This window comes from Triticum urartu, chromosome 1, assembly GCF_003073215.2.
Source record: "Triticum urartu cultivar G1812 chromosome 1, Tu2.1, whole genome shotgun sequence".
Classification (NCBI taxonomy): domain Eukaryota; kingdom Viridiplantae; phylum Streptophyta; class Magnoliopsida; order Poales; family Poaceae; genus Triticum; species Triticum urartu.
The window spans coordinates 52,164,158-52,236,246 of record NC_053022.1 but is presented as its reverse complement, the minus strand read 5'-3'; positions in this window follow the sequence as shown (position 1 = coordinate 52,236,246).

The window sequence follows — 72,089 nt, the reverse complement described above, 5'->3', positions numbered from 1 at the left end:
ACGTGCTCTACGCGGCGCGGGGAGGAATCTGGGCACGATGGCCGGACCATTAGATGGCCGGAGACTCGTCGGCGGCGAACACGGGCGGCGGTGCGTGCGGGCGAACTCGAGGCGGCGCGTATGGTGCACGAGAGCTAGAACGGAGAGGGGAGAAGGGCCAGTGGCTCACTGCGGTTGCAGGGGAGCGAACGGCGAGCTCGGGGAAGAGCTGGAGCGAGCGGGGCAGCGAGGGGGATCTCCGGCGATGGCGGATCGGGACGAGCTCGGTGCAGCGTCTCCGGGGCGAGTGAGCGCTCGGGGATGGGTCAAGGCGAAGCAGTGGACGATGGCGGAACTTTTTGGCACGGCAAGGCAACGAGTGGACGGCGGTGGCTGCGGGTTTCACGGCGGCGCGGGCGCGGCTGCGTCGGCCATGGCGTCGAGGGAGCGAGGGAGAGAGCAGGGGGGAAGTGTGAGGTGTCGGGCAGGTCAGGGCGACACCGAGGAGGCGTTCGCGGCGTCGAGGCGGTGGCCAGGTGAAGCAGAGGCGCAAGGAGGTGGCGTGGCGAGCTCGGGCGCGCGCGCCGTGTCCCTCCTCTGCCTACTGGCAGAGGTAGGCGGTGACTGGCATGGGCCAGCACAGTGCTGGGCCGGCCAGTGGGCCAGGTGGGCTGCGCCAGGTAAGTTCCTTTCTCTCTCTTTTTCTGTTTTTTTATTTATTCTATTATTTCTGTAACTTCAGGGCTTTATTAAAATGCGAGGGCATTTCCAAAAATCATAAAATTAATCATGGCTACTGCTTAGAATATATCCAACAGCAAACATTTTAGTTTATGATTATTTGAGCATTTAAAATATTTTGTAGCATTTTAATGCCCAAATGCAAATACTATAAGAATTAATCCAATGACCTTAAGATGTCCTAGAAAAATGTGCACCATTTTTGGCAAAGGTTTTAACCCAAAACAAAAAGGGTGAGCTTTCTAGAAGGGCATTTCAGGTTCATTGAAAAAGTTTTTAGTAAACCCTAGTTGTTCCGGGGGGTGCTGGGGGTTCTGTCATCCCCATTTCAGTTTTTTGGGAATTTAAACATGATGCAACACTCTAATGCTTGAACTAGCTAGGGTGTGACATTAGTCGTTGGTTTAGGTTAGTGCTAGATTTAGGTTTAGATAATTATAAGAAGAAGAAAGTTGAAAAGAAGAAGAAGAAGTAGAAGAAGAGGAAAAAGGAAAAAAAAGGAAGAAGAATAAGAAGAAAGTTGAAAAACAGAACAAGAAAGGAAGAAGGAGAAGAGGAGGAGGAAGGAGAAGAAAGAAAAAGGAGAACAAGAAAGGAAGAAGGAGAAGAGGAGGAGGAGGAAGGAGAAGAAAGAAAAAGGAGAAAAAGAAAGGAAGAAGGAGAAGAGGAGGAGGAGGAAGGAGAAGAAAGAAAAAGGAGAACAAGAAAAGAAGAGAGGTGGAGAAGAAGAAGATGGAAAGGAAAAGGAAGAATGCATCATTCTTTAATTGTAGAGGCTGATGATCGAAAAGTTGACCTTTCTTAAAATAAAATAACAGAACAACGTAACTCAAAACGGTAATATAACCAAGAATGCATCTTCGAGGACAAGAGCTTTTTTCAAGTGTTTATTTGCTGCTTCCTCATAAGCAACGAGACATCTCTGAGGACAGAACATCATTTTAGTAGGATGTAACAATCATTAGTCTTCGAGAAGAATGATATTAAATAACATAGTGGCCTGTGATGTATTTTCGTACCGAAAATGCATTTGGCACTAGTCCTCGCTTAACAACATCATGGGTGGGAAGCGGGAACTTCGGAAGTGCATTGGTGTAGTTGATTATCTTCTGCTCAATATTTATGCTACTATAATGTTGTATGATAATGTTGTAAGGGTACTAATTGGTCTCTGCTGCTGCTTATCAGAGATGGGGGAAGCAGCCAGCGCCGCTCTGCCTCACCAGAGTACGAGTTGGATGCTTTTGAGTTCTTCAATATCATACTTTGGACTTCAGTATCAGCCACGAGGCAGGTATATAAAACGAGAGATCTCCCCTTCACCCATCTCATTATGATAACTCTGTTGTTTGCTACATCACTCCTTGTCCCAAATTGTAGAGGTTGCCTGACACTTTTATGAACATGCTGGGTGAAGATCCGCCAGATAATGTGAAGCTCCGACAGGCCGGCAGTGGGGTTCGCAGGCTGTGGGACGTGGAGTTGGTGATCGAGGAGGGCCACATGTACCTGTGCCGTGGCTGGGAGAAGTTCTACAATGCCTACGACCTGCGGACCGGGTACTTTCTTCTCTTCAGGTACGACGATGACGCCACAATGCTCATCATGAACGTTTTCAACACGACTATGTGTCACATGCGCTACACTGACGACGAAGATGCCAGTGCGTTCTGCCTCTTCTTATTCCTCTACATTTGGCTTTGTCTCACATCAATTGTTAACGGTCATTGTTGCATTTGTACAGGCAATGGGAGCAGTAGCAGCGACACTGGCTACAGCCAAAGCAGCAGCGATTATGGATGTAGCAAAAGCAACAGCGATTCTGGCTTTAGCGAAAGCAGCAGCGATTCTGGCTTTAGCGAAAGCAGCAGCGATTCTGGCAGCAGCAAAGACAACAAGAAGGATGATCTGGACTGGAGTGCAGGAGAAGAGGAGCAGAGTGGGGATGAGGAGCTGCAGGATGACGATGGGCATCAGGCTGAGGATGACCTAGTGTTGGTGGTGGCTGACCAATGGCAAGAGATGGTGGTGGCTGACCATGGGCAAGAGATGGTGGTGGCTGACCATGGGCAAGAGATGGTGGTGGCTGAGGATGACCTAGCGATGGTCGTGCCCGTCCTACCTGAAGGTGGCCTCGCGATGGTGGTGGTGCCTGACAATGACCACGCATCGATGGTGGCGCCGGCGATCCCACAGCCGGGCGACATGACCACGCCAATTGTGGTAGAAGACTACATCCCACAGCTGCCTCCACCGCCTCGCCGCTCTTGGCGCATCAGGCTGAGGAAGGACAAGGAGAAGAACAATGAGAACTGAACTATGTCAGGTATGTTAGATCTCCAAAATGATATATATATATATATACTTAGTTACCTATGTTATCTCTAATATGCTTAGTTTCCTATAGGTTAGCTCCAAAATTACTTATGTTAGCACAAAATGATCAAGTTTACATAATAAGCTTATAGTCTTCTTCTTATTCTTCTTCTTTTCCAAAATGATATATGTTAGCTTCATTTTACCTAAGTTGGCTCTAATATGCTAACTTAGAGCTTATATGCTTAGTTTCCTATAGGTTAGCTCCAAAATAACTTATGTTAGCACAAAATGATCAAGTTTACATAATAAGCTTATAGTCTTCTTCTTATTCTTCTTATTCTTCTTCTTTTCCAAAATGACATAGGTTAGCTTCATTTTACCTAAGTTGGCTCTAATATGATAACTTAGAGAGCTTATATGCTTAGTTTCCTATAGGTTAGCTCCAAAATTACTTATGTTAGCACAAAATGATCAAGTTTACATAATAAGCTTATAGTCTTCTTCTTATTCTTCTTATTCTTCTTCTAGTGTTCTTCTTCTTCTAGTATTCTTCTAGTCTTCTTCTTCTTCTCTTCTTCTTCTTCTTCTTCTTCTTCTAACTTCTTGTTTATCATTTTGCAGATTTGATTTAATTCACGGAAGCTTGCATGGATGGAGTGCTTCTTTTCCATTTGTGTTTTTATTTTGTATCTATGTGAAACTTTTGTGAATTGATGGATAACGGTGTTGGATGAACAATGTGAAACTTTTGTAATATGTAAGGATGGAACTATGTGTTGGCTATGTATGTATATATGATGAAACTTGTGTGTTGGATATGATTGTTATATGGATGCTTGTTGTATATATATGTGTTGGATATCTCATATGTGAAATAGTGACCTGGGATTAAGAAAAAACAAAAAAAATTAAAAAAATTGTTACTAATGGCGCACTTCCATGAGGTGCGCCATTAGTACACCAAATACTAACGGCGCACCTGTGGGATACTAATGGCGCACCTGTGGTGCGCCATTACTAAAATATTCTAGTGGCATGGTACTAATGGCGCACCTGTAGTGCGCCATTAATAGCCAAAACAGGTGCGCCATTAGTAGGCCGTTTCCTAGTAATGCCTTGACCATTTATTCATAAGTAATGTTATTCATCGCAATTAGTAATATTGTCTTGCTCTGTCCCATACTTTCTAGCTTCCTCCTAATAAGCCTCACATTCTTTTTTCAATAGATGAGGTTCAAGTTGGATCTGAAAGATGATGAAACTAAACAAGCATGCACTCATGCTTTTTAGTCTGCTATGTGACAGTATCGGTACCACCTTAGAAAATCTCACTTTGAAGGCAAGGCTAACAAAGAAATCGCCCAAACATCTCCAGTGGAATATATTACAGATGAAGACTGGACATCCCTCGTTAAACACTAGTCTGATCCAAAGTATTAGGTAGGCTATATGTATTTGATCAGACCACATATTGAACTTGTATTTACGTATGTGTCTTACAAGTATATCTTCTTCTAGGCTAACTGTTTGAAGAACAAGACCAACCGTTCTAAAGTGAAATTCCAACAGACAACAGGATCTCGTAGCTATATTGCACACTGCGAGGCTCTTGTAAATAGCTGCTACTTCCTTCTTTTTCAGTGCCATATTATCGTATCTATATTGACTTGTTCCAAATTCAGAGGAAAGCCTGTGCGGACCAAAAAGAACCTGAATCGAATGCAGTGCAAATCTTCAAGGATTGCCACACTAGCAAGATGAAGGGCATGAGCACACCAGTTCAAGCCGCTGTTGTAAGTCCTTACTCCTCCTGCCTTTCAACTGATTGGTACTGTGATGTGTTCATTTAACTACTTGGTTTGCAGCCAATGTCAGTTACTCTGTTCACTTTTATACACAGTTGTCTTAACGTATCATTTCACCTTACATGGTTTAAAAGAGATGAAGGATATTCTTTTGGTCTTGATCTGTAATCTAGTTGTTATGTTCACGTGCGCACACAATGATAAAATCGCTTGTTTGTTTTATATCTATTTGCCCATGATATGAATGATGTCATACTATGTTCATCCTACTTTAAACCATGTATGTTTATCCTTAGATGTCAATGAATGTGAGGAAATAGACAATACAGTGGGCATGCTACATGGACATATGTTCCGAAAGTGATTTTATTATGTAGTTGGCACTACAATACATGCTAATGTATTACAGTAGTTCACCAAAATAAGTTATGTATAAACGTGTAACCTACTTTTTTTGTTTTTGTCTCATTAGTAACTTATCTGGTACACTAATCTACAAGTTCAAACTTTCAGGAAGCTATGGAACAAATGATTGAACAGCCACAACCACCTGAAGGTGACAAGGCTACCACAGGCACAATGTCACCTCTTGCTGCAGTGCTTCAGTATCTCTCCACTAACAATGCAAAAAGGACCTTCCTGCATAATTCTGGGTTGGTTGTCATGGTAAGTGAGGGAGTCCTGGACTGAGGGGTCCTCGGGTGTCCGGCCTGTTATCTACGGGCCGGACTGATGGGCTGTGAAGACATGAAGACCAAAGACTGCACCGTGTCCGGATTGGACTCTACTTGGCGTGGAAGGCAAGCTTGGCGACCGAAGATTCCTTCTTATATAACCGACTCCATGTAAACCCTAGATCCCCTCGGTGTCTACATAAACCGAAGGGGATAGTCCAATGAAAGGACACCACATATACTCATTACCATATTCATAGGCTAGACTTCTAGGGTTTAGCCATTACGATCTCGTGGTAGATCAAATCTTGTAATACTCATATTCATCAAGATCAATCAAGCAGGAAGTAGGGTATTACCTCCAAGAGAGGGCCCGAACCTGCGTAAACATTGTGTCCCCGTCTCCTGTTAGCATCGATCCTAGACGCATAGTTTGGGACCCCCTACCCAAGATCCGCCGGTTTTGACACCGACATTGGTGCTTTCATTGAGAGTTCCACCGTGTCGTCGACAAGAGGCTCGATGACCCCTTCAATCGTCAATAATGACGCTGTCCAAAGGGGAACCTTCCTCCCCGGACAGATCTTCGTATTCGGCGGCTTCGTACTGCAGGCCAAATCACTTGGCCATCTGGAGTAGATCGACAGCTACGCCCCAGCCATCAGGTCAGATTCGGAAGCTTGAACTACGTCGCGGATATCCGTGGAGACTTGATCTTCAAGGGATTTGAGCCTGCGGCGATCGCTCCACCTCATCCCGATGAACGTGGCTTAAATCTGTCATCGGATCACACCCAGGAGATGGTTCCTACGGCTGCAACGACCTTAGGGCCAAAGCAGATCGAGCCATCCGAGGCCTCAGAGTCCGCGGTGTTGGAGCCGCACGTGGACTCGACGCCCTGCAATATTCGCTTTAACAGGACTTCTGACTCGTCTCCAGCTACAAGTTCCGGACTGTGTACACCCACGGACACCGATCTAGATCGGTTATCGATCCTCGAGTTCAGCACCGCTGACGTGCTCCAACACTCGCCTTGGGGTAACGTGATAAAATCTTTAAACAATTTGTCCTTGGAAAAGGACTCACAGCCGAACTATGTCCGGTTCGAGCTCGAGACGGATGATGAGGAATTTCGCTTCCCACCCGCCACCCACTTCATAGCCATCATCGATGACTTAACCGATGTGCTTGACTATGGCTCCGAAGACATCGACGGTATGGACGACGGTGCCGACAAGGAGCAAGGCCAAGACCCGCCATTCACTGGACGATGGACGACCACCTCTTCATACGACGTGTACATGGTTGATACACCTAAAGGATCTAGCGACGACAAAGAAGAGCCAAATACGAACAAAACCTCCGAGACACAGTCCAAGCGCCGGCGGCCCAAACGCTGCCCAAAGCCCCACCGCTCAAAGGACGGCAACACTGGCACCAGAGAAAATAGTACTCCGAGCGACGCCGAAAACAGTAAAGACACCGCCGGGGTTACATCCGAATAGGAACACGACAGCAGGCAAGACAACCCTGACGAACAGGCCATAGAAGATGACTCGGAGGATGATAGTTACCATCCGCCCTCTGAAGAGGATACAAGCCTCGGCAACGAAGATTTCATCGTGCCTGAGGATCCTCTCGAGCAGGAGCGCTTTAAGCTTCAGCTCATAGCCACTGCAAGGAGCCTGAAAAAGAAACACCAGCAGCTTTAAGCTGAACAAGACATGCTGGTTGACAGATGGACGGACGTCCTGACAGCCGAGGAATACGGCCTCAACCGCCCAGCCAAGAGCTACCCGAAACGCAGACTGCTACCTCAATTCGATGAGGAGGCGCCGGAGCATATATCCCCCTCGCGCAATGCGGATCGAGCACCACGTGGTCGGGACATGGCGGCGGAACGGACACCTCGCGGTCGAGATAAAGCGGCAACTCAGGCTGAACAGTAGGCCGCCCCACCACCCCGTAAAAATAGGGACGGAAGAGTCCGGAGTCATACGTACGACCTCCGACAGACCCTGGATAATAGAGCAGAACACACCAGGTCCATATACGGCTTGCGAGGACGCTCCCATACTCGGGACGACAGCTACCTACTTAGACGTGACAAACTTAATCACATCCGGGTCGATAATCACAGACGAACGTCATTGGAGATACGCCGTGCCATGGCCCGTTATAGAGGCGCCACACACCCTCTCTGCTTCACAGACGAGGTGCTGGATCATCAATTCCCCAAAGGGTTCAAGCCTGCCAATATTGAATCATACGACGGAACAACTGACCCCGCAGTATGGATAGAAGATTTTATTCTTCACATACACATGGCCCGAGGAGATGACCTCCATGCCATCAAATACCTCTCAATAAAACTCAAAGGACCAGCTCGACACTGGCTAAATAGTCCGCCTGAGAACTCCATCGGCAGTTGGGAGGACTTGGAAGAGGCCTTCCTCGACAACTTCCAAGGTACATATGTCCGGCCACCCGATGCCGATGACTTAAGCCACATAGTTCAACAATCTGGAGAATCAGCCAGAAAATTCTGGACTAGGTTCCTAACCAAAAAGAACCAGATAGTCGACTTTCCGGACGCTGAAGCCCTAGCGGCCTCTAAGCATAGCATCCGGGACGAATGGCTTGCCCGCCACCTCGGCCAGGAAAAGCCGAGATCCATGGCAGCCCTCATGGCACTTATGACTCGCTTTTGCGTGGGAGAGGATAGTTGGCTGGCTTGCAGTACAAACACAGCCAACAAAACAGGCCCCTCCGAGGCCAAAAGCAGCACCGGCAAGCTCCGGCGCAACAAACACAAACGCCGAAGCAATGGCAATAACGCCGATGACACTACAGTTCACGCTGGATTCAGTGGCTCCAAGTCCGGCCAGCGAAAGAAGCCCTATAAAAGGAATAGCGGAGGACCATCCAGCTTGGACCGCATACTCGATCGTCCTTGCCAGATACATGGCACCCCAGACAAACCGGCCAACCATACTAACAGAGATTGCCGGGTCTTTAAACAAGCCAGCAAGGTCAACAGCAGAAACAAGGAAGGAGAATCACAGAGCGAGGACGATGACGAGGAGCCCCAACAGCTGAGCACCGGGGAGCAAAAGAAATTTCCTCCTCAAGTCAAAATGGTGAACATGATATACGCCACACACATCCCCAAAAGGGAGCGCAAACATGCACTTAGGGACGTCTATGCGTTAGAGCCAGTCGCCTCGAAATTCAATCCGTGGTTATCACTCCCGATCACCTTTGACCGCCGAGACCATCCAACCAGCATCCGCCATGGTGGTTCAGCCACACTAGTCCTCGACCCAATCATCGACGGATTTCACCTGACATGAGTCCTAATGGACGGTGGTAGCAGCCTCAACCTGCTCTATCAGGATACAGTACGTAAAATGCGCATCGACCCCTCACGAGTCAAGCCCACGAAGACTACCTTTAAAGGAGTCATACCAGGCGTAGAGGCCCGTTGTACGGGCTCAATAACGCTGGAAGTAGTATTTGGTTCCCCGGATAACTTCCGAAGCGAAGAACTAATCTTCGATATCGTTCCATTTCGCAGCGGCTATCACGCCCTGCTCGGACGAACCACATTCGCTAGATTCAATGTGGTGCCACATTACACTTATCTCAAGCTCAAAATGCCCAGTCCACGTGGCATCATTACAATAAGTGGAAACACGGAACGCTCCCTCCATACAGAGGAGCACACTGCCGCCCTAGCAGCAGAAGTACAGAGCGGCCTTCTCAAGCAGCATTATAATCTGGCTGTCGAGCCCCTGGACATCATCAAGAGGGTCCGGACCACACTGCAGCAGGACAGCTCGGCTCGTCAGGAGCTGAATTAGCAATCTGGCCTCCGTTCCAGCCCCGAGGAGGCAATGGCACTAATACCGCGCGTATATAAATTACGCACTCAAAATCCCATGGGAATTGACAGAGGCATAACTTGTTCGCGATCCACTGTGGGGCTCGACCGACCCGGGGATTCTGACGTTTTTAATTTTTCTTTTCTGTGGGTTTTTTCTTCTCTTTTGAGGGTCTATACGGACAACCCGCTTGCAGAACACACCAAGGAGGCAAGGAGCTCTGGCTTACAAGGGAATCCCCAAGTGGTCTCTATTAAACGATCACCATACTTTCTTTTCATACCCGCACGTAGCTCGCCCTTGGTTACGATGTTAAATAGCCCTACATGTTTATCACATCGCTTGTACAAAGCACGCCTTGATGGTGAATACACGGTAGTGTTAGCCTATTGTTTCATTTTTATGTTTACTCACCTTGGTATTAATTACCCACTGCAAACGTACACCATGGTTCGTATTACTGCGCCAGGGGCTTCATTACACCCAACACCACGGCAATAAAAAGTCTGAACACTTTTATAGTATAGTTCGGCACCCCGAACTAATAGCATTATATGCATCGGCTCCGAATCATGTCTTTGGTCAATAGTTGGGTTGCCCGGCTCCTGTGCTTACTACCTTACATTCCGCTATATCGGCTAGGGTAGTAAAGGGAGAACTACTACGATTGTGTCCCGGTTCTTCCGGACGAGCACCTTAGTAGAGAAAGCCGAAAATTGACTGTCATGATGTGGCGAGAGCCGGTCAGCTGTTCGAGAGGTTCCAAATCGTTGGAGATTTTTTCTGCTTCTTGCGAAGAATCGGTTCCCCCGATTAGGCATGCATAGTGCCCCTAGTTCGGTCTTCCGAATACCAGGGGCTTCGCCAACTTTCCTATTTGTCAAACTCCTATGGCTAAGTGAGGGCGGTAAAGGCCGCATAGTCTGATTGCCTTGTTAGTTGCGCTAAACACCTCCTTTAAGGACCAGAATGTGGAGTAAAGAGTGTTTAGATTTATCCCGAACACCCCCGTACTATCTATGTGGGGGTAGAAGCCGACGACTGGTCAACCCTCAGAGTTAATAAATGGCCGCACAAGATGTAAATTTAAATCATAAGCACTATATTACATTACACCATTGTTCCATATTACAGGGCAAGGTAATACACATGTTCTTATGGGAATATGATATCCTTTGAACATTGCTCCGCCACAAGGCGGGACCCCTCCAAGACACCATCAAAATAGTGCTCGGGCCGACGATGCTCCTTGCCCTCCGGCGGCCCCTCCGTCATTAGCTTCTTGGCATCTAAATTCGCCCAATGCGTCTTGACGCGGGCCAACGCCATACGAGCACCTTCAATACAGACCGACCGCTTCACGGTTTCAAGCCGCGGACAGGCACTTACAAGCCGCTGAACAAGTCCGAAGTAGCTACTAGGTATAGGCTCGGCAGGCCACAGTCGGACTATTAGGTCCTCCAAGACTAGCTCTGCCGACTTGTACAGCTTGACCAACTGCTTCAGCTGGTCGTTGAAGGGCACCGGATGTTCGGGTCCAACATATTGGGACCAAAACAGCTTCTCCATCGACATCCCCTCTTCAGCTGTATAATGCTCGGCAGCATCTAATATACTGCGCGGCAGATCCGTAAACACCCCTGGAAAACCCAAATCCGGGTAAGTACAAGGAACGTTTCTTTTACATACTTGCTTTGCATGGCGAAAGACTCACCCACTGCAATGTTCTTGGCCACCTGAATCTCCTGGAGGTCGTTCTGGGCTTCGGCTCGTGCGTCCTGTGCGCTCTGACAGGCCTTCTCCAGTTCGGACTCTCGCACCTTACAATCGTGCTCCAAGGACTCAAATCTCTCGATCACGCCTTGGAGCTGCTGCTGTGCCTCGTCAACCCGGGCCTCGTGCTTCTCGCACGAGGCGCGTTCCTTGGCCGCTTTATCCTCGGCCTTGGCTAACGCCTTCTTGAGGGCGGCCACCTTGGTCGTGGCCCCTAATAAAGATTATGACACTTCAGTCTGGATGGACTATTCATTTTTTCTTAAAATATACCCGCGGGTCACTGCATACCTTGGCTATCCTCCAGCTGCTTTTTCACGAGGCCAAGTTCCTCCTCGGCCCGCTTTAGTTTCCGCTTCAGTTCGGAAACCTCCGTAGCATGAGCAGTGGCAGCCTGCAGCAATACCTGCTTATTCACAAAAGACAACTTATGTTAGACTCCTGCAATATTTTCTCTCGATCCTCTGTTTGGCTCTTTCCTACTGAACACCAAACATAGCATCAGGGGCTACTATCTATACTGTGACATTCTTCCTACAACTGCATTACTTACCTCAAAGCATGATAGAAGGCTAGTGCAGGCTTCAGTCAGTCTATTTTTGACGAACTGAACCTTCTCTATTATCGTGCCCATAAGGGCATGGTGTTCATCCACAATAGAGGCGCCTCGTAGCGCCTCCAGTAGATTGTCCGGTGCCTCTGGTTGGACAGAGGTCACCGGTGGGACCGGCACACTCCCTTCTTTCGGGGAATGCCGTTCGCCGGACTCTGGAGCCGCATGGGTCTCCGGAGTAGTGTCCTGCTCAGGACCAAGGGGAACTCATCCCCGTCATCAGTCCCCATAAGGGATTTTTCCACCATGTGTCCGGCCACTGAGGAATCGTCCTGGGGCGCCGCCCCGACGATCTCCGGAACCTCCCCCTTGTTGGGGAAGGTCTTTTGCGATACCACCTCGTCGTCACCCTTGGGAGAGACGGAATGAGCAGGCGGCAGAGACATGCTCGTCATCTCCTTTGAGTCCAGTGATTCCTCTGTCGAGGATCGCGGGGAGTCATCGTGTGCCAGACTGCTATGACAAAGTTTAAGGCACATCAATACTACAAACAAGAAAGGCCAGGCGTTTTCGGATTATGATACTTACGAGGCGGCCCATGGCTTGGTCCGACGAGGTCGCTCCAGGCTACTATCAACATCCCACACGGAGTTATCTGCGTGGGAGCCTCTCCCACTCTTGGGCGCCTCCGCCTCCAAACTCGCGAAGCCCTCCCTTTTCTTCCTCCCTCCCGCAGGAGGGGAGTCACCTCCCTCCTCATCGCCATCGTCGGTGGCTGAGGGGTCTGTCTCATCGTCAGATGAGACGACCAAGGTGTTCCTTCGGCGAAGCCCACTCCAAGTCCCCTTGGCCGTGGTTTTGACCTTCTTCTCCAGCACGTCATAGGGTGCCGGAAATAGCATCTCCGTAAGGAGCGGGGTTCCCTCGCCTTCGGGTAGCGGCGCCGGACTATTAATCCGTCTCGCTAGACCGACCCAGGCCTGAAAAAGAAATTGGTAAGAAGGCTTGGTATCCTTCCTCGAAGTGTGTCCTTAAAGATTATACCTTGATGGCTTACCGAATTAGCCTGGCGCTTAAAGTTGAGCCTGCGATCTTTGGTCGAGGGTGGAGGTGTCTCGCTTCCCTTGAAGAGCACCCTCCAGATATCTTCGTGCGTCGTGCCGAAGAACCGTAGTAGCGTATGGTGCTTGGCCGAATCGAACTCCCACAAATAACAGGTCCGGCGCTGACAGGGAAGGATCTGGCGTACAAGCATGACCTGGATCACATCCACGAGCTTCATCTTCCGGGTTATCATATTCTAGAGGCAAGTTTGGAGCCCCGTGATCTCTTCCAAAGATCCCCAGGTCGGACCCTTCTCTTGCCAGGAGGTAAGCCGAATCGGGGCTCCAGATCGGAATTCGGGAGCCGCTGCCCAGTTGGCATCATGCGGCTCGGTGATGGAGAACCACCCCGATTGCCATCCCTTCATTGTCTCTACAAAGGAGCCTTCGAGCCAGGTGATATTGGGCATTTTGCCCACCATGGCACCTCCGCACTCGGCCTGTTGGCCGCGCACCACCTTGGGCTTTACATTAAAAGTCTTCAGCCATAGGCCAAAGTGGGGTGGGATGTGGAGAAAGGCTTCACACACAACTATAAATGCTGAGATATTAAGGATAAAGTTGGGAGCCAGATCATGGAAGCCCAACCCATAGTAAAACATCAATCCACGGACAAATGGATGAAGAGGGAATCCCAACCCGCGGACGAAGTGTGTGAGAAACACAACCCTCTCACGGGGCTTGGGGGTAGGGACGATTTTCCCTTTTACAGGGAGTCGGTGAGCAATCTCCTTGGCTAAGTAGCCGGCCTCCCGAAGCTCCGTGATGTCCTTCTCCTCAACGGAGGAGGCCATCCACTTACCTCCAGCTCCAGATCCGGACATGACTGGAGTGCTTTCTCGAACGAGGGAAAGCTAAAACTTGGGCGCTAGAGCTCGAGGACGAAAGGACTGAAGATTAAGAAGGGTGAGGGTAAAGGGAGAGTGTCCTTATCCCTTTATAAAGGCCGCGAATATCAAGCGCCTCCCCACTCGTCCTAAAAACTCGCCTATTCCCAAGGGCTGTATAAATGGCATGATTGGGTTACCCATGCCCGCATTGATGAGAATCCCACGATAAGGGGATATGATCTCTGCTTTGCCAGGACGTGCCAATAGCAGCCGCGTCTCAAAACATGGAGCGGGAGACAAAGAGCGGTTCAAGGTTGTGACCGAACAGACGTAATGTCGTGTTGTGAAGGGCTGTCAGCGGACGGAACTCGTGTGAAAATGTATATATTCTCTCTGCGGTTGTGTGTGGGATATGGCAGGTCCGGATACTATCATCGCATCTGAATACTATCTTGGAGTTCGGAAAAAGGGGAACCCTCCTTGCAATGTCGAAGACAAATCTGCACGTCGGACTCCTCATCATTGAAGCCAGGTTCAGGGGCTACAGAGGGAGTCCTAGACTGAGGGGTCCTCGGGCGTCTGGCCTGTTATCTACGGGCCGGACTGATGGGCTGTGAAGACATGAAGACCAAAGACTGCACCGTGTCCGAATTGGACTCTACTTGGCGTGGAAGGCAAGCTTGGCGACCGAACATTCCTTCTTATGTAACCGACTCCATGTAAACCCTAGATCCCCTCGATGTCTATATAAACCGAAGGGGGTACTCCGAAAAGGACACCACATATACTCATTACCATATTCATAGGCTAGACTTCTAGCGTTTAGCCATTACGATCTCGTGGTAGATCAACTCTTGTAATACTCATATTCATCAGGATCAATCAAGCAGGAAGTAGGGTATTACCTCCATAGAGAGGGCCCAAACCTGGGTAAACATCGTGTCCCCCGTCTCCTATCACCATCGATCCTAGACGCACAGTTTGGGACCCCCTACCCGAGATCCGCCGGTTTTGACACCGACAGTAACCTCGTCCAAATCGCCTACTGAACAAAACCTTCCTGCTAGACAGAGTGATATATCTGTGCTCCAGACACAAGTCCAATCCTTAATGGACATCGTTTTGGAAACAAGAATAGTGGTTGAAAAATGTCGTCAAGATATGAATGGTTTTGAAACCAGACTATCAGACATTCGCTTCGTTGTTCAAGAGCAATGGCGGAAAAAGGTGAAGATCGTGCTGCTCCATCAGATTCTATAGCCTGAAAAATTAGCACTCAGGTCAAGTGATCAGTGCTTCGGTACATCTGATGGTGCTTTTATCTGCAAGGACTGTAAACTTTATGCCAATAGGCCTTTTGTTGTATGGTTGGAATTTATTTTTGTTGTGATACAAAATTTATGATGCTGCCAAAGGCTGCAGTAATTACGATGCTATTTTGTATAGTGTAGGTTTATCTTAGTAATGTATTCGGCCGAAAGCTTCGTAGGAGCCCAACATGCCAACATTCGTCGGGCCCATTCCAATTGGGCTAGAAACGATTATGGGCAGAAATTTGCATGTAGCCCACTAAAAATATCTGGGCCTAAATCAGCATAAGCTTTCATATTTTTCTGGTAGGCATGTGCCCATAGTGGGCTTTAACAGGCCTAAACATAATTTGGGCCCTCAGTAACAATAGGCCGTTTACAGGTGTAAATATCTCGAGCCCATAAAAAACATGGGCCTTTAATAGACCGAAAGTGAGACTGGGCCCTAATTGTGCCAAATAACCCATTGGTCTTAGCAGGTCGAAATGGTGGCCCATTTACGATGCGGATCTTTCACAGGCCGAAATTCGGACGGGCCGTAAATGCGCCGACCTAATACACGGGCCTTTAACAGGCCGGAAGTTCGGTCGGGCTAGATTATCGTCATTTTTATATGGGCCGTTTATGGGCCTGATGTGACGTTGGGCCACATATGGCCCATGGATTTCGTCCGACATTAACAGGCCGAAAATCACAATAGGCCGAAAGTGGCCCAAATCTATAGTGGGCCTCTAACAGGCCGAATGTCAGACATGGCCGAATATGACCCAAATCCTTCATAGTCGTTTATGGGCCGAAAGTTTCAATGGCCTATAAATGGGCCCAAATGAAGCAGGACCTTTAACAGGCTGGAAATACACCAGGCCTTAATTCAGCCCATATACTTAGCGGACTGTTAACGGGCCAGAAGTGACCATGGGCCGCGATGATGACAAGTTTAGGACAGGCCGTTGACGGGCCAATTTGACACTAGATGTACGGGCCTTAACTGAGAATGTTGGGCCTTTAGCTGGGCCGACCCATTATGGTCTGCAAAATCTTGTGGGCCTTTAGATGGGCTGGCCCATTACGGTCCGCTAAATCTTGTGGGCCTTTAGCTGGGCCGGCTCATTATGGTCTGCAAAATCTTGTGGGCCTTTAGCTGGGCCGGCCCATTATGGTCCGCTAAATCTTGTGGGCTTTAGTTGGGCCGGCCCATTTAAACTTTATGGGCCACTTTTGGGCCCGTCCACGTGTCAACATATCATAGGCCCATCTCGACCATTGGATGAGTGACACCTGTGCCAACGCGGAGCTGACACGTGGTTCCGTTGGCCAATGAGAATTTTACACGTGGAAAATCGGCATTGGTTGTGGCTATTAGCGGGTTATCGGATCCAAAACCGGACCCGATAGCTTAACGGCGTCCCGTTACGGTGGATGCCACGTGTCGGTCACCCTTGACGAAAGCACTCCTATGACGCGCGATTTATCGTCATGGAAGTGGACACTTCCGTGATGATAATTTTGGTAATGTCATGGAACACTTCTACGACAGCACAGGAATGACTATCTTCATTCTGTCATAAATTTGTCATGGATGTACATGCATGACAGAAAACGTGACCTACTGTGACAAACACGTATCATCACGGAAGTGTATTTTTTTGTAGTGCACCTCCGAAGAAAGAGACATAAATACATGGGTATGGGCACTCCCCTTGGCAACTGCCAAGCTTGGGGGAGGTGCCCCGGTATCGTATCACCATCACACTTCTATCTTTACCGTTTTCTTAGTTCGATACTTTTGGGTATATCTTGATCTAGTAGAATAAAGTTTAGATTGATCTAGCTTTGAGTTTTTGTGTTCATCCTTATCTATGTAATCGAGTCCGTGAGCTATATATAATAAAGATTAGTCTTGAGTCAAGGGCTTGGTTATCTTGCTATGATCTTGAGGGAATAAAAGAAATAAAGAAATAAAGAGATCATATTGATCTTATGGAGAGTAAAGACTTCACATATAAATAGTATGATGAATAAAAGTTGTTGAGATTTGACAAACATAGTTTTGGTCATCGTTGCAACTAATAGGAAGTAATAAAGAAAGAGAGGTTTTCACAAACAAATATACTATCTTGGACATCTTTTATGATTGTGAGCACTCATTAAAATATGACATGCTAAAAAGTTGATGTTGGACAAGGAATACAACGTAATGGGCTATGTTTTCTTATATCCGAAATAAATTATATTGTCATGGATCATCCAACATGTTGAGCTTGCCTTTCCCCCTCATGCTAGCCAAATTCTTTGCACCAAGTAGAGATACTACTGGTGCTTCCAAATATCCTTAAACCTAGTTTTGCCATGAGAGTCCACCATATCTACCTATGGATTGAATAAGATCCTTCAAGTAAGTTGTTATTGTTGCAAGCAATAAAAATTGCTCTCTAAATATGTATGGTCTATTAGTGTGGAGAAAATAAAATTTATATGAGCTTGTGATATGGAAAAAATAAAAGCGACGAACTGCATAATAAAGGTCTCTATCACAAGTGGCGATATAAAGTGACGTTTTTCTGCATTAAGATTTTGTGCATCCAACCATAAAAGCACATGACAACCTCTGCTTGCCTCTACGAAGGGCCTATCTTTTATTTTTGTCTAATACCTTATACAAGAGTCATGGTGATCTTCACCTTTCCTTTTTACACTTTATCCTTTGGCAAGCACTATGTGTTGGAAAGATCTTGATATATATGATCATTAGGGCATATCTTTTATTTTTACACTTTATCCTTTGGCAAGCACTACGAAGGGCCTATCTTTTATTTTTGTCTAATACCTTATACAAGAGTCATGGTGATCTTCACATTTCCTTTTTACACTTTATCCTTTGGCAAGCACTATGTATTGGATGTGGGTTTTCATAAAGCATTATTGTTGACGTTACCCTTGAGGTAAAAGGTTGGGAGGCAAAACTATAAGCCCCTATCTTTCTCTGTGTCCGATTAAAACTTCATACCCATAAGTATTGCGTGAGTGTTAGCAATTGTGAAAGACTAAATGATAGTTGAGTATGTGGACTTGCTGAAAAGCTCTTATATTGACTCTTTCCGATGTTATGATAAATTGCAATTGCTTCAATGACTGGGATTATAGTTTGCTAGTTTTTCAATGAAGTTTCTGATTCATACTTTACATTGTGAATAGATTGTTACTTCAGTATAAGAAATCATATGACAATATATATATATAGGACTCCTTTTTTGTACTCCCAGGAGTATGTACTCCCAGGCTTGGTGGATTGGGTTTAGCCGGTGCTATAGATATATCCAATAGGATCAGCAGTACAACTGTGGTGGTTAGAAAAAAACTACCTAATTTCTATGCATGCGTACCTAATGCCTAGAAGATAGGACTGTTCATACCCTATCCAAGTTTTGAATGGTTGGTGTGGTCCGCATTTTTTTATTTTAGTTTGCCTTCATGCAACACATGCTACCACCGAAAGTATATATATGATAGTAATTTTGAGTATATATGTCATGGAATTCAATGTATATGCCAAAAAGAATTGGATGAGTATATATGATTTCTTTGTGAAGGGTATATACAATATATTTTGCTGAGATATACTCCTACTTTTTTGTGAGGGAATATATAATGCATTTTGCTGAGAGGGTGTATACTACTTATTGTGAGCAACTATATTCTTTTTTTGTAATGTGGTATATACCATATGTTTTGCTAAGTGGGTATATTATTTGTTGTGAGTGATTGACTATATACTTTTTTTATTCTTTTTTTGCATGGTATATACTTTATTTTTTTGAGAGGATATATACTACATTTTGGTGAGGAGTACATACCATATTTGTGCCGCAAGGGAATATACTTTTTTGTGAACGGGTATGTACTTCATTTCGTGGTTTCTAGTGCATATATTGCATTGCTGAGTGAGAATTTTTCGTGAGCGTGTATACATACTGCATTTTCTCAAGAAAGAAATATGAACAAAGGTGTATATCATTTAGAAAGAAAAAAAATGAAAGATATATTTTGTTTCGAATACAGGTATATTTCCACTTCAGGAAATAAAAATACTAAAACAGTCAAATTATGTACGTGCGTCATATTACACCATCGTGTTTATTATGCATGCATCTTGCATGATGCACAAAATGATTCTTCCAGATCTGGATCACAGTGTCGGGTGATTGGAGCTGTCAGCGAAGTCCCTTGAGTTTTGTAGCATAGTCGATGTGAGGGGAAAAGCTGATCCGCGTCTTGCTCGGAGAAGACGCGCTGCCGCCGGCGTATACCAGCTCGTCTACAGTGCTCGATTCAGATGAGCTGTGTAGATCAATCATGCATAAGTAGAACAGATGCATGTAGTCCCATTATCCATTTATGCATGCACATGAACTAGTCAACATACCTTGATGGGAGAAAATGCATGCTAGGCACTCCGTCGTCGGGCGCGTGGTGCAGATACGTCAATGGCTAGTTAGGCAATCCACACTATGTTGGTTAGTTATATATACAATAGGCTAGCTTCATGGACATGTATCTGTTTACACACGAGAGAAGATGATGATAAGCAGCATACCCCATCTGAGTTGTGGATGATTCTTACGAGGGAGTGGACGGTGGAGAACGCTCGACGCCGGAGACCCGCTGGGGAAAAACGGGGGCGTCGTCTTGATCCATGCCGATGCATGCAACGTGCCTAGAGCTGAGACCGAGCCGCCGTCGGCGGCGACGAAGCTACAAGAAATAGGTCAGCCGTCGTCCCAGAAAGGTATGCGTGAGAATAGCACACGGATGTAGGTTAGTTTCAAGGGTGACTTTTAATATCCCTATAAAAAAGGATTTTGTTCCGCAAATTAAATAATGACCTCAACTAGTTTTTTCTTTGCGGGACATATCTCAACTAGTTTTATTGGGAGGCTAGGGTTGCACACGAGGTGAATCGGACCTCGGAGTATGTACTCCCAGGAGTACCGACCCATTTTCCTATATATATATATATATATATATATATATATATATATATATATATATATATATATATATATATACACACACATATATATATATGTGTTGCTATTCTAAGAATGATCATGATGCCCTCATGTTTGTATTTTATTTTATCGACACCTCTATCTCTAAACATGTGGACATATTTTTCGATATCGGCTTTCGCTTGAGGACAAGCGATGTCTAAGCTTTGGGGAGTTGATACGTCTATTTTGCGTCATGCTTTTATATCGATATTTATTGCATTATGGGTGGTTATTACACATTATGTCACAATACTGATGGCTTTTCTCTCTTATTTTATAAGGTTTACATGAAGAGAGAGAATGCCGACAACTAGAATCCTGGGCTGGAAAAGGAGCAAATATTAGAGACCTATTCTGCACAACTCCAAAAGTCCTGAAACTCCACGAAAGTCAGTTTTGGAATATATTAAAAATATTGGGCGAAGAAAGCACCAGAGGGGGGCCACCCACTGTCCACGAGGCCGGAGGGCGCACCCTACCCCCCTCGGTGCGCCCCCCTGCCTCGTGGGCCACCTGGAAGCCCCACGATGCCCATCTTCTGGTATAAGGTGTCTTTTGCCCCGGAAAAAAATCATAAAAAAGCTTTCGGGACGAAGCGCCGCCTTCTTGAGGCGGAACCTTGGCGGAAACAATTTAGGGCTTCGGTGGAGCTGTTCTGCCGGAGAAACATTCCTTCTGGAGGAGGAAATCATCACCATCGTCATCACCATCGATCCTCTCATCGGGAGGGGGTCAATCTCCATCAACATCTTCACCAGCACCATCTCCTCTCAAACCCTAGTTCATCTCTTGTATCCGATCTTTGTCTCAAAACCTCAAATTGGTACCTGTGGGTTGCTAGTAGTGTTGATTACTCCTTGTAGTTGATGCTAGTTGGTTTATTCGGTGGAAGATTATATGTTCAGATCCTTTATGCACATTAATACCCCTCTGATTATGAACATGAATATGATTTGTGAGTAGTTACGTTTGTTCCTGAGGACATGGGAGAAGTCTTGTTATAAGTAGTCATGTGAATTTGGTATTCATTCGATTTTTTAATGAGATGTATGTTGTCTTTCCTCTAGTGGTGTTATGTGAACGTTGACTACATGACACTTCACCATTGTTTGGGCCTAGGGGAAGGCATTGGGAATTAATAAGTAGATGATGGGTTGCTAGAGTGACAGAAGCTTAAACCCTAGTTTATGCGTTGCTTCGTAAGGGGCTGATTTGGATCCATATGTTTCATGCTATGGTTAGGTTTACCTTAATTCTTCTTTCGTAGTTGTGGATGCTTGCGAGGGGGGTTAATCATAAGTGGGATGCTTGTCCAAGGAAGGGCAGTACCCAAGCACCGGTCCAGCCACATATCAAACTATCAAAGTAACGAACGTGAATCATATGAGCATGATGAAAACTAGCTTGACGATAATTCCTATGTGTCCTCGGGAGCGCTTTCCTTTATATAAGAGTTTGTCCAGGCTTGTCATTTGCTACAAAAAGGATTTGGCCACCTTGTTGCACCTTGTTTACTTTTGTTACTTGTTAGCCGTTACGAATTACCTTATCACAAAACTATCTGTTACCGATAATTTCCGTGCTTGCAGAGCATACCTTACTGAAAACTGCTTGTCATTTCCTACTGCTCCCCGTTGGGTTCGACACTCTTACTTATCGAAAGGACTATGATAGATCCCCTATACTTGTGGGTCATCAACTTTTCAAATGTTTTAGACTTGTGTTTCATTAAGTAGATATACCCTGATACGTCTCCAAATGTATCTATAATTTTTATTGTTCCATGCTATTATATTATCCATCTTGGATGTTTTATATGCATTTATATGCTATTTTATATGATTTTGGGGACTAACCTATTAACCTAGAGCCCAGTGCCAGTTTCTGTTTTTTCCCTTGTTTTTGAGTTTCGCGGAAAAGGAATATCAAACGGAGTCCAATTGACCTGAAACTTTACGATGATTTTTTATGGACCAAAAGAAGCCCACGGAGTACCGGAGATGTACCAGAGGAGTCCCGAGGCCACCAAATGGGTGGGGGGCGCCCCCCGACCTTGTGGGCCCCTCTTGGACTCCCCTAACTTGTTCTCGACGCCAACACCTCTTATACATCCCCAAACCTCCAGAACAAAACCAAGATCCGGAGTTCCGCCACCGCAAGCCTCTGTAGCCACCAAAAACCGATCAGGACCCTGTTCTGGCACCCTGCCGGAGGGGGAAATCATCACCGGTGGCCATCTTCATCATCACGGCGCTCTCCATGATGAGGAGGGAGTAGTTCACCCTCGAGGCTGAGGGTATGTACCATTAGCTATGTGTTTGATCTCTTTCTCTCTCCTATGTTCTAGATTTGGCACGATCTTGATGTACCACGAGCTTTGCTATTATAGTTGGATCTTATGATGTTTCTCCCCCTCTAACTTCTTGTAATGGATTGAGTTTTCCCTTTGAAGTTATCTTATCGGATTGAGTCTTTAAGGATTTGAGAACACTTGATGTATGTCTTGCATGTGCTTATCTGTGGTGACAATGGGATATTTACGTTATCTACTTGATGTATGTTTTGGTGATCAACTTGCGGGTTCTCTGACCTTTTAAACTTATGCATAGGGGTTGGCACACGTTTTCGTCTTGACTCTCCGGTAGAAACTATGGGGCACTCTTTGAAGTTCTTTGTGTTGGCTTGAATAGATGAATACGAGATTGTGTGATGCATATCGTATAATCAAACCCATGGATACTTGTGGTGACATTGGAGTATCTAGGTGACATTAGGGTTTTGTTTGATGTGTGTCTTAAGGTGTTATTTTAGTACGAACTCTAGGGATGTTTGTGACACTTATAGGAATAGCCCAATAGATCGATCAGACAGAATAACTTTGAGGTGGTTTTGTGCCCTACAATAATCTCTTTGTTTGTTCTCCGCTATTAGTGACTTTGGAGTGACTCTTTGTTGCACGTTGAGGGATTGTTATATGATCTAATTATGTTATCATTGTTGAGAGAACTTGCACTAGTGAAAGTATGAACCCTAGGCCTTGTTTCTAAGCATTGCAATACCGTTTTCGCTCACTTTTACCACTTGCTACCTTGCTATTTATATATTTTAAGATTACAAAAACCTATATCTATCATCCATATTGCACTTGTATCACCATCTCTTCGCCAAACTAGTGCACATATGCAACTTACCATTGTATCGGGTGTGTTGGGGACACAAGAGACTCTTTGTTATTTGGTTGGAGGGTTGTTTGAGAGAGACCACCTTCATCCTATGCCTCCCACGGATTGATAAACCTTAGGTCATCCACTTGAGGGAAATTTGCTACTGTCCTACAGAACTCTGCACTTGGAGGCCCAACACGAGTCTACAAGAAGAAGGTTGCGTAGTAGACACCAAGCTCTTTTCTGGCGCCATTGCGGGGGAGGCTAGTGCTTGAAGGTATATCTTTAGATCTTGCAATTTAATCTTTTTGTTTCTTGTTTTATCCCTAGTTTATTCTATAAAATAAAACTACAAAAAATGGAATTGAGGTTGCCTCATATGCTTCGTATTTTTAATGTCTTTCGTGAAAATAAGGATTCCGATAATTGTGCCAAAGTGTTAGAATAAGAATGCCTTAAAATGTTTGGCACTAAATATTTGAATAATGAGCATCATTGCAATGTTGTTAGCATGAATTATTTGAATATCCATGATGCTAATGATATGCAAAGCCACAATCTTGGCGATGCTATGTTTGATGAAGATGATATTTTTTGTCCCCCAAGTTTTGATGAGCAAATTTATTATGACGAAAGCATGCCTCCTATCTATGATGATTATTGTGATGGCATGTATGCTATAAAGAATAATGATAACCATGGAACTTGTCTTCTTGATTTTAATTTTCAATCCCATGATAGTTATTTTGTTGAGTTTGCTCCCACTATTATGAATGAGAAGGAATTTGCTTATGTGGAGAGTAATAAAATTTCTATGCTTATGAATCATGAAAATAATGCCTTATGTGATGGTTATACTGTTGAATTCATTCATGATGCTACTGAAAATTATTATGAGGGAGGAATGTATGCTTGTAGGAATTGCAATAATATCAAGTTTCCTCTCTATGTGTTGAAAATCTTGAAGTTATGCTTGTTTTGTCTTCCTATGCTAGTTGATTCTTGTTCCCATAAGTTGTTTGATCACAAAATCCCTATGCATAAGAAGTGGGTTAGACTTAAATGTTATTGCCGCATATGTTTCATGATGCTCTCTTTGCGTTTCAATTCTTTACTTTTATGCGAGCATCATTGAAATCATCATGCCTACCTAGAAAGGCATTAAAAAACGCTTGTTGGGAGACAACCCAACACCATTACCTATTGTTTATTGTGTGTCCACGTGATTAAGATACTGTAGTGGTCATGTTTTATAGATTTTGTTTCAATAAAGTACCAAGTAAGACCTTTGGGATGATCTATGGTTATAGTTGATTTGATCTTGCTGAAAAACATAAACTTTTGCACTCAAGAAAACAGTTCTCATTTTTAACAGAAGCGTGATAAAATACTAATTCTTTTTTGAAGAAGATTAATAAACAAATTGCTCAGGTTGTCCTAATTTTTCAGAATTTTTCGAGTTACAGAAGTATTCGAGAGTTACATATTACTACAGACTGTCCTGTTTTTGACAGATTCTGTTTTCGATGCATAGTTTGCTTGTTTTCTAGTTTTTATGGCTTATATTGCTTAATATAAATTATAGAAATGATAGGGTACAGTAGGAATCATGTGAGAAAAATTATGAATCTTGTATTGATAGTACCTAAGTGGTGATTTGCTTTATTATACTAACGGAGCTTACGAGTTTTCTGTCAAGTTTTGTGTTGTGAAGTTTTCAAGTTTTGGGTAAAGTTTTGATGGACTATGGAATAAAGGGTGGAAAGAGCCTAATCTTGGGGATGCCCAAGGCATCCCAAGGTAATATTAAAGGACACCCAAGAGCCTAAGCTTGAGGATGCCCCGGATGGCATCCCCTCTTTTGTCTTTGTTCATCAGTAACTTTACATGGGGCTATATTTCTATTCACCACATGATATGGGTTTTGCTTGGAGCATAATTTTATTTTATTAGGTTTTTCTTGCTGTTATTTATATTAATGTTTTGCATCTCATAGTTCAATAAAAAGGTCAACTATAGCCTTTACCATGCCTGTTTTTCAAGTCTTTATGTTGTTGTTTTAAAAACAGAAAGTTTGTTGTTATGTTTTGAATATTTGTGAATAGTCAGAACATATGATAAAATATTGAAATTAGTAACAACAAAGTATCTACCGTGTGGTAATTTTTTAGAATTTTTGGAGTTAGGGAAGTATGATTCCTGTTGCATTCTTTACAGACTGTTTTGTTTAGACAGATTGGTGTTATGTTTGCATTGTTTGCATATGTTTGCTTGTTTAATTATTCTATTTGAGGATAGGAGTATTAAATATGCAAAGGCATTTAGTATGCAATGTTAAATCATAATTTTTATGATTTTCTACAGTATAGAATGATAAGGTTTCGCATGGATTTATACTAACTTATTTCACGAGTTCTTGTTGAGTTTTGTGTGGGTGAAGTTTTTAAGATTTACGGAAATCGCGATATGAAAGGAATTAAGGAGACACAAAAGCTCAAGATTGGGGATCCCCAAGGCATCCCAAGTTAAAATTTCAAGAAATCTCAAGCATCTAAGCTTGGGGATGCCCCGGTAGGCATCCCACCTGTCTTCTTCGACAACTATCGGCCAGTTTTGGTTGAGCCTAAGTTTTTGCTTCTTCACGTGATATGTGCTATCCTTGCAATGTGATTTTATTTTGTTTCTCTTGTTGTTTCAATAAAGTACTTAAGATCTAAAATTTTATTTACGAGAAGGAGACTTCACATAGTTACATAATCATTCGAATACTCATTGTGCGTCACTTATATCTTTTGGAGTAGTTTTTCGTTTGCTCTAGTGCTTCACTTATATCTTTTTAGAGCAGGACAATAGTTTTATTTTGAAGAAATTGTTGAACTCTCATGCTTCACTTATATCATTTTGAGAGTCTTAAACAGCATGGTGATTTGCTTTGGTTATGAATTTAGTCCTAATATGATGGGCATCCAAGAGGGATATAATAAAAACATTCATTTAAGTGCATTGAATACTATGAGAAGTTTGATTCCCTATGATTGTTTTGAGATATGAAGATGGTGATATTAGAGTCATGCTAGTGAGTACTTCTGAATTTGAGAAATACTTGTGTTAAGGTTTGTGAGTCCCGTAGCATGCACATATGGTGAACCGTTATGTAACGAAGTTGGAGCATGGCATATTTTTTGATTGTCTTCCTTATGAGTGGCGGTCGGGGACGAGCGATGGTCTTTTCCTACCAATCTATCCCCCTAGGAGCATGCAGGTAGTACTTTGTTTCGATGACTAGTAGATTTTTGCAATAAGTATGTGAGTTCTCTATGACTAATGTTGAGTCCATGGATTATACGCACTCTCACCCTTCCACCATTGCTAGCCTCTCTAGTGCCACGCAACTTTCGCCGGTACCATATACCTTCCTCAAAACAGCCACCATACCTACCTATTATGGCATTTCCATAGCCATTCCGAGATATATCGCCATGCAACTTTCCACCGTTCCATTTATTATGACATGTTCCATCATTGTCATATTGCTTTGCATGATCATGTAGTTGACATCTGTAACACCCCAGGAAGGAAGAGAGGGGGAGGGGATCCGGATCGGGGTGAGAGGAAGGAGAATAACTTGGAGAGGAAGAAGGAGGGATGAAATGTAGAGGAAGGATTCAGGTACAGGAAATGTCAACACACGCATATCCCACACGGGCACAGGCGGCCACCCTTTATCGTCACCCACGCAGCCACTTGTCTGGCCAGCTGGCTGGGCCCACCAACCAGCTCTAAGGCACACTAATCAGCTGGTTAGTTGTGACATTCCTCCCTCCTTAAGACGGTGCGTCCCCATCTTCGCCTTCGACGTCGTCGCCGGCGTCGTCTTCCTCCCAGAGCTCCGCATATGGAAAGCGGTGACGAAGAACGTCGTAATTCTCCCACGTCGTTGGTGCAGAGTCCCCAGCTTCCCATTGGACCTTGATCTGTACCACTGGCGCATTCCCCAGCTTCATCATGCGCCGGTCCAGGATGCATGTGGGAGAGAGGCCGGTCGTGGAAAGGTCGGGCACCTTGGGCAGTTCTCCATACACCGGCGTGAAGTCATGTGTGAAGGGCTTCAATTGCGAGACGTGGAAGACGGGGTGGATCTGGCTCTCTGGTGGCAGGTCGAGCTTGTACGCGTGCAAGCCGATCTTCTCGGTGATCTTGTAGGGCCCGAAGAACTTGAAAGCAAGCTTGGCGCATGGGCGATTGACCACCGAGCGCTACATGTAGGCCTGGAGCTTGAGTAGCACTTGCTCCCCTTCCTGGAAGTGGCGCTCGGTGCGATTGTGGTCCGCGTTCTTCTTGAACCAGCATTGCGCGCGCTCCAGCTGGGCGCGTATGTGCGCGTTGTGTGCCGCCCAGTCCATCTCCTCACCGGAGGCTGTTGATGCCTCCCAGGACGCCATTGTGCCCAGATTTGCTTCTTTGCCGTAGAGGGCCTTGAAGGGCGTGCCTTGAAGAGAAGCGTGGAACATCGAGTTGTACCAAAACTCTGCCATGGGCAGCCAGCGACACCATTTGTGCGGCGAGTCATGCACCGCGCAACGGAGATACATCTCCATGCACTGGTTCACGCGCTCACTCTGGCCGTCCGTCTGGGGGTGGTAGGTCGTCGAGTAGAGCAGCTTGGTACCAGCTCCGGCGAGCAGCTCGTGCCAGAGGTGACTGGTGAAGATCTTGTCGCGGTCGGAGACGATGGATGAGGGGATGCCGTGCAGCTTCACCACATTGTCCCAGAATGCCCGCGCCACTTGCGTGCCGTTGAATGGGTGGCGGAGAGGGACGAAGTGCGCGAATTTGGTGAAGCGGTCGAGGACCACCATGATCGTGTCGCAGCCCTGCGAGCGCGGCAAGCCCTCGATGAAGTCCATGGTGAGATCCTCCCAAGGCACGGCCGGAATTGGCAGCGGGGCCAGGAGCCCCGGCGACTTGACGTGCTTGTGCTTGGCCTGCTGGCACACCGCGCACTGCTACACAAATTCATCGATGTCGCGCTTGAGGCCGCGCCAGTCGAAGTGTTTGCTCATGCGCTGGTAGGTAGCGGTGCTGCCAGAGTGGCCTCCCATGGCGCTGCAGTGTAGTGCGGCGATGAGTTTGGTGCACAGAGCAGCATTGGCACCGATCCAGAGGCGACCTTGGCGCCAGATAGTGCCATGGTAGAGCTCGTAGCCATGCTCGTCGGGGCTGTGCAGAGCGAGCTGTTGCAGCCGCTCATGTGCGTCCGCGTCGGGGGCATAGGAGTTGATCACCTCCTGCACCCAAACTGGCTGGCATGCCGAGAGCGCGGCCACCTCGAATTGCTTGCCCATGCGGGAGAGCGCGTCGTCAGCACCATTGTCCAGCCCGCGTCTGTACTGGAAGCGAAACTGGAGTCCCACCAGCTTTGCCATGGCCTTGCGCTGGAGCTCTGTTTCCAGGTGCTGCTCCCTGAGGTTGTAGAGGGACTTGTGGTCCGTGACGATGTCGAAGGGGCCGCGTTGCAAGTACTGGCGCCACTTGTCGACGGCCATCTTCACGGCAAGGAACTCTTTCTCGAAGGTGGAGAGCTTCTGGTTGCGCACGCCCAGCGCCTTCCTGAAGTAGGCCACCGGGTGGCCATCTTGCGCCAACACCACGCCAACCCCCGTGTCGCAGGCGTCCATCTCGATCGTGAATGGCTGCTCGAAGTTGGGCAACGCCAGGACCGGTGTGGTGACCATGGCACTCTTGAGCATGTCGAATGTCGCCTGCACCTACTCGGTCCAGGAGAAACCCTTCTTGGTGAGCAACTGCATGAGCGGCTTGGCGATGATGCCATAGTGCGGCACGAATTTTCTGTAATAGCCGGTGAGGCCCAGAAACCCGCACAGCTCGGTGGCGTTCATCGGCGTTGGCCACTGCTCCATGGCTTGCATCTTCTCCTTGTCCGTGGCCACGCCCTCTTTGGATATCACATGGCCGAGGTAGTCGATGTGGTCGCAGGCGAACGTGCACTTGGATTCTTTGACATACAGCCGGTGCGCGCGGAGCAGCTCTAAGACGATGCGCAGGTGCTCCAGGTGCTCCTCCATCGTCTAGCTGAAGACCAAGATGTCATCCAAGAATACGATGACGAACTTGCGGACATACTTACCGAAGATGGCATTCATCAGACATTGAAAGGTGGCGGGTGCGTTCGTGAGGCCGAACGGCATGACCCTAAACTGGGAATGCCCATGATGTGTCTTTAGCGCCGTCTTGGACTCGTCTTCTTCCCACATCCTGATCTAATGGTAGCCCGCCCGCAGGTCCAGTTTGGAAAACACCGTGGCTCCGGCCAGCTCTTCCAGCAGCTCGTCGATGATGGGGAGGGGAAATTTGTTCTTGGCAGTGGCGTCGTTGAGACGACGGTAGTCAATGCAGAATCGCCAGGTGCCGTCCTTCTTCTTCATGAGCAACACTGGCACGGCGTAAGGACTGACGCTGTGCGTGATCACGCCGGAGTCCAGCATCTCCTTGACCTGACGCTCGATCTCATCCTTCTGAAGCGGCGAGTAGCGGTACGGGCGTGTGTTCGCGGGGACCGCGCCCTCCACCAGCGTGACGGCGTGGTCGTATTGGCGATGGGGAGGGAGCCCCTGCGGTGCCGCAAACACGTTGGCGAATTCCTTGAGTAGATCAGCCAGCGGGGTCTGACTTGGGCCTTTGTGAACCGGGCGCGCTGCAGGGCCACAGGTGTCCACCATGGCCATGGCCCAGACATCGTTGCCGACGATCATCTTGAGCAGCTCCTCGGGACCGACTGCCTTGAGCGTGGTGGCTGGCTTGGTTGGGACACCGCGGAGTGTGACCTCTTCGCCGTTGTGTAGAAATTTCACCCACTTGTCTTGCCAGTGGCATGTCATTGGGTTGTGCTGGGCGAGCCAGTCCATGCCCAGAATGCCGTCATACGCGCCGATCTCCAGCTCGCGCATGGGCGTCGCGAAGGGGTGGCCTTGCATCCACCATTTGCGGCCGGGAACGATGCGGTTGCAGGTGAGCTTGTCGCCATTGGCCACGCGCACCTCTGTCGGCGGCATTTCCTCCGTGGCGAGGCTGAGGCGATCAACGAACGCCTTGTTGACGAAACTGTGGGTGCTGCCCGAGTCGAGCAGCAGGAGCATGACCTGGTTTCCCACCAGCGTGCGCAACCTAATCGTAGTCGCCGTGTCCATGCCGTCGAGCACCTGCGACGAGAGGAGACAGCACTCTGGCGCGTCCGCGACCAGAGCAGGGGGTTGCGCCATAGGGCCCGGGTCGTTGAGCAGCTGCAGGGCATGGATGGTGTCGTCCGAGAGCACCTCAACGTGGTCACCCACGTTAATTGTGAGCAGTTGCGCGGGCTGGGCGTAGCGATGCTCTCTGGAGTAGCGATCGCCGCCCTTGAAACAAAGGTTGTTCGCGCGACGAAAATCGCGTAGCTGCCGCTCCCGCGCGTACTCGTCTCCTTGGGCGCGAACCGGCGCGGCCACGGCGCGCTGTGGTAGTGCCGCTGCGACTGTTGTTGGTGGTGGCCGACCCGCGGGTGTGATGCGGGGTCGCGCGCGGGTCGTGCCCAGTTCTTCCTCTTGGATGTGCGCGAGCACCGAGGTGCGCGTGATGCTTGAAGGTGCCTGAAGACGCACCGAGGCACGCAGCTCGTCCTTCAAGCCGAGGAGGAACTGTGTCACGAAAAACTTGGTGTTGATCAATGGATCGAGCGCGAGCAAGTGGTACATCTGCTCGTCGAACGCGGTGCGGTACACGGCGACTGTGCCTGTTTGGCGGAGTTGGAGCAGCTTGTGCATCACCACCTCAAACTCGTCGGCGCCAAACTCCTCCACGATCGCCGACGTGAAGACGTCCCATGTGATGTTGCGATGAGTCTGGCGGAACGCTTGAAGCCAGTGCGCGGCCGGGCCGTCGATGTAGAGTGCCGTGGTGGCGACCCATTGGTGGGCAGCCACCTTGTAGAGCATGAAGTAGGCGAGGCAACGGTCCAGCCACAAGTATGGTGTCGCGCCGTCGAACTTGGCAAAATCGTTCTTCGGGGGTTTGTGGTACTCGTTGGTGTGGTAGCCCGTCGGATACGCGGTCGGCGCGGCGACAAATCCGCCCTGTGGTGGCACGGGAAGGAGAGGTGGGCGGTGGTCGCCCAGACGCGCGTGCCACGACGACGGGTGCGCCGGATCTGGTACGGCCCGCAGCGACGGAGGAGGAGGAGGAGGCGGTAGAGGTTGCTACTGCGGTTGGGCGGGCTGGTGAAGATGCGTGGTGACCGAGCCTGATGGAGAGGTCGATCCTTCCACCGTCTTGCGCGTGAGGTCGAGGTCCGCCTGGGTCAGATCAAGCCGCCGCGAGAGGCCACGCATCTCCTGCGAGATTTGTGCATTGAAGGCAGCCTGGAGCTCGATCTGCTTCTCGTGCGCCACCTTCTGGTCGTCGATTCTGGCAAGCAGCATCTCCAGCATCTTGGTGATGTTGGTGTTCCCCTCGTCCATGGCATCGAGAACTTGCCGTGTCGCCACCGAAGCCTTGGAAGGAGCCGTTGTCCTGCTCGAAAAGGCGCCGAACCCCGCGAAGGATTTTGTGCGGCTCGCCGGAGCAAACCACACCGGCGCGGTGGATGTTACCGACTCCCAATCAAGCAAGGAAGAAAAATTTCGGTGGTTGGATGGCTCTAATTACCAGTTGTAACACCCCACGAAGGAAGAGAGGGGGAGGGGATCCAGATCGGGATGAGAGGAAGGAGAATAACTTGGAGAGGAAGGAGGGATGAAATGCAGAGGGAGGATTCAGGTACAGGAAATGTCAACACACACATATCCCACACGGCCATGGGCGGCCCCCCTTTATCGTCACCCACGCAGCCACTTGCCTGGCCAGCTGGCTGGGCCCACCAACCAGCTCTAAGGCACACTAATCAACTGGTTAGGTGTGACAACATCGTATTTGTGGCAAAGCCACCGTTCATAATTCTTTCATACATGTCACTCTTGATTCATTACACATCCCGGTACACCGCCGGAGGCATTCATATAGAGTCATATTTTGTTCTAAGTATCGAGTTGTAAGTAAATAGAAGTGTGATGATGTTCATTATTAGAGCATTGTCCCATGTGAGGAAATAAAAAAAAGAGATAAAGGCAAAAAAGGGAAGGCCCAAAAAAGAGAGAGACAGAGAGAAAGGCCAAATAAAAAAGGCCCCAAAAAACAAAAAAATGAGAGAAAAAGAGAGAAGGGGCAATGCTACTATCCTTTTACCACACTTGTGCTTCAAAGTAGCACCATGATCTTCATGATAGAGAGTCTCATATGTTGTCACTTCCATATACTAGTGGGAATTTTTCATTATAGAACTTGGCTTGTATATTCCAACGATGGGCTTCCTCAAATAGCCCTAGGTCTTCATGAGCAAGCAAGTTGGATGCACACCCACTTAGTTTTCTTTTTGAGCTTTCATAAACTTATAGCTCTAGTGCATCAGTTGCATGGCAATCCCTACTCACTCACATTGATATCTATTGATGGGCATCTCCATAGCCGTTCATACGCCTAGTTGATGTGAGACTATCTCCTTTTTGTCTTCTCCACAACCACCATATTCTATTCCACCTATAGTGCTATGTCCATGGTTCACACTCATGTATTGCGTGAAAGTTGAAAAAGGTTGTGAACATCAAAAGTATGAAACAATTGCTTGGCTTGCCATCGGGGATGTGCATGATTTGAATATTTTGTGTGATGAGGATGGATCATAGCTAGACTACATGATTTTGTAGGGATAACTTTCTTTGGCCATGTTCTTTTTAGAAGACATAATTGCCTTGTTAGTATGCTTGAAGTATTATTGTTTTTATGTCAATATTAAACTTCTATTTTGAATCTTATGGATCTGAACATTCATGCCACAATAAACAAAATTACATGGATAAATATGCTAGGTAGCATTCCACATCAAAAATTCTATCTTTATCATTTACCTACTCGAGGACAAGCAGGAATTAAGCTTGGGGATGCTTGATACGTCTCCAACGTATCTATAATTTTTGATTGTTCCATGCTATTATATTATCCATCTTGGATGTTTTATATGCATTTCTATGCTATTTTATATGATTTTTGGAACTAACCTATTAACCTAGAGCCCAATGCCAGTTTCTGTTTTTTCCTTGTTTTTGAGCTTCGCAGGAAAGGAATATCAAACAGAGTCCAATTGACCTGAAACTTTATGATGGTTTTTTATGGACCAAAAGAAGTTCATGGAGTACCAGAGATGCACTAGAGGAGTCCCGAGGCCACCACAAGGGTGGGGGATGCCCCCGACCTTGTGGGCCCCTCGTGGACTCCCCTGTTTTGTTCTTGACGCCAACACCTCTTATATATCCCCAAACCTCCCAAACAAAACCGAGATCGGGAGTTCTGCCGCCGCAAGCCTCCATAGCCACCAAAAACCAATTGAGACCCTGTTCCGGCACCCTGTTGGAGGGGGAAATCATCACTGGTGGCCATCTTCATCATCCTGGCGCTCTCCATGATGAGGAGGGAGTAGTTCAACCTCGAGGCTGAGGGTACGTACCAGTAGCTATGTGTTTGATCTCTCTCTCTCGTGTTCTTGATTTGGCACGATCTTGATGTACCGCAAGCTTTGCTATTATAGTTGGATATTATGATGTTTATCCCCCTCTACCTTCTTTTAATGGATTGAGTTTTCCCTTTGAATTTATCTTATCGGATTGAGTCTTTAAGGATTTGAGAACACTTGATGCATGTCTTACATGTGCTTATCTGTGGTGACAATGGGATATTCACGTGATATACTTGATGTATATTTTGGTGATCAACTTGCGGGTTCTGTGACCTTTTGAACTTATGCATAGGGGTTGGCACATGTTTTCGTCTTGACTCTTCGATAGAAACTTTGGGGCACTTTTGAAGTTCTTTGTGTTGGCTTGAATAGATGAATCTGAGATTGTGTGATGCATATCGTATAATCAAACCTGTGGATACTTGTGGTGACATTGGAGTATCTAGGTGACATTAGGGTTTTGGTTGATGTGGGTCTTAAGATGTTATTTTAATACGAACTCTAGGGATGTTTCTGACACTTATTGGAATAGCCCAATAGATCGATCAGACAGAATAACTTTGAGGTGGTTTCGTACCCTACAATAATCTCTTTGTTTGTTCTCCGCTATTAGTGACTTTGGAGTGACTCTTTGTTGCACGTTGAGGGATTGTTATATGATCTAATTATGTTATCATTGTTGAGAGAACTTGCACTAGTGAAAGTATGAACCCTAGGCCTTGTTTCTAAGCATTGCAATACCGTTTTCGCTCACTTTTACCACTTGCTATCTTGCTATTTATATATTTTAAGATTACAAAAACCTATATCTATCATCCATATTGCACTTGTATCACCATCTCTTCGCCGAACTAGTGCACCTATGCAACTTACCATTGTATCGGGTGTGTTGGGGACACAAGAGACTCTTTGTTATTTGGTTGGAGGGTTGTTTGAGAGAGACCACCTTCATCCTATGCCTCCCACGGATTGATAAACCTTAGGTCATCCACTTGAGGGAAATTTGCTACTGTCCTATAGAACTCTGCACTTGGAGGCCCAACACGAGTCTACAAGAAGAAGGTTGCATAGTAGACATCATACCCATATCTGCTCAAATCATCTGTGAAGGTTAGAAAATAACGATACTCGCCGCGAGCCTCAACACTCATCGGACCTCATACATCGGTATGTATTATTTCCAATAAGTCAGTGGCTTGCTCCATTGTTTCGGAGAACAGAATCTTAGTTATCTTGCCCATGAGGCATGGTTCACAAGCATTAAATGATTCATAATCAAGTGATTCCAAAATTCCATCCACATGGAGTTTCTTCATGCGCTTTACACCAATATGACCTAAACGGCAGTGCCACAAATATGTTGCACTATCATTATCAACTTTGCATCTTTTGTCATCAATATTATGAATATGTGTATCACTATGATCGAGATTTAGTAAACCATTTACACTGGGTGTATGACCATAGAAGGTTTTATTCATGTAAACAGAACAACAATTATTCTCTGACTTAAATGAATAAACGTATCGCAATAAACATGATCAATCATATTCATGCTCAACGCAAACACAAAATAACATTTATTTAGGTTCAACACTAATCCCGAAGGTAGAGGGAGTGTGCGATGGTGATCTTATCAACCTTGGAATCACTTCCAACACACATCGTCACTTCGCTCTTAACTAGTCTCTGTTCATTCTGCAACTTCTGTTTTGAGTTAATAATCTTAGCAACTGAACTGGTATCAAATACCCAGAGGTTGTGTCGGAGTAATTGGACACAGATACCCTGAACACGGCGAGACAATAAATCAAGACATCGGGGCTAGCAAAGCCCCTCAGTCCTACTGCCCGACCGCTCCTGTCGGCTCCTGGTCTGACTGCTCTGCCCAGCCGGCTGCCGACTGCGCCAACCAGCCGGCTGCCGACTGCAGCCCGACCCGACACCGACAAGACCCTGACGGGACGGCCATACCGCGGACGAGACAGCTGTACCGCGATGCCATCATCTATAGTGTACCTGTCCCCTTGGCACTATTCTATAAAGTGCCCAGGGGACAAGCATGACATGCACTATGCCCCATACATGGCTTGGCTTGTAAGCTACCCAAGGGTAGCTTACAACCAACGCCATGTCCCATGCCCACTACACACTATATATAGCTAGCCATCCATCCATCCTCACACACGTATGAGCACACACTCATTCGGCCACTAGAGCATACTTGCTCATCCCGGGCACAGATACATACATGAGGCTAGTAGCATATAGCACTCATCTAGATACAGCTCCAGGAGCACTCTACACTACAGATATACCACATATACTCAGACATGCAGGAGTAGGGGTGTTATCTCTCCGGAGAGCCCCGGACCTGGGTAAACTACCGCGTGCTATTCGCATACTCGCTCCCGGGCCTATCAGCAGCAGCCTTGCCCTCACACAAGCCACCTTGTGGCATATGTCATCTTGCACCCCCCCCCCCCCCGGTGAGAATACCACAACATTTGGCGCCCACCGTGGGGCGGTACTATGCTACCGTGCTGCTGCTGGTTTCGAAGTCCGGGCGGGACCATCTTCGTCATCTCCACCGCGGCGTCGTGCCGTCTCTCCCGTAGCGCTCGGGGGCTCGACTTCGACCCGTCCCCGGAGCGGCCGCGTGGGACGGCGGGTCCTCGTCGCCAGCCTCGCCGCCTTCGTCATCACCACCGTTGCGACGCTGGCCGCCCATCCGTGCGCGCGCCGTGCGCGGGGCCTCGTTTCAGTCGGCCGTGTCCATCCACGCGCCACTCACGCCTGCTTCCCTCCGTGTTGCGCCTTGCCCCGGCCGGAACGCGTTTTCGCTCCTTCACATACCATCTTTGCAAGCTAGCTAGATGCAAGTCAACAATGGTCAAACCATTAGCCATACCATAGCCATACACAAGCTAGATATTCCCCAGATAATAATCAAACACTGCTATGTACATTGTTCGGGTGCGAAACGGGCACTGCCCAATCTCCAGCAATTCAGAAGCTTGCTTCGGCCGCGCGCCTCCGCATCTCGTCGGCCTTCGCTTGCATGCGCCTCCATCACCACGCCCGTCGCCCCCGCGGCACTGCGTTCCCGCTGAGCACCTCCTGCTCCGTGCGGCAGCCGCCCCGTGCGCTCGCGCTGGTGCAGGCCGCTGCTCAACCCGTGGGTGCGCGCGCTGCTGCGGGTCATCGCTCCGCCTCCTGTCGCATGCCCGCCTCGCCTCTCTGCCCGGTCGCCGACGTTGCGGTGCCTGTTGGCTTCCGCCTGTCGCCCAGTCCTGCTGCAACCGCATCCCGGTCAGGCCGCCTTCCGCAACGCGGCCGCCTCTGGCTCCGCCTCTGCGGCCTTGCGCCTCCCGGCGTCGCGTGCCTCCGCGCCTGGCCTTCGCGTCGCTGCGCCGCTCCGCCCTGCTCGGCCCAGCGCGCCCATTCGCGCGTCCCGTGCCAAGCCAGCCTCCCATGCCGGGTTCGGCCACCTCCCCCGTTGCCCAGTTCCGCCAGCTTCACCCTGGCCGCATCCGGTGCCGGCTGGCTGGCTCCCGGCCGCCTCCGCTGCCGGCCTCTGCGCCCCCGGCTGATGCTGTGCCGCCTCCACCTCTGCTCGCGTTCCCCCGCTAACGCATCTGTCTCGCTCTGCTACGCACGCCGACTCCTGCGCCCCGAGCTCGGCCTCCCATCACCGGAGCCGCTTCCGACCTCTCCACGCCGGCTCCTCCCCGCCGGGTGCTCCGAGCCGGGTCCCCTGCGCCGGCTCCGGCTTCCCGCAACCCGGCTCCGCGCCTGCTCCTGCTGCCGGCTTCGTGGCAGCCCCGCGCCGGTTCCCCGCCCCGAGATGGCCAGCCTCCGCGCGCCCTGGCCGGCTTCCGCGCGCCCTGGCCGGCTTCCGCGACAGCCCCTTTTGGCTCGGCCCCCGCACCACCTCCTCGACGCACCAGGCTTCGGCTCCTTCCCCGTGTCGGCTTCGCTCCTCCTCCCGGGTGCGCCCCGCACCAACTCCGAACCCGGCCTGCCGGTTGTGCGGCCCGGCCGCCTGCTGGCTCCGTGCTGACTCCGAGCCCGGCCTGCAGGCTGCGCGACCCGGCCGCCTGCTGGCTTCGCGCCGGCTTCTGCCCGCCGTGCCCGCCTGCGCCGGCTCCCGCGTGCCGGCCCCGCTCGCCGCCTTGCCTGGCCGGCTCCGCCTCCCTCCGCGGGGCATCGCTCCGCTGCGCGCCATGCCCGACTCCCGCCGGTTGCGTCTGTGCACTCTATTGCCGGCTGCGGAGGCGGAGAAAAAAAAGAGAAAAAAAGAAGAAGAAAAAGGAAGTGGGATCCGGCTGCTCGCGTGGAGTCGGCTGGGACAAGAGAAATAAGAAAAAAAAGTGGCCGGGCGGTGGCGTCCGACATGCAGTCGGAAAAGAGAAATAAGAAAAAAAAGAAATGTGCGTCCGACTGCTAGCTGCCTGATCGGCTGCAAAGAGCCCGACTGCTATGTCGGAGTCCGCCCGCCCGATGGCTGAAGATGATAAAAGGAGAAGACAAAGTAGTTGCCGGGAGATCCGCACCGACTACTCAGCAATTGGCCCCGATCTCGGGGGCTACACCCAGCGGGTGCGCTGACGCGCCCCTACGAAGATTGCAGACAAGAGAAGAGTTTTGCCCGGCTTCCAGCAGCCGGCAGAAGAGAACAAGAAGAAAAAAGGTGCTGCAAGACGCCTCGCCACCTGGCCGGTCGAGCCTGACCGGCCGGGACCCCCTTCGAGCACCCGGAGGCTCGAAGACTACACCCAGCGGGTGCGCCGGCGCGCTCAGCAAGCGTTGAGCCGCGCCGGCTGTCTTCGGCAAACTCCGCCTCGGCTACACGAAAATCAATGTGAGCTCCTCACCCGCATATTTTTGCACCGCAAGAGCATGGATAACCCCGAGTGATGCTCAGGGGATATCTCCGCATTTTATTACAGTAGCATCATTGTTCGCCCCGGCGCCAGCCAGAGTTGGCTCGGGGGCTGGCCGCTTGGCCTGAGACGTTAGTTCCCGTAGACGGCTTAGTACCGTGCGCGGTACCAAAGGCCCACTCTTAGTCACAGACCGCAGACCGGCTGTCCGACTAGCAAGAGTGAACGCTAGAGGCCACCCACACGAAAAACGTTCGAGAAGAAAAACGGATCGGGTGATCCGGTCGTTTCCTTTACAAGTATCTACTCGGTTGAATCTGCTCCCAGACTCTGAGTACTGTACACTCCACTTCGCGGCCTACTCTCAGCCACAGACCGCAGAGCGGCTGTCCGGCAAGCAAGAGCACAAGCCAAAAAGCGAAGGGAACACGAAAAAGATTAAGGGGGCTTGGACGAAACCGAGTTGGCACCCTCCGCATAAAACTTGCAATGCTAAAAGCAAACATTTAATATATCTGCGTGGACTAACTTTGTCTTTTTCATGATCATTTCCATGAACACTTGCCAAAAAACCTCCGCCCAACTTTGCCAAGTTGCCCGGAGGCTTGGGGGCTACTGTCGGAGTAATTGGACACGGATACCCCGAAGACGGCGAGACAATAAATCAAGACATCGGGGCTAGCAAAGCCCCTCAGTCCGACTGCCCGGCAGCTCCTGTCGGCTCCCCGTCTAACTGCTCTGCCCAGCCGGCTGCCGACTATGCCAACCAGCCGGCTGCCGAATGCAGCCCGACCCGACACCGACAAGACCCCGATGGGACGGCCATATCGCGGACGAGACAGCTGTACCGCGACGCCATCATCTATAGTGTACCTGCCCCCTTGGCACTATTCTATAAAGTGCCCAGGGGACAAGCATGACATGCACCATGCCCCATACATGGCTTGGCTTGTAAGCTACCCAAGGGTAGCTTACAACCAACGCCATGTCCCATGCCCACTACACACTATTATAGCTAGCCATCCATCCATCCTCACACACGTATGAGCACACACTCATTCGGCCACTAGAGCATGCTTGCTCATCCCCGCCACATATACATACATGAGGCTAGTAGCATATAGCACTCATCTAGATACAGCTCCAGGAGCACTCTGTACTACAGATATACCACATATACTCAGACATGCAGGAGTAGGGGAGTTATCTCTCCGGAGAGCCCCGAACCTGGGTAAACTACCGCGTGCTATTCGCATACCCGCTCCCGAGCCTATCAGCAGCAGTCTTGCCCTCACACGAAGCCACCTTGTGGCATATGTCGTCTTGCACACCCCCCCCCCCCCCCCGTGAAAATACCATGAAAGGTTGCTATGAACACTAGTAAATTACACATCAATGACATGTATATCATATATACCTTTGTTCACTTTGCCATCCTTCTTATCCGCCAAGTATTTAGGTCAGTTTCGATTCCGGTGACCATTTCTTTTGCAGTAGAAGCACTCAGTTTCAGGCTTGGGTCTAGCTTTGGGCTTCTTCATGGGAGTGGCAACTTGCTTGCCATTCTTCTTGAAGTTCCCTTTATTTCCCTTACCCTTTTACTTGAAACTAGCGGTCTTGTCAACCATCAACACTTGATGATCTTTCTTGACTTCTACCTTCGCTGATTTCAGCATTGCAAAGAGCTCGGGAATCGTTTTCGTCATTCCTTGCATATTATAGTCCATCACGAAGTTCTAGTAGCTTGGTGACAGTGACTAGAGAACTCTGTCAATCACTATCTTATCTAGAAGATTAACTCCCACTTGATTCAAGCGATTGTAGTACCCAGACATTCTGAGCACATGCTCACTGGCTGAGTTATTCTCCTCCATCTTGTAGGCAAAGTAATTCTCAGAGGTCTCATACCTCTCGACACGGGCATGAGTCCGAAATACCAATTTCAGCTCTTGGAACATCTCATATGCTCCGTGGCGTTCAAAACGTTTTTGAAGTCCCGGTTCTAAGTCGTAAAGCATGGCGCACTAAACTATCAAGTAGTCATCATATCGATCTTGCCAAACATTCATAACGTCTGCATCTGCTCCTGCAATAGGTTTGTCACCTAGTGGTGCATCAAGGACAAAATTCTTCTGTGCAGCAATGAGGATAACTCTCAGATCACAGACTCAGTCTGTATCATTGCTACTATCATCTTTCAACTTAGTTTTCTCTAGGAACATATTAAAATTCAAGGGAACGGTAGCATGGGCCATTGATCAACAACATAGATATGCAAAAACTATCAGGACTAAGTTCATGATAAATTAAGTTCAATTAGTCATATTACTTAAGAACTCCCACTTAGATAGACATCCCCCAAGTCATCTAAATGATCACGTGATCCATATCAACTAAACCATGTCCGACCATCACGTGAGATGGAGTAGTTTTCAATGGTGAACATCTCTATGTCGATCATATCTACTATATGATTCACGTTCGACCTTACGGTCTCCAGTGTTCCGAGGCCATGTCTGTACATGCTAGCTAGGCTCGTCAAGTTTAAATCGAGTATTCCGCATGTGCAAAACTGTCTTGCACCCGTTGTATGTGAATCTAGAGCTTATCACACCCGATCATCACGTGGTGTCTTAGCACGATGAACTATCGCAACGGTGCATACTCAGGGAGAACACTTATACCTTGAAATTTTAGTAAGGGGTCATCTTATAATGCTACCGCCGTACTAAGCAAAATAAAATGCATAAAAGATAAATATCACATGCAATCAAAATATGAGACATGATATGACCATCATCATCTTGTGCTTTGATCTCCATGTCCAAAGCACCGTCATGATCTCCATCGTCACCGGCTTGACACCTTGATCTCCATCGTAGCATCGTGGTCGTCTCGCCAACTATTGCTTCTACAACTATCATTAACGCATAGTGATAAAGTAAAGCAATTACATGGCGTTTGCATTTCATACAATAAAGCAACAACCATAAGGCTCCTGCCAGTTGCCGATAACTTCTACAAAACATGATCATCTCATACAATAACGTATATCACATCATGTCTTGACCATATCACATCACAACATGCCCTGCAAAAACAAGTTAGACGTCCTCTACTTTGTTGTTGCAAGTTTTACGTGGCTGCTACGGGCTTCTAGTAAGAACCGTTCTTACCTACGCATCAAAACCACAATGGTGATTTATTAAGTTTGTTGTTTTAACCTTCAACAAGGACCCGCCGTAGTAAAATTCAATTCAACTAAAGTTGGAGAAACAGACACCTGCTAGCCACCTTTATGCAAAACTAGTTGCATGTCTGTCGATGGAACCGGTCTCATGAACATGGTCATGTAAGGTTGGTCCGGGCCGCTTGATCCAACAGTACCGCCGAATCAAAAGATGAAATTGGTGGTAAGTAGTATGACGATCACCGCCCACAACTCTTTGTGTTCTACTCGTGCATATCATCTACGCATAAACCTGGCTCGGATGCCACTGTTGGGAAACATAGCATTCAATTTCAAAAAAAATCCTACGCTCACGCAAGATCTATCTAGGATATGCATAGCAATGAGAGAGGGAGAGTGTGTCCACGTACCCTCGTAGACCGAAAGCGTAAGCGTTTCACAACGCGGTTGATGTAGTCGAACTTCTTCTTGTTCCGACCGATCAAGCACTGAATGTACATCACCTCCGAGTTCTGCACACGTTCAGCTCGATGACGTCCCTCGAACTCTTGATCCAGCAAAGTCTCGAGGGAGAGTTTCGTCAGCACAATGATGTGGTGACGGTGATGGTGAAGTGATCCACGCAGGGCTTTGCCTAAGCACTACGACAATATGACCGGAGGCGTAAACTATGGAGGGGGGCGCTGCACACGGCTATGAATCAATGTTGTGTGTTCTAGCGGTGCCCCCCATGTATATGTAGGTTAGAGGGGAGGGGAGGCATCCAAGGGGGCGCCCAAGTAGGAGGAATCCTACTTGGGCCCCTAGTCCAATTCGGCCTCCCCCTTTCCTTTTACCGGAAGGGGGAAAAGGGAAGAGAGGGGGGAGGAAGGAAAGGGGTAGTGAACCCCCACCTCCTTCTCCTATTTGGCCTCCTTCCTTAGGGGGGGCACCACCCCTTGTCGGCTGGTGTTCTTCCCTCCTATGGCCCATAAGGCCCATTATTCCCCTGGGGGGTTCCAGTAACCCCCCCCCCCCGGTACTCCGATATGCAGCCGGTATGCCCCAAAACACTTCCGGTGTCCGAATATCATCGCCCTATATATGAATCTTTACCTCTCGACCATTTCAAGACTCCTCATAATGTATATGATCTCATCCGGGACTCCGAACAACATTCGGTCAAATCAATCACATAACTCATATAATACAAAATCGTCATCGAACGTTAAGGGTGCGGACCCTACGGGTTCGAGAACTATGTAGACATGACCGAGACACTTCTCAGGTCAATAACCAACAGCGGAACCTGGATGCTTATATTGGTTCCCACATATTCTACAAAGATATTTATCGGTCATATCGTAATGACAACATATGTTATTCCCTTTATCATCAGTATGTTACTTGCCCGAGATTCGATCATCGGTGTCTTCATACCTAGATCAATCTCATCACCGACAAGTCTCTTTACTCGTTCCGTAATGCATCATCCCGCAACTAACTCATTAGTCACATTGCTTGCAAGGCTTATTATGATGTGCATTACCGAGAGGGCTGATACGTCTCCAACATATCTATAATTTTTGATTGCTCCATGCTATATTATCTACTGTTTTAGACATTATTGGGCTTTATTACCCACTTTTATATTATTTTTTGGGACTAACCTATTAACCGGAGGCCCAGCCCAGAATTGCTGCTTTTTGCCTGTTTTAGGTTTCGAAGAAAAGGAATATCAAATGGAGTCCAAACGGAATGAAACCTTCGGAACGTGATTTTCTCATCACATAAGATCCAGGATACTTGGACCCTCCGTCAAGAAAGCCACGAGGTGGTCACGAGGGTGGAGGGCGCCCCCCTAGGGCACGCCCCCTGCCTCATGGGCCCCTCGAAGCTCCACCGACGTACTTCTTCCTCCTATATATATCCACGTACCCCCAAACGATCGGGGACGGAGCCAAAAACCTAATTCCACTACCGCAACTTCATGTATCCACGAGATCCCATCTTGGGGCCTGTTCTGGAGCTCCGTCGGAGGGGGCATCGATCACGGAGGGCTTCTACATCATCATCCAAGCCCCTCTGATGAAGTGTGAGTAGTTTACTTCAGACCTACGGGTCCACGGCTAGTAGCTAGATGGCTTCTTCTCTCTTTTTGGATCTCAATACAATGTTCTCCCCCTCTCTTGTGGAGATCTATTCGATGTAATCTTCTTTTTGCGGTGTGTTTGTTGAGACTGATGAATTGTGGGTTTATGATCAAGTCTATCTATGAATAATATTTAAATCTTCCCTGAATTCTTTTATGTATGATTGGTTATCCTTGCAAGTCTCTTCGAATTATCAGTTTGGTTTGGCCTACTAGATTGGTTTTTCTTGCCATGGGAGAAGTGCTTAGCTTTGGGTTCAATCTTGCGGTGTCCTTTCCCAGTGACAGAAGGGGAAGCAAGGCACGTATTGTATTGTTGCCATCGAGGATAACAAGATGGGGTTTTTATCATATTGCATGAAACTATCCCTCTACATCATGTCATCTTGCTTAAGGCGTTACTCTGTTTTTAACTTAATACTCTAGATGCATGCTAGATAGCGGTCGATGAGTGGAGTAATAGTAGTAGATGCAGAATCGTTTCGGTCTACTTGTCTCGGACATGACGCCTATATACATGATCATACCTAGATATTCTCATAACTATGATCAATTCTGTCAATTGCTCAATAGTAATTTGTTCACCCACCGTAGAATACTTATGCTCTTGAGAGAAGCCACTAGTGAAACCTATGGCCCCCGGGTCTCTTTCTCATCATATCAATCTCCATCACTTTATTTTTGCTTTGCTTTTACTTTTTACTTTGCATCTCTATACCAAAAATATTATTTATCATCTCTATCAGATCTCACTTTCGTAAGTGACCGTGAAGGGATTGACAACCCCTAAGCGCGTTGGTTGCGTTGAGCTATTGTTTTTGTGTAGGTACGAGGGACTCGAGCGTAGCCTCCTACTGGATTGATACCTTGGTTCTCAAAAACTGAGGGAAATACTTATGCTACTTTGCTGCATCATCCCTTCCTCTTCGGGGAAATCCAACGCAGTGCTCAAGAGGTAGCAAGAAGGATTTCTGGCGCCGTTGCCGGGGAGTCTGCGCAAAAGTCAACATACCAAATACCCATCACAATCCCTATCTCCCGCATTACATTATTTGCCATTTGCCTCTCGTTTTCCTCTCCCCCACTTCACCCTTATTGTTTTATTCACCCTCTCTCTCTCTATCCTCGCTCTCTATCTCTATTTGCCTCTTTTGCTCGTTTGCCTTTTTGTTTGCTCGTGTGTTAGTTTGCAAGCTTGTCGTTATGTCAAGTCCTTTACCTTCTGCCTCTATGTCTGAAATTGGGGAAATTATTGTCGATATGGACAATAATAATATCATGGAAAATTCTAATGCTCCTGCTAAAGAACCTACCATCTTTCATACAAAAAAATTCCATGTTGGTAGTGGTAATATTATTGGAAAAGGAGTTATTCAAGATTTCTTTACTTGTGTCGGTGCTTTACCTTCTATGGGTAGTTCTATCCTTCACAGAACTAGTAGTCTTGTGGACTCTATTGCCATCACTACTAGGGAAAAGCCTAGCAGTAGCGCTGGTTTTTGGCCTATCAGTAGTGCGGGTAAGCGCGCTACTGATAAGGCGCTACAGATAATGCTTAGCAGTAGCGCCTACTGGCACTCGCTACTACTATATCTACTTAGTAGTAGCGCTTTCCAAGTCAATCGCTACTGCTAATTATTAGTAGAACTTTCGAAAACAACCGCTACTACTATTATTCCCTATTCCATTTCTTTTGAATTTTAGGTCGTATTCATATACATGGATACAATTTTTCATACAGTATCAATTTAGAGATTGTTTTTACATCGTAATGAATTATTAAATCACTAGGTGAAAGAACCTTGGATTAGTTTCAAGTGCATGGATCCAAAGTAACCAATGGTCACTTTGGATCCATCCATTTGAAACTAATTGGTGGTTCTTTCACCCAATGACATAATAACTTCTCATCATCATAATAATATCATTAACAACTTATCATCATAATATATCATTGTCATATAACTCCTCATAATCATCATTTTCGTCCATCATGGGGCATCATATAACAACTTCGTCACTAGTTATAATAACAGCTCGTCCTCATCATCATAGTACTCATAGTCACTACTCCTACTTAGCATCACCATCAAGTCTAAGACATTGTAGTCATATATAATTAATACTAACTAATTGTTCTTAATACTTAGGACCTACTCCTCTCTCCTAGCTAAAATACCATAAAACAGATAAACCAGTCCTTCACCATAATGAAGAATGGACATAAACCTATCTCCAACTTGTGGCTTGCGCACATTCATTTTGTCTCCAATTATTTGCGTGTGCGCATTCATCACTTTGCTCCATTCTTTTATTTTGAGCCTTCCATCGTTTGAAGAAATCGAGTATGCAGTATGGTAAGCCTCCGAAGGAGTTGGTCGTACGCTAACCATATGCATATCACCTTCGGTAAATAGCATGTCAGGCACAACCTGCTTCGGGAGCCTCTGTTCAAAAACGAAATAGTAACATATATAGTTAGCAATGGTTTACTTAAGAATAATGTATGCAATGAAGTTACCATCATTAACAAAATCTTACCAAGTTTTTAGCAATGAAGTTATCATCAAGCAATGTATGGACTAGTGGAACATATCTAGTATAATTTTGGCTGATAGAGTGACTGGTTTTGAAGGCCTCAACATCTTCTATGAATGAGACAAGATAACCTTTCTCCTCACAATTATGCTTGGAGTCATATATGTAGTATGTGTTGTCTACTACCTTCCGAGTATTTCTTGAAGATAAGAAATAAGCTGAAAATTATAAATAAATAAGTTTAGTATGGATGAACACCAAATATTTTTAAATTAACAACATAAATTACTGAACTTAACAAATTAGTTTGACAAACTCACATCTAGGCAAAACTGGAGGCATATCCACATCCACCCAGATGTCGATATTATCATCATCATCATCATCATCTTTGGGACGAATATCAAATCTTATTCGCATCCCCTCCTCAAATCCATATGCCTTGCAGAGAGCTTCCCAATTAGAGCAACCGAAACGGGAGCGATCGACCGCATTGTAGAACTTAACCAGAAACTCGTAACCATGTTTAGTTCTTAAGTGAGCCCTCCTCGTCTCCACATTCTCAAAGTCATCTAAACCAAAACCAAGCTTCTCCAATACATATGGTCTAGCATGGCACGGGATGTACTAATCGAATTGAAAAAAATCCATAAATTACAGGTTGAACAAAAGAAGCACAAGTGATGATATTAATTACGATGAAATGCTTGTCGTTGCATAACGTACAAACATCGAAGGTCCCTTCCAGCTTCACGGTGAAAAACCTATCATTTTGCTGGTGAGGAAACCTGTCGCACACACCCTGGTCATCATAGCAGTGCCTGCACTCCGGGATCCCATTGTCATCAGACATCTCCTGTGTTCAAAATTCAGAGATTATAACTCGACAGCAAAACCCAAAAAAATCCGGCATGACCTTTGCTAAAAAAAGGACACATCAAGCGCCTGAAATTTGCCGGAACGGAAATTAATCAACACTCCGGCAAAACATACGCCACTTATCGATGGTCATTGCATTTCAATGGTTCAAAATATGAAAAAAAAAATCGAAAATATCTTATATATAATCCTAACACTAATTAAACTAGTTTTATTAACTACTTACTAAATAAACTAGTTTTATTAACTACTTACTAAATAAACTAGTTCTATTAAGCACTTACTAAATAAACTAGGTCCATTAAGCACATAATATAAATAAGCTAGTTATATTAATCACTTGCTAAATAAACTAGTTACCTACGATTTGCAAAAACAGAGACAAGGGAGGGAGGGAGGAGAGAGGAGGGGGAGGGGCGGCCGGAGGAGGAGGGGGAGGGGCCGGTCGGAGGAGGAGGAGGGAGGGGCGCTGGGAGGAGGGCTGCCGGCGGAGGAGGAAGGAGGGGGCGGCTACAGGAGGAGGGAGGAGGGCGCGGTGGGAGGAGGAGGGTGGAGGGCGCGGTGGGAGGAGGAGGGACGGAAGGAGGGAGTACCTCGGTGGCGGACGGACGATGGCGGCGGCGGTGACGAACGACAATGGTTATCGGCGCGGGCGAGAGTGACTGAGAGGGTGAGAGAGAGGGTATAAAAAAGCACTACATGTAAGGAGAATAGCGGTAGCGCAGTACGGTGTAAGGCGCTACTTCTATAACTAGCTGGACGGCGAGGTCATGGCAATTAGAGCAGTAGCGCGGTTTAGAGATGACGCGCTACTGCTATTTTTCTTTCAGCAGCGCGTTTTTTCGGCACGCGTTGTTGCTAAATAGCAGTAGCGTCGTATTTTGAAGAGCGCTGCTGGTAATATTCTGTGTATAAGGTTTTCCCTAGTAGTGCATGCTTGTAGTTGAACTTGAAAGACAATTCATGCACATGCATCCTTCCATACAAAGGATTTTTCTAGAATTTTCTAATATTGAGCATTCTTCTGTTAAGCGTGCCGCTACTATCTTTTTGGCTCATGAGTTTAGATTCATAATAAAAGAAGCCAAAGAAATCTTTGCGCATTATAGGGTGGAAGCTTGCCGTCCTCCCATAGAGGCTATCCTCTTTGATCAAGAAGAAATAATGCGTTTTCAATCTCTAGACTATGTTGCTTTCAATGAAAATCTTAGAAAAAGGGTTCCTACCAATGTTTTAGTTGATAGAATTTCTGAACTTAATGATGATTTGGCTGTTCGAAATAATGAACTAGGATATTCTCTTGAATATAGGCTCACAAAGTTCTTTCAAAAGAATGCTTATAATGATGAATTGGTTGTGCATTATGAAGGACCAAAGGAGGAACCTATACCTCCCAAGGTTGATCTTGGGGACTTTTGTCCCATTAAATTTAGCCCTTTTGATTACTTTTGCTTGCCACAAACAAAACTTGCTGCCGAACGTAGAGAATATGAAATGAGTTTTTAATAATCTATCTTACTATTATGGCGATACCTAGATCTATTCTTGCTTGTTATGCCTAGCTAGGGGCGTTAAACGATAGCGCTTGTTGGGAGGCAACCCAATTTTAGTTTTATTCCTTGCTTTTTGCTCCTATTTAGTAATAAATAAATTATTTAGCATCTTTTTTGGTTGTGTTTTTTGTGTTTAATTAGTGTTTGTGCCAAGTAGAACCGTTGGCAAGACTTGGGGAAAGTCTTGTTGAACTTGCTGTAAAAAACAGAAACTTTAGCGCTCACGAGAACTGCTGTCATTTTTATTTGGAAAGTGCTATTTAGTTAATTCTTTTTGAAGATGATTAATAGATAAATTCCTCACGTCCAGCAATTTATTTTAGAATTTTTGGGGTTCCAGATCTTGCGCTAGCTACAGATTACTACAGAATGTTCTGTTTTTCGTGTGTTGTTTACTTATTTTGATGAATCTATGGCTAGTAAAATAGTTTATAATCCATAGAGAAGTTGGAATACAGTAGGTATAACACCAATATAAATAAAGAATGAGTTCATTACAGTACCTTGAAGTGGTCTTTTTTTTTCTTTTGCTAACGGAGCTCACGAGATTTTCTACTTTAAGTTTTGTGTTGTGAAGTTTTCAAGTTTTGGGTAAAGATTTGATGGATTATGGAACAAGAAGTGGCAAGAGCCTAAGCTTGGGGATGCCCATGGCACCCCCAATATAATCTAAGGACACCTAAAAGCCAAAGCTTGGGGATGCCCCGGAAGGCATCCCCTCTTTCGTCTACTTCTATCGGTAACTTTACTTGGAGCTATATTTTTATTCACCACATGATATGTGTTTGCTTGGAGCGTCTTTTATGATTTGAGTCTTTGCTTGTTAGTTTACCACAACCATCCTTGCTGTACACACATTTTGAGAGAGCCATACATGATTTGGAATTTTATAGAATACTCTATGTGCTTCACTTATATCTTTTGAGCTTTATAGTTTTGCTCTAGTACTTCACTTATATCTTTTAGAGCACGGTGGTGGATTTGTTTTATAGAAACTATTGATCTCTCATGCTTCACTTAGATTATTTTGAGAGTCTTAATAGCATGGTAATTTGCTTAAAATCCTAATGTGCTTGTTATGCAAGATTAAAAATAAAACTTTCGTATGAGTGTGTTGAATACTAAGAAAAGTTTGATGCTTGATGATTGTTTTGAGATATGGAGGTAATAATATCAAAGTCATGCTAGTTGAGTAGTTGTGAAATTGAGAAGTACTTGTGTTGAAGTTTGCAAGTCCCGTAGCATGCACGTATGGTAAACGTTATGCAACAAATTTGAAGCATGAGGTGTTATTTGATTGTCTTCCTTATGAGTGGCGGTCGGGGACGAGCGACGGTCTTTTCCTACCAATCTATCCCCCTAGGAGCATGCGCGTAGTGCCGAGGTTTTTGATGACTTGTAGATTATTGCAATAAGTATGTGAGTTCTTTATGACTAATGTTGAGTCCATGGATTATACGCACTCTCACCCTTCCATCCTTGCTAGCCTCTTCGGTACCGTCCATTGCCCTTTCTCACATTGAGAGTCGGCGCAAACTTCGCCGGTGCATCCAAACCTCGTGATATGATACGCTCTTTCACACATAAATCTCCTTATATCTTCTTCAAAACAGCCACCATACCTACCTATTATGGCATTTCCATAGCCATTCCGAGATATATTGTCATGCAACTTTCCACCATTCTGTTTATCATGACACATTCATCATTGTCATATTGCTTAGCATGATCATGTAGTTGACATAGTATTTGTGGCAAAGCCACCATTCATAATTCTTTCATACATGCCACTCTTGGTTCATTGCATATCCCGGTACACCGCTGGAGGCATTCATATAGAGTCATCTTTGTTCTAGTATCGAGTTGTAATCATTGAGTTGCAAATAAATAGAAGTGTGATGATCATCATTATTAGTGCATTGTCCCAAGTGAGGTATAAAAAAGAAAGGCCATAAAAAAGAGAAGGCCCAAAAAAGGCCATAAAAAGAGAAGGCCCAAAAAAAGAGAGAGAAAAAGAGAGAAGGGACAATGTTACTATCCTTTTACCACACTTGTGCTTCAAAGTAGCACCATGATCTTCATAGTAGAGAGTCTCTCATATTATCACTTTCATATACTAGTGGGAATTTTTCATTATAGAACTTGGCTTGTATATTCCAACAATGGGCCTCCTCAAGTTCCCTAGGTCTTCGTGAGCAAGCAAGTTGGATGCACACCCACTAGTTTCTTTTGTTGAGCTTTCATACATTTATAGCTCTAGTGCATCCGTTGCATGGCAATCCCTACTCCTTGCATTAACATCAATCGGTGGGCATCTCCATAGCCCATTGACTAGCCTCGTTGATGTGAGACTTTCTCCTTTTTTGTCTTCTCCACATAACCCCCCTCATCATATTCAATTCCACCCATAGTGCTATGTCCATGGCTCGCGCTCATATATTGCGTGAAAGTTTATAGGTTTGAGATTACTAAAGTATGAAAAAATTTCTTGGCTTGTCATCGGGGTTGTGCATGATGAGAGCATTCTTTTGTGACTAAAATGAAACATGACTAAATTATATGATTTTGTAGGGATGAACGTTCTTTGGCCATGTTATTTTGAGAAGACATAATTGCTTAGTTAGTATGCTTGAAGTATTATCATTTTTATGTCAATATGAACTTTTGTCTTGAATCTTTCGGATCTGAATATTCATACCACAATTAAGAAGAATTACATTAAAATTATGCCAAGTAGCACTCCGCATCAAAAATTCTGTTTTTATCATTTACCTACTCGAGGACGAGCAGGAATTAAGCTTGGGGATGCTTGATACGTCTCCAACGTATCTATAATTTTTGATTGCTCCATGCTATATTATCTACTGTTTTAGACATTATTGGGCTTTATTATCCACTTTTATATTATTTTTTGGGACTAACCTATTAACCGGAGGCCCAGCCCAGAATTGTTGTTTTTGCCTGTTTTAGGGTTTCGAAGAAAAGGAATATCAAACGGAGTCCAAACGGAATGAAACCTTCGGAAACGTGATTTTCTCATCAGATAAGATCCAGGAGACTTGGACCCTCCGTCAAGAAAGCCACGAGGTGGTCACGAGGGTGGAGGGTGCCCCCCCTAGGGCACGCCCCCCTGCCTCATGGGCCCCTCGAAGCTCCACCGACATACTCTTCCTCCTATATATATCCACGTACCCCCAAACGATCGGGGAAGGAGCCAAAAACCTAATTCCACCGCCGCAACTTTCTGTATCCACGAGATCCCATCTTGGGGCCTATTCTGGAGCTCCGCCGGAGGGGGCATCGATCACGGAGGGCTTCTACATCATCATCCAAGCCCCTCCGATGAAGTGTGAGTAGTTTACTTCAGACCTACGGGTCCATAGCTAGTAGCTAGATGGCTTCTTCTCTCTTTTTGGATCTCAATACAATGTTCTCCCCCTCCTCTTGTGGAGATCTATTCGATGTAATCTTCTTTTTGCGGTGTGTTTGTTGAGACTGATGAATTGTGGGTTTATGATCAAGTCTATCTATGAATAATATTTAAATCTTCCCTGAATTCTTTTATGTATGATTGGTTATCTTGCAAGTCTCTTCGAATTATCAGTTTGGTTTGGCCTACTAGATTGGTTTTTCTTGCCATGGGAGAAGTACTTAGCTTTGGGTTCAATCTTGCGGTGTCCTTTCCCAGTGACAGAAGGGGAAGCAAGGCACGTATTGTATTGTTGCCATCGAGGATAACAAGATGGGGTTTTTATCATATTGCATGAAACTATCCCTCTACATCATGTCATCTTGCTTAAGGCGTTACTCTGTTTTTAACTTAATACTCTAGATGCATGTTGGGTAGCGGTCGATGAGTGGAGTAATAGTAGTAGATGCAGAATCGTTTCGGTCTACTTGTCTCGAACATGATGCCTATATACATGATCATACCTAGATATTCTCATAACTATGATCAATTCTGGCAATTGCTCAACAGTAATTTGTTCACCCAGCGTAGAATACTTATGCTCTTGAGAGAAGCCACTAGTGAAACCTATGGCCCCCGGGTCTCTTCCTCATCATATCAATCTCCATCACTTTATTATTGCTTTGATTTTACTTTGCTTTTACTTTTTACTTTGCATCTCTATACCAAAAATACCAAAAATATTATTTATCATCTCTATCCGATCTCACTTTCGTAAGTGACCGTGAAGGGATTGACAACCCCTAAGTGTGTTGGTTGCGTTGAGCTATTGTTTTTGTGTAGGTACAAGGGACTCGAGCGTAGCCTCCCACTGGATTGATACCTTGGTTCTCAAAAACTGAGGGAAATACTTACGCTACTTTGCTGCATCATCCCTTCCTCTTCGGGGAAATCCAACGTAGTGCTCAAGAGGTAGTAAGGGCCTAGAGATACCTCTTCGATACTCGGAGTGACAAATCCTAATCTCGATCTATGCCAACCCAACACATACCTTCGGGGATACCTGTAGAGCATCTTGGTAGTCACCCAGTTACATTGTGACGTTTGATAGCACACAAGGTATTCCTCCGATATCCGGGAGTTGCATAATCTCATAGTCAAAGGAATATGTACATGTCATGAAGAAAGCAATAGCAATAAAACTTAACGATCATTATGCTAAACTAATGGATGGGTCTTGTCCATCACATCATTCTCCTAATGATGTGATCCCGTTCATCAAATGACAACACATGTCTATGGCTAGGAAACTTAACCATCTTTGGTTAACGAGCTAGTCTAGTAGAGGCTTACTAGGGACACTGTGTTTTGTCTATGTATCCACACATGTATCAAGTTTCTGGTTAATACAATTCTAGCATGAATAATAAACATTTATCATGGTATAAGGAAATATAAATAACAACTTTATTATTGCCTCTAGGGCATATTTCCTTCAGCTAGAACCTATGTCACATAAACCATGATAACAGTGATCTGCTATCTTAAGTGAGACTACAGGCATGCCAACAACGGGTCTATGTTTGTCTCTTTCATCGGGTTTGGCAATTCTAGCAGCTTCATCACAGAAGTAAATAACATGCCCATCTAAATTTTCTACTAGGAAACCTTTAACCATTGCAACACTAGGTTCTACTTTGATTTGTTCAGCTGGTTTAGGTGTTCTAATATAACTTTTATTGACCACGGTTGAAACTTTAGCATGTTCCTTCATCCTAACAGGGAGAGGTGGTTTTTCAATATAAGCAGTAGGAACAACCGGATCAACATTATAAATAATAGTTTCATCTTTAGCTATTACCAGTTCTTTAATTTCTTCTTTAATAGGTGGGTGATATTTAAACACTTCTCTTTAGGGAGATCAACATGAGTAGCAAATGATTCACAAAAGGAGGCTACTATCTCAGAGTAAAGTCCATATTTAGTGCTAAACTTTTGGAAAGCATCAGTATTCATAAAAGATTTAACACAATCATACTTAAGCTTAATACCTGACTCTTTACCTTCGTCGAGTTCCCAATCTTCAGAGTTGCGTTTGATTCTTTCTAAAAGATCCCACCAGAATTCAATAGTTTTCTTCATAAAGGAACCAGTACAAGAAGTATCGAGCATGGATCGATCATCATGAGAAAGCCAAGCATAAAAATTCTGAATGATAATTTCTCTTGAGAGCTCATGATTGGGGCATGAATGTAACATTGACTTAAGGCTCCCTCAAGCTAGAGCGATAATTTCTCCTTCACGAGGCCAAAAATTATATATATAATTCCGATCACGATGAACTAGATGCATAGGATAATTTTTTTTGGTGCAACTCCAATTTCAATCGATTCCAATTCCAAGATCCAATATCATCGCATATCCTATACCATGCCAATGCTTTTCCCTTCAAAGATAAAGGGGAAAACTTCTTCTTAGCTTCATCTCCGGGTAAACCTACAAGCTTAAATAATCCACAAATTTCTTCCACATATATCAAGTGCATATCAGGATGTTCGGTTCCATCTCCTGCATAAGGATTAGCTAGAGGTTGTTCTATCATACCCGAAGGAATTTCATATTCAGTATTTTCAGTATGTGCAATGGGTTGAGGGGTGACTAATTGTGGTTCCGGTCGAGGTGAAGATACCCCGAACAAACCCCTCAAAGGATTGTTCTCCATAGTAACAAGTGACAATAAATTTCAGCACGTAGTAATAATTTTTCCTTACCAATTTCCACTTACCAAGAGTGCTTCACTCCCCAGCAACGGTGCCAGAAAAGAGCCTTGATGACCCACAAGTATAGGGGATCAATCATAGTCCTTTCGATAAGTAAGAGTGTCGAACCCAACGAGGAGATGAAGGAAATGACAAGTGGTCTTCAGCAAGGTATTCTCTGCAAGCACTGAAATTGTAAGTAATGAGTAGTTTGATAGCAAGATAATTTGTGACGAGCAAGTAACAATTATAGTAACTGAAGTGCAGCAAGGTAGCCCAATCCTTTTGAGGCAAAGGACAGGCCAAAACGGTCTCCTATGATAAGCAAAGCGTTCTTGAGGGTACACGGGAATTTTATCTAGTCACTTTCATCATGTTGGTTTGATTTGTGTTCGCTACTTTGATAATTTGATATGTGGGTGGACCGGTGCTTAGGTGTTGTTCTTACTTGAACAAACCTCCTACTTATGATTAAACCCCTCGCAAGAATCTGCAACTACGAGAAAAGTATTAAGAATAAATTCTAATCATAGCATTAAACTTTCGGATCCAAATCAGTCCCTTACCGAATAGCGCATAAACTAGGGTTTAAGCTTCTATCACTCTCACAACCCATCATCTAATAACTACTCCACAATGCATTCCCTTAGGCCCAAATATGGTGAAGTGTCATGTAGTCGATGTTCACATGACACCACTAAGGGAATCACAACATACATACCATCAAAATATCAAACACATATAAAATTCACATGATTACTTGCAACAAAATTTCTCCCGTGACCTCAAGAACAAAAGTAACTAATCAAAAATGATAATCATGCTCAAGATCAGAGGGGTATTAAATAGCATAATGGATCTGGACATATAATCTTCCACCAAATAAACCATATAGTAATCAACTACAAGATGTAATCAACACTACTAGTCACCCACAAGTACCAATCTATAGTTCTGGTACAAAGATTGAACACAAGAGGTGAATTCGGGTTTGAGAGGAGATGGTGATGTTGAAGATGTTGATGGAGATTGCCCTCCCCAAGATGGGAGAATTGTTGGTGATGATGATGACGATGATTTCCCCCTCCGGGAGGGAAGTTCCCCCGGCGGAATTGCTCCGCCGGAGGGAAAAAGCGCTCCTGCCCAAGTTCCGCCTCGAGACAGTGGCAGTTCGTCTCGAAAGTCCTCTTCTTATTTTTTTTTCTAGGTCAAAATGACTTATATACCAGAAGAGGGGCACCGGAGGTGGGCCGAGGAGGGCACAACCCACCAGGGCGCGCCTAGGCTCCCTCGCGCGCCCAGGTGGGTTGTGCCCACCTGGTGGGCCCCCTCTGGTACTTATTGTCTCCAATATTTCTTAGATATTCCATAAAAATTCTCCATGAAGTTTCAGCTCATTTGGAGTTGTGCCGAATAGGTAGCCTAACGTAGTTTTTTCAGGTCCAGATTTCTAGCTACCAGAATTCTCCCTCTTTGTGTGAACCTTGCATATTATGAGAGAAAAGGCATTAGAATTACTCCAAAAAGCATTATTATGCATAAAAACATTATAAATAACAGTAGGTAAACATGATGCAAAATGGACATATCAAGGTGGCGCCCCTTTCTTCTTGGAGAAGGAAGAGGGAGGCCGAACTGGAGGGGGAATCCCCCTCCTCATGGCCAGCGCAAAGGGGGGGCCTTTCCCCCTTTGTGATGACCCCTCTCTCCTCCTCCAACCTATATATACTAGAGGTTCTGGGCACTTTTGGAGACACAAGTTTTGGAGCCTCCTCTGGTTCTCTAGTTCTACTTGATCCAATTAGAGCCAGATCTAGATCCTCTCTAATCCTCATCATTAGAAGCCCGGTGTGGTTATAATATCCTCCCTCTAATTCTCCAGTGACAATTAGCTCTCGACGGTGAAGCACTGCCGGATCGTGAAAACTGTACACCATTAAAGCATGGAGAGGCCGTGCTTTTGGTCTTTCATTCGAGGGATCATTCAGGAATGGTTCGAGGGACTTCAAGTATGATCTATACCAACTCATCTTCTTCCGCTGCAACTCGGAGTTGGTAACGATCCGATCTAAACTGTTATTACATCTTCACTAGGAAATATGCCCGTGCGTTGCACCGGGAGAAAAAAATATCTCAGCCCCACCCCTGCACATAGTGGTCCATGTGCTCTATGTTAACACAACACCCCATCTATATCATTGCTTGTCCTCCTTCCTGCCCTCCAAGTAGTGGTAGTTCAACCTTGTGTCGGTGGAACGATGTGGGCGGCAGCCTCAATAACGGTAGGAGATCGTCGACAGGAGGGCTCCGCCGCGAAGGGTGGGTGTTATCAGTTAGCGCCTTGCCTACAATCACCTCCTTCGTCAACCGAACTACTGCCAGCATTGCAAATATAATCTGCCAAGTAAATCTGCAACAAAAATTACAGTCCTAGGCACAAAGTGTTGAACGATGATTCTAAAGTAGTCAGACACATTCTTTCTGACTACTTGTTTTGTGAGGAATTGCCAGAAAAATAAATCCTTTTAAAAGAAAGCTCAAACTTCCTCAAGGAGCGACATCAATTAAATATTATTTATGGTCATAAGATCAATCGTATATAGTTTTTGTAAGAATAGCCCACATGAACAAAATATATGCAACTCGAACTGTGCTGTTAGATATTTAGATGTGTGAAACTATATATAACTAACATATTTCCAAATATCACACACTTGAGGATTTGTTTTGTTCATGTGTATTCATAGATGGCAATGTCCTTGGCGTTAGTTAACTATATGCTGAAAGCAAAGAGGCACAACTATGAATTGGATTACCAGAATTAAAAGATGGAATAACTCAGTTCTATACTATATTGCAACCGGGCTTACTTTTCCTCCAAGGAACTTATTTGTTTTTACATAACATGTGTCCTTGCAAACTTATTCAGTATATTGTTTGGAACAGTGAGAAAAATTGTCAATACAAATTATGATCAAATTTATTTTGTTAAGAGCATACCTTTGTCTGGATATCAATGAGCCGATCAAGCATATGCTATGTCTGCACGATTGAGATTGATCGGCATTTTTCTGTGTTGCAAAATATGCTAGCTAGCATAACCTGAAAAACAATATCCATGCTCAACGAGGCGATATTAAACCCTACATCTAGTAGCATAATGTCCTACCTAAGTAGAAACACACAGTAGAAATTAGCAGGAAACACCCAAAGCTACACGACGACATAAAAGGATACACTACAAAAAAATACACTTCCGTGATGATACGTGTTTGTCACAGTAGGTCGCGTTTTCTGTCATGCATGTACATCCATGACGATTTTATGATAGAATCAAGATAGTCATACCTGTGTTGTCATAGAAGCGTTCCATGGCATTACCAAAATTATCATCACAGAAGTGTCCACTTCCATGATGATAAATCGCGCGTCACAGAAGTGCTTTCGTCAAGGGTGACCGACACGTGGCATCCACTGTAACGGAACGCCGTTAAGCTATCGGGTCGGGTTTTGGATCCGATAACCCGTTAATAGCCCTGACCAATGGGGATTTTCTACGTGTAAAATCATCATTGGCTGGAGGAGACACATGTCAGGTCCGCGTTGGCACAGGTGTCACTCATCCAATGGGCGAGACGCACCTATGATATGTTGACACGTGGACCGGCCCATCAAGTTTAAATGGGCCGGCCAAACTGAAGGCCCACAAGATTTTGCGGACCATAATGGGCCGGCCCAGCTAAAGGCCCACGAGATTTTGTGGACCATAATGGGCTGGCCCAGCTAAAGGCTCACAAGAGTTTACGGCCCATAATGGGCCGGCCCAGGTAAAGGCCCACAAGATTTTTGTGTGCCATAATGGGCCGGCCCAGGTAAAGGCCCACAAGATTCTTGCGGATCATAATGGGCCGGCCCAGCTAAAGGCCCACGAGATTTCATCGACATTAATGGGTCGGCCCAGCTGTAGGCCCACAAGGTTTTGAGGACCCTAGTAGGCCGGCCCATTAACTAGCTGCCATGTTTTGGGTCAAATGCCGGCCCATATTTGATCCGGTCCATTAATGGCCTGCCATGCTCCGGGCCTAATAGTGGCCCATATGAGATCCGGCCCGTTAAAAGCCTACCCTGTTCTGGGCAAAATTACGGCCCAGATCAGGTCCGGCCCTTTAAGAGGCTTTGGGCTCAATTATGGCTCATATCAGATTCGGCCCGTCAACTGGACACTATGCTTTTGGGCCCACTTGCTAAAGGCCCACTTAGTAATTCGGCATGATATTAGTTTTGTCCTATTAAGGGCCCGTTTAACATTTCAGCCCTATATTAATTTCGGCCTATTAAAAGCCCGTCATATAGTTGGGCCTAACTACGGCCCAGTTTGCATCTGGCCTACTCGCAGACGATATCTGATTGGGCCAAACAAGGACCGAGACAATTTTTGCCTGTTAAAAGCTCGTGATTTGATTCGCACAATCATGGGCTGGGGTTCATTTCGGGCTGCTGCCGGCCCGTGAGCTGTTCGGCACATTTCAGGCCCAACCTACATCGTGATTGCATGACGGCCCGATTATGTACCATAATTTTACTGTTTGGCCGGTTTACTGCGAAGACAGGATATATATACAGTAAAATAACTGGAGCATCGTGAATAAGAAAAAACCTAGACTATACAATAAATAAATTATGGCATATTACATCCACTGGGCATCAAAGTTCGCCACTATGATAATAAAGCACAAGCAGACAGCAGATTACATACACTAGGCATCAAAGGTCGCCACCGGTGCAAATAAACACGCCGACAAAATAATATACAAAACCGACAGCACTTCAATAGAGTTCAAGAACGGTTAGCCCTGCTGGGGAGCTGCAGCGCAAGCAGCAGAGCAAGATGATGAGACTACGCTTGTTCAACACTTATATCTTCCTCACTCTGAAAGATAAACAAGCAGACAGATGACAGGTTTTGCACATAAAAGTATCAGTGCTGACAATTCATCACATTTCCTACTTACGAATAAAGTGACACAGTTTAAAATTGCATTAACACAATATGGTATTGTTCAGGTCAAGACATGGCAGGAAATGACATTGTGAAGGAGTTGGCAGCTTCACGACACCACTGGATTACAGATCAAGAACTCATAAGTATCAATGGTTAGTGTGCTATCAATTTATACCATTTCAGATTGGCATATAAAGAGACGGTTTAAATAATAGTAGAATGATATGACATTGTTCATAGTTAAGACATTGCAGAATATGACATTTTGCTGTAGTGGGTAGGTTCACCACACCACTGGATTACGGATGAAGAACGGAAGCATACATGCAGTGCAAAAGAAGATCACTTGCTCTGTATAGTTTAATTTACATGGTATGAAGAAGGAACTTGGTTGTACAACTGAAAACTTAAATTGAGAAAGGACAAACTTTTGTTTATGAACTACATAATAAACTTTAAACAAGCAATTTGATGCAAACACCAAAAATAAACAGCTGTTGCAGTCATGCCTAACCAAATATATACAACAAAGTTTGAAGGCTTGAGATGGACAAACTTACATTATTGGTGAAGACAGGCTCTATAAAGGCCTTGTCCATGCTGATGGGGGCAATTCAAGAAGTTTACCACAGAATCTTCTTCAAAAGCATTGCCTTTATTCTACATTTTGTTAAGAGTAAATATAGATGTGATAATATACGAAAAAATGGAGAATATTTAAGATAAGATGAAGAGTGATGCTACATAACCAAGTAGCTATAAATGTAAGTGCAGCGGTACATGCAAAAGGTACAGCCAAGAGCAATGCATAGCTAAACTTTTTCAATACCAACCTTATGGTAAGAGTAAATATAGATCTGATGTGTAGAAAATGGAGGGCAAAGGAAAATAAGCTGCAGAGTGATGGTACATGAACAACTACATGTCATTATAAGTACACTGATAAAGGACAGCATGTACTTACAAGAACAATGCAGAGCTAAAAAACATTGGCATTGGATATATTCTACACTAATGTGACCATTCATATAGATCAGATAATTTGGAGCGAACAATTGATAAGCAAGCTATCATGCATACTGCTGTCACATAATGAACCAGGTATGTATGCAAGTACAGTGATACAGGACAACATGTACTAACAAGAGCAAAGCAGCGGGCAGCATATTTGTGATATCCTGTCATTCTTGTCAAACTGGAATTCTACTTCGAGCAGATTTCCTGCAAAAAAGATCCGTAAGGCACATGCGAAAAAGTAGAAGTTCAAATTGTCATGTGATTTCATAGACAGTACCTCATCCTAGTAACGAGACCAGTGCATAACAAGGTTTTTCCATTCAATGTCTTCTAAATTTAGCACAGGAGACTTCACCAGAAATTCGTTTATCAACTTGCCATCAAAGTGTGATTTCCTTAGGTAACACCGATACTGCTGCAATGCTTCCTTGAAAAGCACAAGCAAGCTTTGCTCGTCATGACTATCCAGATTGACCCTCGCCTAGTTACAACAATGTAATGTAAATCATTAATGTGTTCAATCAGCAAAAAACAGGAAAATAATAACCATGAATAATAGCACTTACACGTAAGTTGGATAGGAAGATGTGAAGATGGTGTTTGTCTTCACAATAATATTCCCATGATGGGAATATATGCACGTAGTCCCTAACAACATTGAAAGCATTGTCTTTTAAACTGGGAATAAATGGAATGGGGTTCCAATCTGCAGGAATTGGCCGTCTCTGCAGTTGGGATAGGTCTTCGGCCGGTGGACTTGCTGTACTTTTTGCTGGAGCGGGATTTTTTTGTGGTACAGCTGGTGCTATGGCAAATGAAATCGGTATAACTTTTGCTGGAGTGCAGGTCCTGTGTGGTGGGGCTAGTGGTGTGGCCAGTGAAGTATGGGTACAGTCTGCTGGAGTCGGTCCTACATTTTGTGTCACTGGTTGTACAACCAATATAAGTGGGGTGCTGTCTGATTTCTCCGGCACCACCATGTTTTTCAAGGACTTTGCTGGTGCTCCTTCAGGTTCGGCAATCACCCTCTTCCTTTTGATGTCTGATGCACAAGAACGGCATTTGAGTGGAAAAACATGGTATGATGACAGATGGAATATGTATTGATAATGGATGGGCATGGCATCTCGACATATATGATGAGTAAACTAAGCAGTTGGCGGTGCAACAAAGTAGAAGAAATGCAAGACAACATATGCAAGATACCCGCAATCAATAAAACATTGCCAAATTAGAACAGGCACCTTGATGGGTGAACAGGACAAGCCATCTGCCTTTGACTCCTCGAGGTTAGAATAGTCATTAGGATCATATTCTGAACAAGAATCAACAGGTGGGGAGCGTATGAGTTTCATTGCATCCAGAATGGCACTCAATGCCTTGGTGCCAATTTTGTAAGTCATTGCAGTGTTTAGCTTCAAGAGTGGACTGCTGCTAGTGCAACACAAAGCAGCTACACAGATCATAGTGTAGATATAACGGGAAAACCTTAAGCATCAGAGTAAAATCAGCAAAGTGGAACTTGCTGGAATATATGTGCTAGTATTGCCGGTACGGCTAGAAAGGCTTCGGATACCAACTCTCTTCAAGTGAAGGTGTGGTACTATTAATATCAGTGTAACTCTCCCCGCATTTCCTTGCTATTCTTATAGGATTCAAGTGGGCAGGCCACTACAAATCCTATTCCTATGTTTACAAGATCCTACGAATCAAAGAGGCTCAAAGTGTCCATCACAACCGACCATATAGACCTCTACACTGCAAATGTCCCTGCTCATCTTCAGTACAAGGAACATACTGTACTACTATCATACTCCCTCCGTTCCAAAATATAAGTCTTGGTAGAGATTTCCACTATGGATCACATACAGATGTATCCAAATACATTTTAGAGTGTAGATTCACTCATTTTGCTCCATATGTAGTCCATGGTGGAATCTATACAAAGACTTGTATTTAGGAACGGAGAGAATACATATTAAAGAAGAACGGAAGAGGAACATGGTAAAGAAAAGCAAGCAGATTTTGGATAATAAAATGTTGGTTGCGCAGTGCCCGCACATGATGAACCAGAGCGCATTAAGAATGCAACTCCCAGCTGTCTCTCGCCTATTTCAGGCGGTTGGATGAAGATCCTATGTCTCCTAACCCTTCTTCTTCCTCGTCTCTGATTCTTCCCATACAGAACACCGCACGGGCCGCCGGCCGGACCACCGGCCCCCGCCGCCTGTGTTCCTCCGCCACCCCCAACCCCCACCCCCGCCCCAACCCCCACCCGCGTCGAGTTTTCTTCGTTCGGCGAGGCCCCACAACCACCCGAGCCCCTTCGATCGCACCGGCGAACTCCGGTGAGCTCTGAAAAATCGACTGACCCAATTTTGAAATTTAGTCTACTGTGATTTAACTAGGGTGGAATATAAAAGGGGAAAACCATAAGCATTGGGAGTATAGTGTTGAGTGTGCCATGGCGGATCTGAAGGTGCAAATCGGACAAAGGCAACTTCGTAACCAAGACAAGAAATTAGAGTAAAGCAGTGGCAATCTATTTTCTTGCTGCGATAAATAAGTTGAGCAGATACGAAAGAGTACCGCCTCTAGTGTGGCGCCGTGTACGCATCTGCTAAGAATTTGATGGTGTTGCGGTAGCGATGGCTGTCGACAGCGTGGAAGAAGATCTAGGAGGGTAGACGGTGGCGGCGGGGCACGGTGGACGAGACGGTCGTAGGAGCGGCGCCGACAAGGTGGACGACAGGAGGATGAAGCGAGAGGACGGGATGCAAGGATCCCGGTCCGAAGCCGTGGATGAGAGAGGTCGATCTCTTGTAATGGACGGCAGCGTCGGGGTATCAGCTCCGGCATGGTGGAGGAGGACGGCGGCCGTTGGGGTGGCGGACGGAGGAGGGTGGGGTGGAGAGGGTGTTTTGGCGCCCACGGAGTACGAATGGGGAAAAGGGAGGTAGAGAGGAAGGGGGAAGGGGGGAACCATGTATTCAGGGCGCGCTTGTCTCAAATGCGAGGAAATTTACAAACTTAGCCCCCGTTTCAAATTTCTACTACATCACAGCAACATTAGTCGGTTGGGGATAGGATGGTAATCTCGCATACACCGAATATTTGTCGATGAGAGTTTGTTTTTGGCGCCCACCGTGTATGAATATGAATCGGGAGGGAGTCGATTTCGGCCGAGGACACACTGTGTTTTGGCGCCCACCGTGTATGAATCTGGGTGAGAGGCGGTTACGTCATGTTTGGGTGAAATTACAAACCTACCCCTATCGAAACCTATAGAAATCCAGGAGATAGGCTTTGTGTGGCAGGGATAGGCAGTAGTGATTTCCATCTCACGGATTTTGGTTTCGGGCGGTTACTGCGACTTTTCCCGCTTCGTTCAAATTTTGCAGAGTGCACGTTTACCATGCCAACTCAATTTGAATCCCGTTTGTATTCTATTTTTTTCGGGCAGGATCCATTTTCAATTGGAATTACATTCTATATACATCATTTTTTATATATACTTTCAAAAGCACAACACCATTTATACATAAATATGGTTTACAAATGGCATGATCTCAGATTCATAAGGTTGTATCCATCTATTTGGATTTTCAAATATTTGAAACCACTTTCTGTTGAAATCCAATGTATGCATTCCTCGCTAACTGTCTCCAATTAATGTGTGTTTCATGCGGGTTTCTTTTACTTCTCAAACATGTATAATGTGTTTCACACACGCAACATATAGTGTAATCCCGTTTAGATATTAATTGCATATAAACCATGCATTGTTTGTAATTGAAGATTCTATGGATCACCAATATTGATAAACTATATAACATTACACGTGTGCCCAAATTCAAATGAATATGCATGTTTGATACACCAATTTGCTTTATGATATTATCGATGTCGTGATCTCCAGTTTAAATATTTGAATCCCCTTTAATCCAGATATTCATCTCATATAGCTATCACTCATGCTTATATAGGACTATCTCTCTGGACCTATACGCGTTCATCGTCTCTCAGGTATCTCTCGTGCTACCTGTATGTCGACAATGATCTTTTATCTTCGTAACACACTGACAGTACTCTCTCCCTCGACCTTCATCACTCTATCTCTCTCTAAGTATATCTCGCTCCCTGCTATGTGTCTCTAACTATGATTCTCCATGTGGAATCTCTTTCTCTCACACAAACACAAAACTTTGTCTCCCGGGGTCTCACTTCTCTCTACTATTCCCATGTGTGCCACTCGCACACCCCTCATACAGAGATGTCTTTCGCTCCTTAGATATGAGAACCTACGACTCTTCCTCTTCAATATCGCTTTCTCACACACAAACACAAACTCTATCTCCCAGGGTCTCATATTTCTCCATTGTTCTCTTGTATGTCGCTCACACACTGTTGGGGATATCACTACTGGGCGTAAACCGGCCTATCTGGGCCGGGTTAGCTTCGTCAGTAGTTAAGTATGTTAAAGCCCAAGAAGGCAGATGAGGGCTCAAGGCCCATAGTCGGTTCAAGGCCTGTAGCCGTAAACCGGCGTTGGTATTTAACTTGCATTGTAAGTTAGGAATAAGTAGAGACCAAACCGGACACATCTATGAGCCGGTATTGGGACTCTGTGAACCGACGGGCGTCACCCGTGTATATAAGGGGATGACCCGGCAGCAGTTCAAGGACAGACAGCAACTCGAGACATAGGCGAAGCTTGTTTGCTCCCTGGTCATCGAAACCCCATCAATTCCATCACAACTAGACGTAGGCTTTTATCTTCATCGAAGGGGCCGAACTAGTATAAACTCTCTTGCGTCCCTGTGTCCGCTTTAACCCCTTCAAGCTAACCCGTCGCGATGGCTCTATGACTAAGTCCTTTCTCTAGGACATCTGCCGTGACAAAACCACGACAGTTGGCGCCCACCGTGGGGCTATCGCACGATGGTTTCAAGTTCTTGGAGGGCCGCTTTGAAGGACTCGAGGGCTACGCCGTAGGCCGGATGACTAAGAGTCGTCGCGGCAAGCTTTACATCGACGATGCAGGCTGGGGCCCCGAGGCCGGCTCAGTTGAGTACGGGTACCGGGTCCCCTTTGGTGGCATACACGTTTTCATCGGCAAGATCGGAGAACCGGGCCCTGAGCCGGATATCTGCACCGACCTCGTCGAAACGGCTCAGCGTGCGCGATATGCCCGGGTTAAACCGGCCATGAAGCGTGCCTTCGTCGGAGTCATCCATGGAGGAGGTCATGAGGATGGATCGGGATCTGGCGGCGAGACCGTCATTTACTCCGGCGATGAGTCATCAACCGGAGAAACCGAATCTCTATATCAGCTACAAGATGGCCGGATCGGGGGCTGTTCCGACGGCGACAGTATTCCGGACCCCTCTGATCTGCCCAACTGAGTTGGAATATTCATGGCCGGCACACAAACAGCGCTTCATTCTTCGACCGCTGTGGCAACAACCTCCGGTTCAGCAGCGGCGACGGCTGCCAGGGCAGGAGGCCCTGTGCGCCCGCCAGCTCAAGTTCTATCAGAGCTATTTGATGCATTGGTTGTGCTTATGGAGGAAGCTAATCCGGCGGATCAGGATGTCCACAACGCGGAGATTGCAAAGCTAAGGGAACAGATCACCCAGGCCAAGGCGGACTTGGCAGCTGAGGATACCAGGATGGCCGCAGAGCGGACCGCTCTAGACGCACAAGCCTACAGGCTCATGTTGGACCAGAACGCGTCACATGAAGTCATGAGGAGGAAGTACCGATCCCGTTTGCCTCCGGTTTTCGAGGCCAGAGACCTTTTCAACACCCCGAAAGCAGGAACCAGTAATCCGCTGGAGGGAAACCGGGCGGAAGCTCCTGGGACCGGTGCGCCGGTTCAGCCTCGTCGGATGGATCCGCCTCGTCAAAACACCGTTATACCTCAGGCTATTTCAACACCTCCGGGTCACTACTCCAACCCAATGGACAATCTCGTCGCCGCTGCTGCACGGCTGGAGGCCATTCCAATTGAAGGTGACTCACCGCAGGCGATAGAGACGCGACGGGTCAAGGAGCTTCTTAGGACAGCTTTCGACCAACAGGAAGCATACTCGTACAGCCGCGACCGGATCCACTCGACCCCTCGCCCAAGCTGGAGCTATAGCAGGCGTATGGAGGAACCGGCGGTGTCAAGTAAGGAACGATGTGGAGAACCCCGCCGCAACAACCCGGCGGGTGGTGCTGATAACGCTCAGGAAGTGGTGGACCGGGCCCGAGCGTGCAGGGAGGCCGAGTTAGCCGCACACTATCAGGCTCGGCAGCTTACGCCGGTTCGTCCAACTATTTCGGTCGAACCCAGTGTTACTTCTAGCTCTTTGGGGTGCCTTGCCTTGTCCCCGCTTTACGCAATGTGCGCCTGCCCAAGGATTTCAAGGGCCCGCGCAAGGTACCAAATTACACGGCGGATCAACCCCCAGAGACATGGGTGGAGAGCTATGAGATGGCCATGGAGATGTTGGATGTGGATGATGCGGCATGTGCGAAATACTTCACCATGATGCTTGAAGGAACGGCCCGCACTTGGTTAAAAAGCTTACCGGCCAATTCTATCAGTTCATGGGCCCAATTACGAGCCCGGTTTATCAATAATTTCAAGGATACATGTAAGCAGCCCATGTCGATAGTAGACTTAGCTGCCTGTGTCCAGGAGGAAGGAGAATTGACGACTCATTGGGTGCGCCGGGTCTCACAAAGTGTTGCATTCATCAGACCGCATCAACGCTGACACCGCAGTCTTAACCCTAGAAGGCAACTGCCAGTTTGGGCCCTTAAAGCTGAAGTTGGGATGGATGAAGCGCCATTGCACTAACATGGGGACCCTCATGGCTGCTTTGGTAAAGTATGCTGATTCTGATAGTACCAAGGATCCCGAATCTGATGATGACAAGGCAGGGAAGGGAAAGAGGAACAGCAACTCCAAAGGTCAGCAGCATCACTGGGCAGGCAATGGTGGTGTAGGCAAGCGTAAAGCGGATGGTAACATGGACTTCGTGGCTAATACCAACGCGCAGGACAATGGCCAGCGACGCAAGGGTAAACCAAAAAATCACAGTGGGGCACCCAACCCTAACCCGGATCGCCTAAATTATCTACTGAGCCAGCCTTGTCCAAGACATGGGATGAAGGAGGTGCCAGCAAACCACCTTTGGAAGGATTGCTTTATTATGCAGGAGTTCAAGAATTCTAATGCTTTCCGGTATGATCATGGCTCTGGTGGTGGCTCAGGATCCGGGCCGGGTTACGGTGGAGGAAATTCTGGTTCAGGATTTAATGGTAATCCGGGCGGACATAATAATCAAAATAATCAGAACAACCAGGGTGGTTATAACCAGCAGCAGCAACAGTCAGGTTACCAGAGCAACCCAAAGCAGTTGAATAGTGGGCAGTACCATGTCTTCACCACTAGCTTGGACAAGCGAGACCGGAAGGTTCAGAGGCGGGCAGTCAACTCTGTTGAACCGGCCGTGCCCCGTTATCTACGCTGGTCTGAACAGCCAATCATATGGAGCAGAGAGGATCACCCTCCCCAGGTTGATAATCCGGGTCAGTTGGCTCTGGTGGTCACACCTCAGGTGGGAGGTTACAAGTTCACCAAAGTGCTCATGGATGGAGGGAGCAGCATTAATATCTTATACTATGAGACCTTCCGTCGTATGGGACTAACAGATAAAAATCTCAAACTGTCTAATACGGTGTTCCACAGTGTAGTACATGGCAAGTCAGCATATCCTGTTGGTAAGATAGCTCTGGAAGTGGCCTTTGGAGATGATCATGATTCCAGGTCGGAGACATTGACGTTTGAAGTGGTGAAAATCCAAAGTCCATATCACGCCCTGTTTGGGCGACCGGCCTACGCCAAGTTTATGGCACGGCCCTGTTATGTGTATTTGCAGCTCAAGATGCCGGGTTACAAGGGGACAATAACGGTTCACGGAAGCCGTAAAATTGCTTTGGAGTGCGAGGAAGGAGATGCGGCTTACGCAGAGTCGGTTTGTGCCACTAAGGAGCTGAAGTATTATAAGGACAGTGTTGATCCGGCGGACATGACTCCATTAAAAAAGCTAACTACGGAGCATGATCCGGCCCTGAAGTTCAAATCGGCAGCAGAAACTAAGCTTGTTGACTTCATACCTGGCGATTCGTCCAAGCAGTTCAGCATCAGTGCCAACTTGGATCCGAAATAGGAAAGCACGCTCATCGAGTTCATCCGTGACAATCGGGACATTTTTGCATGGAAGCCCTCTGACATGCCAGGTGTACCGAGGCAACTCGCTGAGCACACCCTTAATGTGGATCCTAAATACAAACCGGTGAAACAGTTCCTCTGCCGGTTTAACAAAGAAAGATGCAAGGCGATTGGAGAAGAGGTAGCCAGGCTCTTAGCAGCTGGTTTTATTGTTGAAGTTTTTCACCCTGAGTGGCTTGCCAATCCGGTGCTAGTCCTTAAGAAAAACGGCACCTGGCGCATGTGTGTGGATTACACAGATCTTAATAAGGCTTGTCCAGCAGATCCTTTTGCCCTCCCCCGTATTGATCAAATCATTGATGCTACGGCGGGTTGTGAGCGTTTAAGTTTTTTGGATGCATATTCTGGCTATCATCAGATCAAAATGGCAGTTAAGGACTAGGAGAAGACGGCATTCATAACTCCCTTTGGATCCTTCTGCTATGTGTCTATGCCCTTTGGGCTCAAAAGTGCCCAGGCAACTTATCAACGGTGTGTACAAAATTTTCTTCACAAGCAGATTGGCCGTAATGTACATGCTTACGTGGATGATATCGTGGTTAAGTCCAGGGAGAAGGAGACTCTGGTTGATGATTTGAAGGAAACCTTTGATAACCTAAGGACGTACAAGATGATGCTTAATCCGGACAAGTGTGTCTTTGGTGTATCGGCGGGCAAGTTATTGGGTTTTCTGGTGTCCAACAGGGGAATTGAGGCTAACCCGGAGAAGATCACAGCCATCACCTCCCTGGCTAAACCGAAGTGTATCAATGATGTTCAACGCCTGGTAGGCCGGATTGCCGCGTTAAGCCGGTTTATCAGCCGCCTTGGTGAGAAGGCAATCCCTTTGTATCAGATGTTGAAGAAGACGGATCAGTTCGTCTGGAGTTCTGTTGCTGATGAAGCATTTGAGGACTTAAAGTGGCAATTGGCCAATCCGTCTGTGCTCGCCGCTCCCATTGACAAGGAGCCATTACTGCTATATGTTGCTGCTAATGCTCGTGCGGTCAGCGTGGCTATTGTGGTGGAGTGAAAGGAGGCAGGGAAGGAGCATCCGGTTCAACGTCCGGTCTATTATATCAGCGAGGTACTCATTGAGTCCAAGCAAAGGTATTCGCATTGGCAGAAGCTGGTGTACGGAGTTTTTATGGCAAGCCGGAAGCTTAAGCAATACTTCCAAGGGCACCCAATTACGGTGGTCAGTTCTGCTCCTTTGGGGGATATCATCCAGAACCGGGAAGTGACTGGCCGGATTGCCAAGTGGGCTATAGAGCTTGGGCCGCACGGATTGAAGTATGTGCCTCGGACGGCGGTGAAGTCTCAAGCACTGGTTGATTTCATCAATGATTGGACGGAAATGCAAGCACCTGACGAAAAGCCGGATCACACATATTGGACCATCCATTTTGATAGATCCAGGCAATTGGAAGGCTCAGGGGCTGGAGTCGTATTAACTTCCCCACGAGGTGATAAGTTTTGTTACATTCTCCGCTTAATGTTTCCTTGTACTAACAATGCAGCTGAGTATGAAGCCTTGCTCCATGGTCTTCGGATGGCTAAGGAGATGAACCTAAGTCGAGTTAAGTGCTTCGGTGACTCGGACCTCGTGGCTCAACAAGTGTCTGGCACTTGGGACTCCAAGGACCCACTCATGGCAGCATATCGTCGTGAGGTGGATATTGTTGTAGGTCATTTTAAAGGCTATCAGGTGGACCACATGGACCGACGGAAGAATGAAGCGGCGGACGCTTTAAGCCGGCTGGGCTCTCAGCGCAAACCGGTCCCGCCCAATGTTTTTCTGGATGTGCTGCACAACCCATCGGTCAAGCTCCCTGGTGAAGCGGATTTGGCTATTCCTGATCCGGAGGCTCAATTGGTGGCAGCTCTTCATGTCATTCCGGATTGGACGCTTCCTTACCTGGCGTACATGAACCGGGGCGAGTTACCAGAGGATGAGATTCTGGCCCGACAGATAGTCCGGCGGTCCAAGTCCATGACTATTGTCAATGGCGAGTTGCATCATTGCAGTATATCAGGGGCGTTTCAATGATGTGTATCTCCTGAAGAAGCCTATGAAATTTTGCGTGAGATCCATGAAGGAGATTGTGGTCACCACGCTGGTTCAAAATCTTTGGTAGCTAAAGCGTTTCACCATGGCTTCTATTGGTTAACTGCTCATGCTGATGCGGAGGATCTGGTCAGACGATGTGACGGTTGCCAAAAAATTTCAAGACATGCTCATGTGCCGGCTCAAGAATTGAGAATGATTCCAATTACTTGGCCGTTTGCAACTTGGGGGCTGGATATGGTTGGGCCTTTCAAAAGGTCCAAAGATAAGAAGACTCACCTCTTGGTGGCGGTTGACAAGTTTACAAAGTGGGTGGAGGCAGAACCTGTTAGCAAGTGTGATGCAGCCATGGCGGTTCAGTTCATCAAAAAAGTGATTTTCCGGTTTGGCTTTCCACACAGTATCATCACAGATAATGGTACCAATTTGTCCAAGGGTGCCATGAAGGAGTTCTGCGACCGGGAGCACATCCGGCTTGACGTTTCATCCGTAGCACACCCACAGTCCAATGGTCAAGCAGAAAGGGCTAATCAAGAGATTTTGAGAGACATCAAGCCCCGGCTTATGGTTCCTTTGCAAAGAACACCGGGTTGTTGGGTAGAAGA